This window comes from Nerophis lumbriciformis, linkage group LG11, assembly GCF_033978685.3.
Source record: "Nerophis lumbriciformis linkage group LG11, RoL_Nlum_v2.1, whole genome shotgun sequence".
Lineage (NCBI taxonomy): Eukaryota > Metazoa > Chordata > Actinopteri > Syngnathiformes > Syngnathidae > Nerophis > Nerophis lumbriciformis.
The window spans coordinates 54,426,136-54,488,327 of record NC_084558.2 but is presented as its reverse complement, the minus strand read 5'-3'; the positions used below and the strand labels follow the sequence as shown (position 1 = coordinate 54,488,327).

Sequence of the window (62,192 nt, the reverse complement as noted above, 5' to 3'; positions counted from 1 at the left end):
AGAATTTTTTAACATCAATTATTTTGCACTGAATTTTTAACACCAATTATCGAACATGGACTTTTTCACACAGAATCTTTTAACATCAATTATTTTGCACTGAATTTTTTACATAGAAATTTTTACACTGAATTTGTTTACACTGAATTTTTCTGCAATAAATTTTTCTACACTGAATTTTTTAACACCAATTATCGAACATGGGCTTTTTTACACAGAATTTTTTAACATCAATTATTTTGCACTGAATTTTTTAACACCAATTATCGAATATGGACTTTTTTACACAGAATTTTTTAACATCAATTATTTTGCACTGAATTTTTTACATAGAAATGTTTACACTGAATTTGTTTACACTGAATTTTTCTGCAATACATTTTTCTACACTGAATTTTTTAACACCAATTATCGAACATGGGTTTTTTTACACAGAATTTTTTAACATCAATTATTTTGCACTGAATTTTTAACACCAATTATCGAACATGGACTTTTTCACACAGAATTTTTTAACATCAATTATTTTGCACTGAATTTTTTACATAGAAATGTTTACACTGAATTTGTTTACACTGAATTTTTATGCAATAAATTTTTCTACACTGAATTTTTTAACACCAATTATCGAACATGGACATTTTTTACACAGAATTTTTTAACATCAATTATTTTGCACTGAATTTTTTAACACCAACTATCGAACATGGACTTTTTTACACTGAATTTTTTAACATCAATTATTTTCTACTGAATTTTTTTACATAGAAATGTTTACACTGAATTTGTTTACACTGAATTTTTCTGCAATAAATTTTTCTACACGGAATTTTTTAACACCAATTATTGAACATGGACATTTTTTACACAGAATTTTTTAACATCAATTATTTTGCACTGAATTTTTAACACCATTTTTTTTTTTACATTGAATTTTATTTTCACTGAATTTTTTAACACCAATTTTTTACACTGAATTTTTTTAACACCAATTTTTAACACCAATTGTTTTTCACCAATTTTTTAACACATATATAATTATGAAATGTTTTTTTTTTATAAAAAAAAATATACATAAATATTTTTAATCACTTTTGAAAAAATTATATATTTATGTATTAATATTTTCCAATTGACAGGAATTGTGTGTAAAAAAAAACAAAAACATAAATGGACAGCAGGAGTCTGCCAGTTTTGAAACTGCGGACATTTTTGGTTTTGTATACTCCCTGAACACATTTGCATTTGTGAAGTGTCGGTGAGAGGAATGAGACATTCTGTTCTGAAAAAGTGAGGCGACATGAAGAGTGTGCACGCTCTCATCACTCCAGGATCCTACGTCCAAACCCTCTCATCACTCCTTAAGAGTTGTGCTCCCCGCGGGAAGAAAAGATCTTTGCTGGAGGGTCCTCAAGTCCTCAGAACTCAAGTCCTCACTTCAGCTCAAATAATCATACCCATCTATGTTGCTTTGTGCCCCCCCCAGCCCCGTCATGGCCTCCAGCTTGTCACTGCGGGGTTACTCGGTGAGCCGCCAGCCGTCTTTCTCCTGCCGCTCCCTGATGGACACGGGCCGCTCCCGCTCCCGCGCCTCCGTCTCCTTCTCCGCCGCCGGCCCGCCGGTCCGCTCGGCCTCCGTCGGCCACGACCTCAACAGCCCGACTGGTCTCCAGCTCAACGGGCTGCACGGCAGCGACGAGAAGGAGGCCATGCAGAGCCTGAACAGCCGCCTGGCCAAGTACCTGGACAAGGTGAGACCAGGAACCTTCAGTCGCTCAGCCAATACAGGAAGTAAATGACATCGTCCAATCAGGGCACAGGAATAATCTCCTAGGATTTGTTTTTCTACGCAAAACTCCAAATGACCCGCCAAAATGTTGATGGGTCTGCTGTCTGTGCCGTTAACCTGAAGCTAAAAAGCTAGCATAAAACATTAGCATGCTAACGTTAGCTTGTTATAATACTAACAGTTAGCATACTTGCAAGATGTCTCAAAACCTATGGATTTTAGCTTAAAAAAATAACCCAAATTAGCTGAAAGACTAGCATTAAATATTAGCATGCTAATCTTAGCATGATAACATAGAAAAAGTTAGCAAGTATCAAAATCCAAGGTTTAAATGAGCTAAAATGCTAGCATACAATGTTTACATGCTAACGTTAGCTTGTTGTAATAGTAGCAGTTAGCATACTTGCAAGATGGACACATGTCTCAAAACCTATGGATTTAAGTTCAAATAATCAAAATGAGCTAAGATACTAGCATGCTAATCTTAGCATGATAACATAGAAAAAGTTAGCTTACTTCTAAAATGGCGCCACGTATCAAAATCCAAGATGTTTAGGTTCAAATGGATAAAATGAGCTAAAATGTTGACATGTCTCAAAAACTATGGATTTTTGGTTCAAATATTCAAAATTAGCTAAAAGACTAGCATGAAATATTAGCATGCTAATCTTAACATGATAACATAGAAAAAGTTAGCTTACTGAAAAGTTGGCGCCAAGTATCAAAATCCAAGGTTTTTCGGTTTAAATAAATAAAATTTGCTAAAATGCTAGCATAAAACATTTGCATGCTAACGTTAGCTTGTTATAATAGTAACAGTTAGCATACTTGCAAGATGTTGACATGCCTCAAAACCTATGGATTTTAGGTAAAAATCATCAAAATTAGCTAAAATACTAGCATGGAATATTAGCATGATAACATCAAAAAAGTTAGCTTACTTAAAAGATGGCGCCAAGTATCAAAATCCAAGGTTTTTAGGTTTAAATAAATACAATTTGCTAAAATGATAGCATAAAACGTTTGCATGCTAACGTTAGCTTGTTATAATAGTAACAGTTAGCATACTTGCAAGATGTCTCAAAACCTATAGATTTTAGGTTAAAAATAACCCAAATTAGCTGAAAGACTAGCATTAAATATTAGCATGCTAATCTTAGCATGATAACATAGAAAAAGATAGCAAGTATCAAAATCCAAGGTTTTTAGGTTTAAATGAGCTAAAATGCTAGCATACAATGTTTACATGCTAACGTTAGCTTGTTGTAATAGTAGCAGTTAGCATACTTGCAAGATGGACACATGTCTCAAAACCTATGGATTTAAGTTCAAATAATCAAAATGAGCTAAGATACTAGCATGCTAATCTTAGCATGATAACATATAAAAAGTTAGCTTACTTCTAAAATGGCGCCACGTATCAAAATCCAAGATGTTTAGGTTCAAATGGATAAAATGAGCTAAAATGTTGACATGTCTCAAAAACTATGGATTTTTGGTTCAAATATTCAAAATTAGCTAAAAGACTAGCATGAAATATTAGCATGCTAATCTTAACATGATAACATAGAAAAATTTAGCTTACTGAAAAGTTGGCGCCAAGTATCAAAATCCAAGGTTTTTCGGTTTAAATAAATACAATTTGCTAAAATGCTAGCATAAAACATTTGCATGCTAACGTTAGCTTGTTATAATAGTAACAGTTAGCATACTTGCAAGATGTTGACATGCCTCAAAACCTATGGATTTTAGGTAAAAATCATCAAAATTAGCTCAGGCTACTGCATCCGAACTGCGTGTCTGGAGCTCCTGGGTCCCGCTGTCCATCCCTTCCGGGTGCCCGTCTTGGTTGGGGCCTGTTGGGCCTAGTCCCTGCGTCTATTGTGGTAGCTTGGTGCTGCAAGGTATTCCGAGGTGCTGCGAGTCGGCCAGTTGCTGGGGTAGTGACCTTGTTTGTCAGCATGTCTGTGATCTTCTTTTAATTCTTTTTTTTTTTAATTAATTAATTAATTAATTAATTTATTTATTTATTTATTTATTTTTTAATATATTTTATCAATATTATTTTTTAATTTCCCCTCCCTCAGGGGTGGGGGCTCGGCGGGGCGGTTGCTGGTTGTTCCATCTCCATCGTTGGGGTCCCTGCGGGTGGGGTGGGTGGTTCCCGTGGCCCTGTGCCTGGGTGGTCCTGCGGCGGCCGGTTTGGGTGGGGTGGCCGGGGGCTGGCCTCGCCCCGCTCTCCGGGGGTGGGGGGTGGGCTCGTGGGGGCCCGGTTGCCGGTGGGGCGGGGGCGGTCTTCCCGTCCGGTTGCGGGGAGTCTCTGGGTCCCTCGGGCGGGGCGTCTCGCCTTTCTGCCCGTGTGGGGTGTGGTCTCTCGCTGGCTTGGGGTCTGGCTGTCCCCTGCTTTTCTCGTGCCCTGTCCTCTGCCGGGTGCGTCTGTCTGCGGCCTGCTGCTGGCCCTTGTGGGCGGTACGGTGGGCCGGGCTCTGTGGTTCCTGTCGCTGGCCGGCTTGGCTGCGTGGGGGCGGTGGTCCCTGGTTCCCTGGGCACCACGCCTCCTGTTTGTGGGTTGGGCTCTCGGGGGTGATGGGGCCGTGCTCTGGCTCCCACGCACTCTGGGAGTCGAATGTATTGTACATGCAAATTCACATATGCTCACATACGTACATAGGTACCTACGCTCCCACATACATACACAAATACAGTACATATTTACCTACCTAATGTTCGTACATCCACACGCACATTCAATATACAAACATACACATACACATACTGTACATATACATTCACTGTACAAACACATATACACATTCTGTACATATACATTCATTGTACAAACACATATACACATTCTGTACATATACATTCATTGTACAAACACATATACACATTCTGTACATATACAAGTACATATGCATACTTACACTCATGCACATAATCACGTTTCATCAAACATATATTAACGTTGTTGCCCTAGGGTAAACTGGGTGTAACACATGGCACACTGACAAAGCTTAACCTATTGTGACTATAACAATCTACAAGGTTAATGTAGGTTGCTTCTCTTTCTCCCCCTCCATTTTTCTGCATTCTTTCGTATCTCAAGTTATCATTACGTATATGTATTGTTGCATTTAAACAACTGTATTGTTGATAATAAAGGTAAATTATTGGTATTGTTCATTATCAATAGCGCTATTTCTATTGGTATTTGTATTGATCCATTTGTAGTGTAATAATGCTCATTGTTATTTCTGTATTATTTTTTATTTTTCGCTAACTGCTTATTTGCTATTACTTTTACCATCATATTTGTACATGTCATATTTGCTGATGTTGCTCTATTGTTGTTGTTGTTGTTGTTTGCTGTTGTTGTTTTTGTCTCTCTGTCTAATCCCCCTCTTGTCCCCACAATTTCCCCCTCTGTCTTCTTTTTTTTTCTCTTTCTATCCCCTCCTGCTCCGGCCCGGCTGCACTAAATGATAATATAAATACATTTAATAAAGTCAAATACAAATAAGGCAACAAGAGAAGTATCCTACACTTCTCTTTTGTAAAGTCAATCTGAACAGCCGACATGGGCATCTACATCAACTATATGATTTGCCTGAGAAGCTGGACAGGACAAAAAAAAAAAAAAAAAAAAAAAAAAAAGAGATGGCGCCAAGTATCAAAATCCAAGATTTTTAAGTTCAAATTGATAAAATTAGCTAAAATGTTAGCTTAAAACGTTTACATGCTAACGTTAGCTTGTTGTAATAGTAACAGTTAGCATACTTGCAAGATGGACACATGTCTCAAAACCTATGGATTTTAGGTTAAAATGATCAAAATTAGCTAAAATACTAGCATGGAATATTAGCATGATAACATCAAAAAAGTTAGCTTACTTAAAAGATGGCGCCAAGTATCAAAATCCAAGGTTTTTAGGTTTAAATAAATACAATTTGCTAAAATGATAGCATAAAATGTTTGCATGCTAACGTTAGCTTGTTATAATAGTAACAGTTAGCATACTTGCAAGATGTCTCAATACCTATGGATTTTTGGTGGAAATAATCAAAATGAGCTAAAATACTAGCATGAAATAGTAGCATGCTAATCTCAGCATAATAACATAGAAAAAAGTTAGCTTACTTAAAAGCTGGCGCCAAGTATCAAAATCCAAGATTTTTAGGTTCAAATTGATAAAATGAGCTAAAATGTTAGCATAAAATTTTTGCATGCTAATGTTAGCTTGTTATATCAGTAACAGTTAGCATACTTGCAAGATGGACACATGTCAAAACCTATGAATTTTAGGTTCAAATCATCAAAATTATCTAAAAGATATGCATGAAATATTAGCATGCTGATCTTAGCATTATAACATCGAAAAAGTTAGCTTGCTTAAAAGATGGCCCCAAGTATCAAAATTCAAGATTTCTAAGTTCAAATTGATAAAATGAGCTAAAATGTTAGCTTAAAACGTTTACATGCTAACGTTAGCTTGTTGTAATAGTAACAGTTAGCATACTTGCAAGATGGAAACATGTCTTAAAACCTATGAATTTTAGGTTCAAATCAACAAAATGAGCTAAAACACTAGCATGCTAATCTTAGCATAATAACATAGAAAAAGTTTGCTTTCTTCTAAGATGGCGCCAAGTATCAAAATCCAAGATTTTTAGGTTTAAATGAATACAATCAGCTAAAATGTTAGCATGCTAAGATGGCGCTAACTATCAAAATTCAGGCAAAACAATTGAAAAAAAAAGGTTGTAATATTCCATTTATGTGACATATTATATATACATTCAAAAATGGTGGCAAGGAAACTAAATTAAGGAACATAATATTTAGAAAAAAAATTGAGAACAATTTCTTAATATTCTATTAAAGTAAAACGCTGCTCTGTATTAAATATAAATGCACAACTGGCTGTAGGAGATACCATTTTAGGGAATATAATACAAATGTTTTGCAAAAAAAAAAAAAAAAGTAAAATGATAGAAACAAGTTTAATTTTCCATGTGGAGGCACACTGCTCTGTATGAAATATAAATGTTGTTCTGGATCTAGTTAGAGGAAGCAAAATGAAGGAAAAATAGTGAAAATATTTTGTAAAGTAGACAGCAAGTGGACAATGACCATATTTGGTCATTTGTGCAGGTATTAAAAAAGACCCCATAGACATTATTTAATTATTATTATTTTATTTACATTTTTTTTAACCTATTTCTTTATTTAATTTATTTACTTGTTTGTTTATTTATTTATTTGCTTATTTGTTTTACTTATTTATTTATTAATTAATGTACTTTTTTAAAACTGAATTCTTTCTTTTATTTATTTAATCATTTATTTACTTATTGTTTCACTTATTTACTTATTTAGTTATTATTTATTTATTTTGTATGTATTTATTTATTTACTTATTTATTTACCTGTTTAATTAATTAATTCATTAATTTATTTATTTACTTATTTATTTATTTATTTACTTATTTATTTATTTAATTTACTTTTTTTACTTAATTATTTATTTTATTTATTTTATTTATTTACTTATTGTTTTACTTATTTATTTAGTTATTATTTGCTTATTTTTGTATGTATTTATTTATTAAGTTATTTATTTACTTGTTTAATTTATTTACTTATTTATTTACTTATTTACTTATTTATTTACTTGTTTAATTTATTAATTTATTAATTAATTTATTAATTCATTTATTTACTTATTTATTTAATTTCCTTATTTTTTACGTATTTATTTATTTAATTTATTTACTTATTTATTTATTTACTTTATTTACTTATTCATTTATTTACTTATTTTTATGATTGTATTTTATTTTAATTTAATTAATTCATTAATTCATTAATTAACTTTTTTTTTTTTTACCTATTTATTCATTTAATTTATTTACTTATTTGTTTTACTTATTTATTAATTAAATTATTAATTTAATTTAATACATTATTTATTTATTTATTTATTTGATGGTGAGGTATTTAATCAGCCAGATTTGGAGATAAGGGCTCTGTATGAAATATAAATGTGGTTCTGGATCTAGTTAGAGGAAGAAGAATGAAGGAACAAAGTAAACATATTTTGTTTAGGGGGGAAAAAAAAAAAAGTCGTAATATTCCATAAATGTAAAGTGTGCTCTGTATGACATATAAATACAGAAGTGGCTGCTAATATTCTTTGTAGCGCTCTGTATGACATATAAACAGCAGGAAGCTAACAGGAAGTTAGCATGAAGGCTAACAGTCCACACCTGCGTCTTCAGGTGCACACGCTGGAGCGCTCCAACGCCGACTTGGAGTCCAAGATCCAGCAGCTGATGATGGCGCGCGTCCCCAAAGGCCACGACCTGGACTCCATGATGGTTCAGGCTCACGTGGTAGAGCAAGAGGTAACAGCACAGGAAGTTGGTGCTGACACTTCCTGTCTGCTAACAACACAGCTGATGTGTGTCAGGTGAGGAAGAAGACCTTGGAAAACGCCCGTCTGATGTTGGAGATGGACAACGCCAAGCTGGCGGCCGACGACTTCAGAGTCAAGTGGGTGTCCAAGTCCAAGTCCAAGTCCAAGTCCAAGTCCAAGTCTAAGTCTAAGTGTGTCAGGAACCGTTTCTGGGTTCAGGATCAAGTGGGTGTCTAAGTCTGAGTCTAAGTGTGTCAGGAACAGTTCCTGGGTTCAGAATGAAGTGGGTGTCTAAGTCTAAGTCTAAGTCTAAGTGTGTCAGGAACAGTTCCTGGGTTCAGTATCACGTGGTTGTGTCAGGAACAGTTTCTGGGTTCAGGATCAAGTGGGTGTCTAAGTCTAAGTCTAAGTGTGTCAGGAACAATTCCTGGGTTCAGGATCAAGTGGGTGTGTCAGGCACAGTTTCCGGGTTCAGGATCAAGTGGGTGTCTAAGTCTAAGTGTGTCAGGAACATTTCCTAGGTTCAGAATCAAGTGTGTGTGCCAGGAACAGTTCCTGGGTTCAGAATCAAGTGGGTGTGTCAGGAACAGTTCCTGGGTTCAGAATCAAGGCGGTGTGCCAGGAACACTTCCTGGGTTCAGGATCAAGTGGGTGTGTCAGGAACAGTTTCCGGGTTCAGAATCAAGCGGGTGTCTAAGTCTAAGTGTGTCAGGAATAGTTCCTAGGTTCAGAATCAAGTGTATGTGCCAGGAACAGTTCCTGGGTTCAGAATCAAGTGGGTGTGTCAGGAACAGTTCCTGGGTTCAGAATCAAGGCGGTGTGCCAGGAACACCTCCTGGGTTCAGGATCAAGTGTGTGTGCCAGGAATAGTTCCTGGGTTCAGAATCAAGTGGGTGTGTCAGGAACAGTTCCTGGGTTCAGAATCAAGTGGGTGTGTCAGGAACAGTTCCTGGGTTCAGAATCAAGGCGGTGTGCCAGGAACACCTCCTGGGTTCAGGATCAAGTGGGTGTGTCAGGAACACTTCCTGGGTTCAGAATCAAGTGGGTGTGTCAGGAACAGTTCCTACGTTCAGGATCAAATGGGTGTGTCAGGAACTCTTCCTGGGTTCAGGATCAAGTGGGTGTCTAAGTCTAAGTGTGTCAGGAACAATTCCTAAGTTCAGAATCAAGTGTGTGTGCCAGGAATAGTTCCTGGGTTCAGAATCAAGTGGGTGTGTCAGGAACAGTTCCTGGGTTCAGAATCAAGTGGGTGTGTCAGGAACAGTTCCTGGGTTCAGAATCAAGGCGGTGTGCCAGGAACACCTCCTGGGTTCAGGATCAAGTGGGTGTGTCAGGAACACTTCCTGGGTTCAGAATCAAGTGGGTGTGTCAGGAACAGTTCCTGGGTTCAGAATCAAGGCGGTGTGCCAGGAACACCTCCTGGGTTCAGGATCAAGTGGGTGTGTCAGGAACACTTCCTGGGTTCAGAATCAAGTGGGTGTGTCAGGAACAGTTCCTACGTTCAGGATCAAATGGGTGTGTCAGGAACTCTTCCTGGGTTCAGGATCAAGTGGGTGTGTCAGGCACAGTTTCCGGGTTCAGGATCAAGTGGGTGTCTAAGTCTAAGTCTAAGTGTGTCAGGAACAGTTCCTGGGTTCAGAATCATGTGGGTGTGCCAAGAACAGTTCCTGGGTTCAGAATCATGTGGGTGTGCCAAGAACAGTTCCTGGGTTCAGAATCATGTGGGTGTGCCAAGAACAGTTCCTGGGTTCAGAATCAAGTGGGTGTGTCAGGAACAGTTCCTGGGTTCAGAATCAAGTGGGTGTGTCAGGAACAGTTCCTGGGTTCAGAATCAAGGCGGTGTGCCAGGAACACCTCCTGGGTTCAGGATCAAGTGGGTGTGTCAGGAACACTTCCTGGGTTCAGAATCAAGTGGGTGTGTCAGGAACAGTTCCTACGTTCAGGATCAAATGGGTGTGTCAGGAACTCTTCCTGGGTTCAGGATCAAGTGGGTGTGTCAGGAACAGTTTCTGGGTTCAAGAACAAGTGGGTGTCTAAGTCTAAGTCTAAGTGTGTCAGGAACACTTCCTGGGTTCAGAATCAAGTCGGTGTGTCAGGAACACTTCCTGGGTTCAGAATCATGTGGGTGTGCCAAGAACAGCTCCTGGGTTCAGAATCATGTGGGTGTGCCAAGAACAGTTCCTGGGTTCAGAATCAAGTGGGTGTGTCAGGAACACTTCCTGGGTTCAGAATCATGTGGGTGTGCCAAGAACAGTTCCTGGGTTCAGAATCATGTGGTCCTGGTCCTGTAGGTGGGAGATGGAGCTGGTCATGTGTCAGTCGGTGGAGCGAGACTGTGTGGCGCTGAAGAAAGCCAAGGTGGAGCACGAGCAGATCATCGCCTCGCTCAGAGGAGATCTGGACAGCCTGAAGGAGGAGCTCTACTTCCTCAGGAGGAACCACCAGGAGGTAAACAAAATAATTAGTAGGTAGGAGTGTCCTTCTCAATTTGGAGTTGAATAGGAGTCATGCCCGCAGGGAGATTGCAATCCTTTAAAAAATGTTGGCAATTTTCCTGCTGCTATTTTGTCCCCACCTAGTGGTCAACGTGAGTTATTCAGATCAATTATCTGTAATTATGCTCTAAATGGGACAATGCACAGCATTTACTCGTATGACCAAATGCAAACAACCTTCCCTAGTCATGGTGAAAAAAGTCAACACACATGGTCACACTTAACACAAACTGCTCACTCAACTTTGTGGATCTTTGAAAAAAACAACTTCCATGCACTATAAACAATTCAAAATGACACCCGTTCAAATCCATTAAAGTGCATGATGGGAAAAAAGCAGAACACTCGCTCCACACGTATCCATGTTTGGTGCATTTTATCCATGTTTGGTGCATTTTATCCATGTTTGGTGCATTTTATCCATGTTTGGTGCATTGTAGCTGCTTGATTAGAAAACTTTAAGGAGGTCGTCACGGAAGTAAACAAAGTAGGAGTCAAACTTTCACATACTCTTAATATCCAATTATATTAATTATTTATTATACATCCATTATATTAATATAATATGTATGTATATATGTGTAGTCTTTATATATGTATGTATGTATGTATGTATGTATGTATGTATATATGTATTTATGTATGTATGTATGTATATATGTATTTATGTATATATATGTATATATGTATGTATGTATGTATTTATGTATGTATGTGTGTACATATGTATATATATATATATATATATATATATATATATATATATATATATATATATATATATATATATATATATATATATGTATGTGTGGGAAAAAAATCACAAGACTATTTCATCTCTACAGGCCTGTTTCATGAGGGGGGGTACCCTCAATCATCAGGAGATTTTAATGGGAGCATTCACATACCATGGTTTATATAGGGCACAGAGTGGGTGGGTACAGGCTGGCCTAGGGGCGTGGTGATTGGCTCATGTGTTACCTAGGAGGTGTTTCCGTCTATGGCGGCATGTTGTTAAAATTTCGCTGCGCTTGTTGAGGGATGACAGGTCTGGACGGTAAATAATAAACAGTTTCTCTTTCAAGCATAGGTTGCATCTTTTATTACCACTATTGTAAGGTGTGCTGGATGCAAGAATTTGCCATGTTATTGAATATTCAACATTATTGTCTTTGAGGTCCCAAATGTGTTTGCTGAGTTCTGTGGTATTTTGCAGGTTTTTGTTCCTGAAAGAAGCCTTGTGATTGTTCCATCTGGTTTTGAATTCTCCCTCGGTTAATCCTACATATGTGTCGGATGTGTTAATGTCCTTGCGTATTACCTTAGATTGGTAGACAACTGATGTTTGTAAGCACCCCCCGTTGAGAGGGCAATCAGGTTTCTTTCGACAGTTACATCCTTTGTTGGTTTTGGAGTCGCTCTGTCTGGGGGTCGACGGCTCATTTGCAATTGTTTTGTTGTGGTTTGAGATGATTTGTCGTATATTGTTCATGCAGTTGTAGCTCAATTTAATGTTGTTCTTGTTGAATACTTTTCTTAGGGTGTTGTCTTTGGGAAAGTGTTTGTCAATCAGATTGAGGAATTTGTGTCCAATGTTCATGTTCATGTTCGACATCATCTGGTACAACCCCCCATACAGCAAAAACGTCTCAACGAACATTGGACACAAATTCCTCAATCTGATTGACAAACACTTGACAAACACTTTCCCAAAGACAACACCCTAAGAAAAGTATTCAACAAGACCAACATTAAATTGAGCTACAGCTGCATGAACAATATACGACAAATCATCTCAAACCACAACAAAACAATTGCAAATGAGCCGTCGACCCCCAGACAGAGCGACTCCAAAACCAACAAAGGATGTAACTGTCGAAAGAAACCTGATTGCCCTCTCAACGGGGGGTGCTTACAAACATCAGTTGTCTACCAATCTAAGGTAATACGCAAGGACATTAACACATCCGACACATATGTAGGATTAACCGAGGGAGAATTCAAAACCAGATGGAACAATCACAAGGCTTCTTTCAGGAACAAAAACCTGCAAAATACCACAGAACTCAGCAAACACATTTGGGACCTCAAAGACAATAATGTTGAATATTCAATAACATGGCAAATTCTTGCATCCAGCACACCTTACAATAGTGGTAATAAAAGATGCAACCTATGCTTGAAAGAGAAACTGTTTATTATTTACCGTCCAGACCTGTCATCCCTCAACAAGCGCAGCGAAATTGTAACAACATGCCGCCATAGACGGAAACACCTCCTAGGTAACACATGAGCCAATCACCACGCCCCTAGGCCAGCCTGTACCCACCCACTCTGTGCCCTATATAAACCATGGTATGCGAATGCTCCCATTAAAATCTCCTGATGATTGAGGGTACCCCCCCTCATGAAACAGGCCTGTAGAGATGAAATAGTCTTGTGATTTTTTTCCCACACATACATATATTGCGCTCTACTACGGTATCGAGCACTATTTTTTGGATAACCTTATTAAGACATATATATATATATATATATATATATATATATATATATATATATATATATATATATATATATATATATGTATATATATATATATATATATATATATATATATATATATATATATATATATATATATATATATGTATATATATATATATATATATATATATATATATATATATATATAGGAGTTTGCGTGTCCCAATGATCCTAGGAGCTATGTTGTCCGGGGGTTTCTATGCCCCCTGGTAGGGTCTCCCAAGGCAAACTGGTCCTAGGTGAGGGATCAGACAAAGAGCAGCTCGAAGACCTCGATGAAGAACAAACACAAAGGACCCAGATTTCCCTCGCCCGGACGCGGGTCACTGGGGCCCCCCTCTGGAGCCAGGCCCGGAGGTGGGGCACGATGGCGAGCGCCTGGTGGCCGGGCCTGTCCCCATGGGGCCCGGCCGGGCACAGCCCGAAGAGGCAACGTGGGTCCCCCCTCCAATGGGCTCACCATCCATAGCAGGGGCCATAGAGGTCGGGTGCAGTGTGAGCTGGGCGGCAGCCGAGGGCAGGGCGCTTGGCGGTCCGATCCTCGGCTACATAAGCTGGCTCTTGGGACGTGGAACGTCACTTCGCTGGGGGGGAAGGAGCCTGAGCTAGTGCGTGAGGTGGAGAAGTTCCGGCTAGATATAGTCGGACTCACTTCGACGCACAGCAAGGGCTCTGGAACCACTTCTCTTGAGAGGGGCTGGACTCTCTTCCACTCTGGCGTTGCCGGCAGTGAGAGGCGACGGGCTGGGGTGGCAATTCTTGTTGCCCCTCGGCTCAAAGCCTGCACGTTGGAGTTCAACCCGGTGGACGAGAGGGTAGCTTCCCTCCGCCTTCGGGTGGGGGGACTGGTCCTGACTGTTGTTTGCGTTTACGCGCCAAACGGCAGCTCAGAGTACCCACCCTTTTTGGATTCACTCGAGGGAGTACTGGAGAGTGCTCCCCCGGGTGATTCCCTCGTTCTACTGGGGGACTTCAACGCTCATGTTGGCAGCGACAGTGAAACCTGGAGAGGTGTGATTGGGAAGAATGGCCGCCCGGATCTGAACCCGAGTGGTGTTCTGTTATTGGACTTTTGTGCTCGTCACAGATTGTCAATAACAAACACCATGTTCAAACATAAGGGTGTCCATATGTGCACTTGGCACCAGGACACCCTAGGCCGCAGTTCCATGATCGACTTTGTAGTTGTGTCATCGGATTTGCGGTCTCATGTTTTGGACACTCGGGTGAAGAGAGGGGCGGAGCTTTCTACCGATCACCACCTGGTGGTGAGTTGGCTGCGATGGTGGGGGAGGATGCCGGACAGACCTGGCAGGCCCAAACGCATTGTGAGGGTTTGCTGGGAACGCCTGGCAGAGTCTCCTGTCAGAGAGAGTTTCAATTCCCACCTCCGGAAGAACTTTGAACATGTCACGAGGGAGGTGCTGGACATTGAGTCCGAGTGGACGATGTTCCGTACCTCTGTTGTCGAGGCGGCCGATTGGAGCTGTGGCCGCAAGGTAGTTGGTGCCTGTCGTGGCGGTAATCCTAGAACCCGTTGGTGGACGCCGGCGGTGAGGGATGCCGTCAGGCTGAAGAAGGAGTCCTATCGGGTTCTTTTGGCTCATGGGACTCCTGAGGCAGCAGACAGGTACCGACAGGCCAAGCGGTGTGCGGCTTCAGCGGTCGCGGAGGCAAAAACTCGGACATGGGAGGAGTTCGGGGAGGCCATGGAAAAAGACTTCCGGACGGCTTCGAAGCAATTCTGGACCACCATCCGCCGCCTCAGGAAGGGGAAGCAGTGCAGTGTCAACACCGTGTATGGTGGGGATGGTGCTCTGCTGACCTCGACTGCGGATGTTGTGGATCGGTGGAGGGAATACTTCGAAGACCTCCTCAATCCTACCAGCACGTCTTCCTATAAGGAAGCAGGGCCTGGGGAATCTGTGGTGGGCTCTCCTATTTCTGGGGCTGAGGTTGCCGAGGTAGTTAAAAAGCTCCTCGGTGGCAAGGCCCCGGGGGTGGATGAGATCCGCCCGGAGTTCCTTAAGGCTCTGGATGTTGTGGGGCTGTCTTGGTTGACAAGACTCTGCAACATCGCGTGGACATCTGGGGCGGTACCTCTGGATTGGCAGACCGGGGTGGTGGTTCCTCTCTTTAAGAAGGGGAACCGGAGGGTGTGTTCCAACTATCGTGGGATCACACTCCTCAGCCTTCCCGGTAAGGTCTATTCAGGTGTACTGGAGAGGAGGCTACGCCGGATAGTCGAACCTCGGATTCAGGAGGAACAGTGTGGTTTTCGTCCTGGTCGTGGAACTGTGGACCAGCTCTATACTCTCGGCAGGGTCCTTGAGGGTGCATGGGAGTTTGCCCAACCAGTCTACATGTGCTTTGTGGACTTGGAGAAGGCATTCGACCGTGTACCCCAGGAAGTCCTGTGGGGAGTGCTCAGAGAGTATGGGATAACGGACTGTCTTATTGTGGCAGTTCGCTCCCTGTATAATCAGTGCCAGAGCTTGGTCCGCATTGCCGGCAGTAAGTCGGACACGTTTCCAGTGAGGGTTGGACTCCGCCAAGGCTGCCCTTTGTCACCGATTCTGTTCATAACCTTTATGGACAGAATTTCTAGACGCAGTCAGGGCGTTGAGGGGATCTGGTTTGGTGGCTGCAGGATTAGGTCTCTGCTATTTGCAGATGATGTGGTCCTGATGGCTTCCTCTGGCCAAGATCTTCAGCTCTTGCTGGATCGGTTCGCAGCCGAGTGTGAAGCAACTGGGATGGGAATCAGCACCTCCAAGTCCGAGTCCATGGTTCTCTCCCGGAAAAGGGTGGAGTGCCATCTCCGGGTTGGGGAGGAGATCTTGCCCCAAGTGGAGGAGTTCAAGTACCTCGGAGTCTTGTTCACGAGTGAGGGAAGAGTGGATCGTGAGATCGACAGGCGGATCGGTGCGGCGTCTTCAGTATTGCGGACGCTGTATTGATCCGTTGTGGTGAAGAAGGAGCTGAGCCGGAAGGCAAAGCTCTCGATTTACCGGTCGATCTACGTTCCCATCCTCACCTATGGTCATGAGCTTTGGGTCATGACCGAAAGGACAAGATCACGGGTACAAGCGGCCGAAATGAGTTTCCTCCGCCGAGTGGCGGGGCTCTCCCTTAGAGATAGGGTGAGAAGCTCTGTCATTCGGGGGGAGCTCAAAGTAAAGCCGCTGCTCCTCCACATGGAGAGGAGCCAGATGAGGTGGTTCGGGCATCTGGTCAGGATGCCACCCGAACGCCTCCCTAGGAAGGTGTTTCGAGCACGTCCGACCGGTAGGAGGCCACGGGGAAGACCCAGGACACGCTGGGAAGACTATCTCTCCCGGCTGGCCTGGGAACGCCTCGGGATCCCCCGGGAGGAGCTGGACGAAGTGGCTGGGGAGAGGGAAGTCTGGGCTTCCTTGCTTAAGCTGCTGCCCCCGCGACCCGACCTCGGATAAGCGGAAGAAGATGGATGGATGGATGGATATATATATATATATGTATATATTTATGTATGTATGTATACATGTATTTATATATGTATTTGTGTATATATGTATGTATATATGTATATACATATATATTTATGTATATATGTATTTATGTATATATGTATGTATATATGTATTTATGTATGTATATGTATAGGTATTTATGTATATACATATATATGTATGTATATATGTATTTATGTATGTATGTATGTATAGATGTGTATATGTGTATATATGTATATACATATATATGTATGTATATATGTGTGTATATATGTATATATATGTGTATTTATGTATATGTATATATATATATGTATTTATGTATCTATGTATATATGTATATGTATGTATATATGTATGTATGTATATATGTATATGTATGTATATATGTATGTATACATATATATATATATATATATATATATATATGTATATGTATGTATATATGTATGTATACATATATATATATATGTATATATATATTTATATATATATATAATACATATATATATATATATATATATATATATATGTATATGTATGTATATATGTATGTATACATATATATATATATATATATATATATATGTATGTATTTATGTATATGTATGTATGTATATATGTATATATCTATATATTTATGTGTATATATGTATGTGTATAAATGTATATGTATGTATATATTACATATGTATTGTTGGCCCTGCGAAGGTGGCGACTTGTCCAGGGTGTACTTTGCCTTCCGCCCAATTGTAGCTGAGATAGGCTCCAGCGCCCCCCGCGACCCCATGGATGGATGGATGGATGGATGTATGTTTGTGTATAAATGTATATGTATGTATATATTATATATGTATGTATGAGTATGTATGTATATATGTATGTATATATACTGTATGTATGTACATATATATGCCCATTCAGTTAAAAAAATGTTTATAAAAAAATAAAAGTGCATGTTATTGTTTTAATTGTTTTTTAATTAAAAAGTCACTTTCAATCAATTATTCTTACCCTTTGAGCACTGATATGATATATTTAGCGTTCTTTTCTGACCTTGGCTGTAAGAAAAGGTCCCTGGAAGAAGGAAAGTAGTCAGCGCTGCTACATATTCCTGACCCAATTTGTTGCTCTCAAGTGGTCTTTGGGGGCTGAGGGGGGGGTCCTCTGGTTACAGCGGACAAAAAGGAAGGCAAGTAGCTCTTATTACTCCACTCGGCGTACGCGAGGGATAGTGTGGCCTCTCCACTGGAGGGGAAGCGTACAAAAGTGGCGAGTAAGCCGAGCGCCGCTTCATCAACTATTGATGGCCAAAGGAGTAAATAATATCCAAGTTCTCACGTTCTCATTCAGTTCCAGAACCTCTCCCATATGTCCAAGACACGATCATTCAGGATTTGCACTTCATCTCCAGGAACTGGAGCAGATGAAGTCCCGCATCGCCAAAGACGAGGTCAACGTGGAGGTGGACTCGGCCCAGGGACCGGAGCTGGGAACCATCCTGTCTGACCTGAGGATCCAGTACGAGGGGATTGTGAAGAAAAACAAGGAACATGCTGAGCACTGGTACCGCAAGAAGGTGCAGTACCCTGCCTGAAATGTGCGTGTGGTTACCGTTTGCCTGTGCCGAACTTTGGACTTTGCTCCCGTGTAGCTGGAGGCGGTGCAGAACGATGTCAAGGAGAGCAACGAGGCCCTGAGAGGCGCCCGGGGCGAGCTGGTGGAGAGGCAACGCTTCCTCCAAAACCTGGAAGTGGAGCTGGAGAGTTTCCACAAGCAGGTCAGGACAACTGATGTAGCGAGTAACCGAGTCACGCAGTCTCTTCGCCAAATACCCAATTGACCGCCAATAGAAGGACGATCCGACCGAGAGCTGAGCCAGAAGGCAAAGCTCTCGGTCTACCGAGCTATCTACATTCCTACTCTCACCTATGGTCATGAAGTGTGGGTCATGACCGAAAGAATAAGATCGCAGATACATGCGGCCGAAATGAGTTTCCTCAGAAGGGTGGCTGGCATCTCCCTTAGAGATAGGGTGAGAAGTCACCCGAGAGAGACTCGGAGTAGAGCCGCTGCTCTTTCGCTTGGAAAGGAACCAGCTTAGGTGGTTCGGGCATCTCGTGCGGATGCCTCACGAGCGTCTCCCGAGGGAGGTCCTCGTTGCACGTCCCACTGGGAGGAGACCCCGGGGCAGGCCAAGAACCAGATGGGGGATTACATCTCCTCTCTGGCCTGGGAACGCTTCGGGATTCCCCAGGAGGAAGTTGCTAATGTTGCTCTGGAGAGGGAAGTCTGGGGGTCTTTGCTGGAGCTGTTGTCCCCGCGACCCGATTCCGGATAAGCGGTTGAAGATGGATGGATGGATGGAGAAGGACGATCCTCGGCCTTTGTCGCCACCTGCCAGCTCGCATGTTTTGGGACCCTCCCTTGTACGGGGCGGAATCCTCCCAGATTATTTTATTTTAAGGCTGTCTGATCAAAAAGAAGTGACGGGAATTTAAGATGAACAATTTGTTCTATTGAAAAGGAGTAAGTCCAAAGCCATACCGAGCCGTCTGAAATCCGGAGCATTCTCCGAAAATGGTGGCTTTTCACTTATGCTTTTGTTCAGGATGAAATCGATATTGGTCCACCACTAAAACCAGAGGGAATAATATGTGTTCTTATAGATCAGAAACCGGATGAGATCATTGTGTTTTATCGTCTTCGAGCAAAACCGAGGCCAAAGTAGGAACTTCTAAGGGTTTTCTTATGCTCAAAGGCGGGAACATATTCCCTTGACATTTGTGCACACCAAAATATATTTTTTCTTGGGGAAATCTGGGGCATTGCAGTATATTTAGAACCTGGTACTTGGTACTAGCAAATACGTACTCTAGGGTCTTCGGTCGGCCACGTCATCCCCACGCCCGGGAACTGACTGTGGCGGAAAAGTCCTCGAGGGTGAAGCAATCCCTAGCAGCTAACCTGGAATCCCTTGCGGCTGCCAGAGTTATTTGGCATGACATCTGTTTTCGTGGCATAGGTGCCCTCGAAACAAGCCGCACCCAACTAGAAGAAGCTGTCCGCCAACGCCGTCGTTGCCAACCATAACAACAACAAATATTGGGGACTTCTGTTTGTGGAATCTTTGTGTCTACGAGTTTGCTCTCGGGAGCATTTTGAGATCCCATGCGTTCGGAAACAACCGTTGTACCAAAGAAAAGTACCCTTGTAGAAGGTGGTAGAAGTCATGGGTAGTGACTTTTTCTCAGTAAAGAGTCGGTATGGTATCCACCAAGAAAGTAGCCGATAGTTTTAGCTGGTAGTCGTAGTAAGTCGCTGATTGTTAACAGGTTGTAAGCAGAGGTGGGTAGAGTAGACAAAAGTTCTACTCAAGTAAGAGTTTTATTACTTAGAATAAGTCAAAAGCAGCCGTCCAAACAAATACTTGAGTAAGGGTAAGTAGTTCGTAAACAGAAATTCAATAGTTAGAGATGCTACCTCAGTAGAATCATTTAAGTCCCACCTTAAAACTCATTTGTATACTCTAGCCTTTAAATAGACCCCACTTTTAGACCAGTTGATCTGCCGTTTCTTTCCTGCTCTGCCCCCCTCTCCTTCGTGGAGAGGGGGAGGGGGGCACAGATTTGGTAACCACAGGTGAAGCGCTAGCTGTCCAAAGTCGAGACCCAGGGTGGACCACTCATCTGTGCATCAGTTGGGGACATCTCCACTCAAGATGATCTCCCGCTGGCCCCACTATGAACTGGACTCTCACTATTATGTTAGATCCACTATGGACTGGACTCTCACTATTATGTTAGATCCACTATGGACTGGACTCTCACTATTATGTTAGATCCACTATGGACTGGACTCTCACACTATTATGTTAGATCCACTATGGACTGGACTCTTACTATTATGTTAGATCCACTATGGACTGGACTCTCACTATTATGTTAGATCCACTATGGACTGGACTCTCACACTATTATGTTAGATCCACTATGGACTGGACTCTCCCACTATTAACTTGATCCACTATGGACTGGACTCTCACACTATTAACTAGATCCACTATGGACTGGACTCTCACACTATTATGTTAGATCCACTATGGACTGGACTCTTACTATTATGTTAGATCCACTATGGACTGGACTCTCACTATTATGTTAGATCCACTATGGACTGGACTCTCTCACTATTATGTTAGATCCACTATGGACTGGACTCTCACACTATTATGTTAGATCCACTATGGACTGGACTCTCACACTATTATGTTAGATCCACTATGGACTGGACTCTCACTATTATGTTAGATCCACTATGGACTGGACTCTCACACTATTATGTTAGATCCACTATGGACTGGACTCTCACACTATTAACTAGATCCACTATGGACTGGACTCTCACACTATTATGTTAGATCCACTATGGACTGGACTCTCACACTATTATGTTAGATCCACTATGGACTGGACTCTCACACTATTATGTTAGATCCACTATGGACTGGACTCTCACACTATTATGGTAGATCCACTATGGAATGGACTCTCACACTATTATGTTAGATCCACTATGGACTGGACTCTCACTATTATGTTAGATCCACTATGGACTGGACTCACACTATTATGTTAGATCCACTATGGAATGGACTCTCACACTATTATGTTAGATCCACTATGGACTGGACTCTCACTATTATGTTAGATCCACTATGGACTGGACTCTCACACTATTATGTTAGATCCACTATGGACTGGACTCTCACTAAGTAGTGTCAAAGCGCTTTGAGTACCTTGAAGGTAGAAAAGCGCTATACAAGTACAACCCATTTATCATTTATTTATTTATTATGTTAGATCCACTATGGAATGGACTCTCACACTATTATGTTAGATCCACTATGGACTGGACTCTCACTATTATGTTAGATCCACTATGGACTGGACTCTCACACTATTATGTTAGATACACTATGGACTGGACTCACACTATTATGTTAGATCCACTATGGACTGGACTCTCACACTATTATGTTAGATCCGCTATGGACTGGACTCTCACACTATTAACTAGATCCACTATGGACTGGACTCTCACACTATTATGTTAGATCCACTATGGACTGGACTCTCACACTATTATGTTAGATCCACTATGGACTGGACTCTCACACTATTATGTTAGATCCACTATGGACTGGACTCTCACACTATTATGGTAGATCCACTATGGAATGGACTCTCACACTATTATGTTAGATCCACTATGGACTGGACTCACACTATTATGTTAGATCCACTATGGACTGGACTCTCACACTATTATGGTAGATCCACTATGGAATGGACTCTCACACTATTATGTTAGATCCACTATGGACTGGACTCTCACTATTATGTTAGATCCACTATGGACTGGACTCACACTATTATGTTAGATCCACTATGGAATGGACTCTCACACTATTATGTTAGATCCACTATGGACTGGACTCTCACTATTATGTTAGATCCACTATGGACTGGACTCTCACACTATTATGTTAGATCCACTATGGACTGGACTCTCACTAAGTAGTGTCAAAGCGCTTTGAGTACCTTGAAGGTAGAAAAGCGCTATACAAGTACAACCCATTTATCATTTATTTATTTATTATGTTAGATCCACTATGGAATGGACTCTCACACTATTATGTTAGATCCACTATGGACTGGACTCTCACTATTATGTTAGATCCACTATGGACTGGACTCTCACACTATTATGTTAGATACACTATGGACTGGACTCACACTATTATGTTAGATCCACTATGGACTGGACTCTCACACTATTATGTTAGATCCGCTATGGACTGGACTCTCACACTATTAACTAGATCCACTATGGACTGGACTCTCACACTATTATGTTAGATCCACTATGGACTGGACTCTCACTATTATGTTAGATCCACTATGGACTGGACTCTCACACTATTATGTTAGATCCACTATGGACTGGACTCTCACACTATTAACTAGATCCACTATGGACTGGACTCTCACACTATTATGTTAGATCCACTATGGACTGGACTCTCACACTATTATGTTAGATCCACTATGGACTGGACTCTCACACTATTATGTTAGATCCACTATGGACTGGACTCTTACACTATTATGTTAGATCCACTATGGACTGGACTCTCACACTATTATGTTAGATCCACTATGGACTGGACTCTCACACTATTATGTTAGATCCACTATGGACTGGACTCCCACAATATTATGTTAGATCCACTATGGACTGGACTCTCACACTATTATGTTAGATCCACTATGGACTGGACTCTCACACTATTAACTAGATCCACTATGGACTGGACTCTCACAATATTATGTTAGATCCACTATGGACTGGACTCTCACAATATTATGTTAGATCCACTATGGACTGGACTCTCACTTTTATGTTAGATCCACTATGGACTGGACTCTCACACTATTATGTTAGAACCACTATGGACTGGACTCTCACACTATTATGTTAGATCCACTATAGACTGGACTCTTACACTATTATGTTAGATCCACTATGGACTGGACTCTCACACTATTATGTTAGATCCACTATGGACTGCACTCTCACACTATTATGTTAGATCCACTATGGACTGGACTCTCTCACTATTATGTTAGATCCACTATGGACTGGACTCTCACACTATTATGTTAGATCCATTATGGACTGGACTCTCACAATATTATGTTAGATCCACTATGGACTGGACTCTCACACTATTATGTTAGATCTACTATGGACTGGACTCTCACACTATTATGTTAGATCCACTATGGACTGGACTCTCACACTATTATGTTAGATCCACTATGGACTGGACTCCCACAATATTATGTTAGATCCACTATGGACTGGACTCTCACACTATTATGTTAGATCCACTATGGACTGGACTCTCACACTATTATGTTAGATCCACTATGGACTGGACTCTCACACTATTATGTTAGATCCACTATGGACTGGACTCTTACACTATTATGTTAGATCCACTATGGACTGGACTCTCACACTATTATGTTAGATCCACTATGGACTGGACTCTCACACTATTATGTTAGATCCACTATGGACTGGACTCCCACAATATTATGTTAGATCCACTATGGACTGGACTCTCACACTATTATGTTAGATCCACTATGGACTGGACTCTCACACTATTAACTAGATCCACTATGGACTGGACTCTCACAATATTATGTTAGATCCACTATGGACTGGACTCTCACAATATTATGTTAGATCCACTATGGACTGGACTCTCACTTTTATGTTAGATCCACTATGGACTGGACTCTCACACTATTATGTTAGAACCACTATGGACTGGACTCTCACACTATTATGTTAGATCCACTATAGACTGGACTCTTACACTATTATGTTAGATCCACTATGGACTGGACTCTCACACTATTATGTTAGATCCACTATGGACTGCACTCTCACACTATTATGTTAGATCCACTATGGACTGGACTCTCTCACTATTATGTTAGATCCACTATGGACTGGACTCTCACACTATTATGTTAGATCCATTATGGACTGGACTCTCACAATATTATGTTAGATCCACTATGGACTGGACTCTCACACTATTATGTTAGATCTACTATGGACTGGACTCTCACACTATTATGTTAGATCCACTATGGACTGGACTCTCACACTATTATGTTAGATCCACTATGGACTGGACTCCCACAATATTATGTTAGATCCACTATGGACTGGACTCTCACACTATTATGTTAGATCCACTATGGACTGGACTCTCACACTATTAACTAGATCCACTATGGACTGGACTCCCACAATATTATGTTAGATCCACTATGGACTGGACTCTCACACTATTATGTTAGATCCACTATGGACTGGACTCTCACTATTATGCTAGATCCACTATGGACTGGACTCTCACACTATTATGTTAGATCCACTATGGACTGTACTCTCACTATTATGTTAGTTCCACTATGGACTGGACTCTCACAATATTATGTTAGATCCACTATGGACTGGACTCTCACAATATTATGTTAGATCCACTATGGACTGGACTCTCACTATTATGTTAGATCCACTATGAACTGGACTCTCACACTATTATGTTAGAACCACTATGGACTGGACTCTCACACTATTATGTTAGATCCACTATAGACTGGACTCTTACACTATTATATTAGATCCACTATGGACTGGACTCTCACACTATTATGTTAGATCCATTATGGACTGGACTCTCACAATATTATGTTAGATCCACTATGGACTGGACTCTCACACTATTATGTTAGATCTACTATGGACTGGACTCTCACACTATTATGTTAGATCCACTATGGACTGGACTCTCACACTATTATGTTAGATCCACTATGGACTGGACTCCCACAATATTATGTTAGATCCACTATGGACTGGACTCTCACACTATTATGTTAGATCCACTATGGACTGGACTCTCACACTATTAACTAGATCCACTATGGACTGGACTCCCACAATATTATGTTAGATCCACTATGGACTGGACTCTCACACTATTATGTTAGATCCACTATGGACTGGACTCTCACTATTATGCTAGATCCACTATGGACTGGACTCTCACACTATTATGTTAGATCCACTATGGACTGGACTCTCACACTATTATGTTAGATCCACTATGGACTGGACTCTCACAATATTATGTTAGATCCACTATGGACTGGACTCTCACAATATTATGTTAGATCCACTATGGACTGGACTCTCACACTATTATGTTAGATCCACTATGGACTGGACTCTCACACTATTATGTTAGATCCACTATGGACTGGACTCTCACAATATTATGTTAGATCCACTATGGACTGGACTCTCACAATATTATGTTAGATCCACTATGGACTGGACTCTCACAATATTATGTTAGATCCACTATGGACTGGACTCTCAAAATATTATGTTAGATCCACTATGGACTGGACTCTCACAATATTATGTTAGATCCACTATGGACTGGACTCTCACACTATTATGTTAGATCCACTATGGACTGGACTCTCACACTATTATGTTAGATCCGCTATGGACTGGACTCTCACAATATTATGTTAGATCCACTATGGACTGGACTCTCACAATATTATGTTAGATCCACTATGGACTGGACTCTCACAATATTATGTTAGATCCACTATGGACTGGACTCTCACTATTATGTTAGATCCACTATGAACTGGACTCTCACACTATTATGTTAGATCCACTATAGACTGGACTCTTACACTATTATGTTAGATCCACTATGGACTGGACTCTCACACTATTATGTTAGATCCACTATGGACTGCACTCTCACACTATTATGTTAGATCCACTATGGACTGGACTCTCTCACTATTATGTTAGATCCACTATGGACTGGACTCTTACACTATTATATTAGATCCACTATGGACTGGACTCTCACACTATTATGTTAGATCCATTATGGACTGGACTCTCACTATTATGTTAGATCCACTATGAACTGGACTCTCACACTATTATGTTAGATCCACTATAGACTGGACTCTTACACTATTATGTTAGATCCACTATGGACTGGACTCTCACACTATTATGTTAGATCCACTATGGACTGCACTCTCACACTATTATGTTAGATCCACTATGGACTGGACTCTCTCACTATTATGTTAGATCCACTATGGACTGGACTCTTACACTATTATATTAGATCCACTATGGACTGGACTCTCACACTATTATGTTAGATCCATTATGGACTGGACTCTCACTATTATGTTAGATCCACTATGAACTGGACTCTCACACTATTATGTTAGATCCACTATAGACTGGACTCTTACACTATTATGTTAGATCCACTATGGACTGGACTCTCACACTATTATGTTAGATCCACTATGGACTGCACTCTCACACTATTATGTTAGATCCACTATGGACTGGACTCTCTCACTATTATGTTAGATCCACTATGGACTGGACTCTTACACTATTATATTAGATCCACTATGGACTGGACTCTCACACTATTATGTTAGATCCATTATGGACTGGACTCTCACTATTATGTTAGATCCACTATGAACTGGACTCTCACACTATTATGTTAGATCCACTATAGACTGGACTCTTACACTATTATGTTAGATCCACTATGGACTGGACTCTCACACTATTATGTTAGATCCACTATGGACTGCACTCTCACACTATTATGTTAGATCCACTATGGACTGGACTCTCTCACTATTATGTTAGATCCACTATGGACTGGACTCTTACACTATTATATTAGATCCACTATGGACTGGACTCTCACACTATTATGTTAGATCCATTATGGACTGGACTCTCACTATTATGTTAGATCCACTATGAACTGGACTCTCACACTATTATGTTAGATCCACTATAGACTGGACTCTTACACTATTATGTTAGATCCACTATGGACTGGACTCTCACACTATTATGTTAGATCCACTATGGACTGCACTCTCACACTATTATGTTAGATCCACTATGGACTGGACTCTCTCACTATTATGTTAGATCCACTATGGACTGGACTCTTACACTATTATATTAGATCCACTATGGACTGGACTCTCACACTATTATGTTAGATCCATTATGGACTGGACTCTCACAATATTATGTTAGATCCACTATGGACTGGACTCTCACACTATTATGTTAGATCCACTATGAACTGGACTCCCACAATATTATGTTAGATCCACAAGGTTTCTCATTGTCATCCCATTGGGTTGAGTTTTTTCTTCCCCTGATGTGGGATCTGAGCCGAGGATGTCATTGTGGCTTGTGCAGCCCTTTGAGACATTCGTGATTTAGGGCTATATAAGTAAACGATTGATTGATTGATTGACAGATGTCCAGTTATCATGGCTCCAAATAGGTAGATATCATAAACGTTCCCGACTGAAAGGGTTCCCAAGAGTCCGTCGTGTGTCCAGCAACAACCGTTCCGTCAAGACAGACGGGTTCCCCCAAAACCCGAGATCTTGTCAATTTTGTTGAGAGGCCAGTTGATCAATTGCCTTTGTTTAGATTCTAGAGAGCAGTGCAAAAAGAGGCAGCAAGAAAGTTAAACAAGACAGGACGAGACAAAGAGGCGAGCAGAGCAGACGCAGAGAGGGGGAGGGAGTGTGACCGCCTTTGCCAAGAGCCAAGAGAGGAAAAAAAAGCCAAGAGTGGAGAAAAATAAAGCAAAAGTCAATATTCGGAATCCCAACGTCTCGACACTCACGTTCCCACCGTGACCGCCTTATTTTATCCACGACCAGGTCGCCGCCTTGGACGGGAACTTGGACGAGACGGGTCTCAAGTACTCGAGCGAGATGGAGCGTCTGCAGGTCACCCTCAACCAGCTGGAGGAAGACCTCTCGCAGCTGCGGCTGGACATGCAGCGCACCAAGACCGACTACGAGCATCTGCTCCGCATCAAGCAGAACCTGGAGATGGAGATCGCCACCTACAGGCGTCTGCTGGAGGGCGAGGAAAGGTGAGAAGACGGATAGGCTACTTAGCGTAGCATAAAAAATCTCTTCTCAAAGTCCTCGAATAGGTTTTTAAATTTGGATGACTAAACGCTTTAGTCAGGTACTCCTATTTCTTCTGTCTATAATAGATGTATGTAGCAGAAAAAGCTAACTGTTAGTTAACACCATAGACATGTTCTAAGGGTACGCAGCATGGAGCGCCACTGCCTACTGGCGCTGACGAGACTCGGGGCCGCCATCTTGGAGTGGTGATCCGCTCCACTCAGTGCAATTCATTTGGCAGGAGCAATGAACTGTCAGCGCATTTCATTCATCTTACCTTGCTGAATACCACTGATTTTCACCCCCTTTTTTGTCATACGTGTAGCTCTGATAAAGGACACACGTTTTACTATTCATAGTTTGCTTAACAGTAATAGAATATTCTTATATGCTATAAGTGACCAGACGTCCCAGATCAAAACTGGGAATATAATCCCAGAGAAGGGTCAGCTATTGTTTTCTACCTGTCAACTGTCAGTTTAGCACCTTTCTTTTCTACCTGTCAACTGTCAGTTTAGCATCTTTCTTTTCTACCTGTCAACTGTCAGTTTAGCATCTTTATTTTCTACCTGTCAACTGTCAGTTTAGCATCTTTGTTTTCTACCTGTCAACTGTCAGTTTAGCATCTTTATTTTCTACCTGTCAACTGTCAGTTTAGCATCTTTCTTTTCTACCTGTCAACTGTCAGTTTAGCACCTTTCTTTTCTACCTGTCAACTGTCAGTTTAGCATCTTTCTTTTCTACCTGTCAACTGTCAGTTTAGCATCTTTCTTTTCTACCTGTCAACTGTCAGTTTAGCATCTTTCTTTTCTACCTGTCAACTGTCAGTTTAGCATCTTTCTTTTCTACCTGTCAACTGTCAGTTTAGCACCTTTGTTTTCTACCTGTCAACTGTCAGTTTAGGCTGCTCGCCGGCACTTCATCACCACTTCAAGATGGCGGCCCAATTTCTCGCGTCGCAGCAGCCAATGCTGCGTCTACTTATAAAATGTCAATAGTTAACACGCTTAATAGCATTTACCTGATCATTTTCTCTCATGTAAATGTTTGCATTCATTTCGAGATAAACATTTAATTGATGTTTTTTTTTCAACCGTTTAGGCAGAACCGACTTTTATCTTGCTTTCAGTTTGTCTCGCTGGAACAAAATGTGTATATTTTTCACTCTGGTTCAAAACCATTTTTCTGTTTTTCTCTTCCTTAGTCTTAAGGAAGTTCCTCCGCCACCAAAAAGTGAGTATTTTTTCTTATTTTTATGTTCCATTTAGTAATATGTTCCTTTTAAATCCATTAAAGTAGTATGGAATAATGAAAGGATTAAAAATATAACATGTTTTATTTATTTTACCATAATGTGACAATAGGTGAATTTTGACGTTATTTTTGTAACTTTGTAACTTTATTCTCGTAACATCAGAAAAAAAAAAGTCTAATCCTGGGGGGCGGGGCTGGTTATGATTAATAAAACGTGAATGTTGATAACATAAAAAAATGTATAACGATATTATAAATACCGCGGTATTAAAGTCATCACAACAATATAAACCAGTGTTTTTCAACCACTGTACTATTACGTCATTTCACCTATTTGGGTTAAAAATATTTTTCGCAAACCAGTAATTATAATCCACAAACAATGTGTCATCGTTGAGTGTCGGTACTGTCTTGAGCTCGGCAGTGTAATACTCTTCCGTGTCAGTAGGTGGCAACAGGTAGCTAATTGCTTTGTAGATGTCGTGATCACAAAGGTATCTAATGCTTAAACCAAAAATAAAAGGCAATTGAAACGTAGGAAAGGCTATGCAAAACGAAACTAAAAGGCTGCAAAGTTCACAAAAACAGAATGCTGGACGACAGCAAAGACTTGCAGCTTGGGGAGCAGACGGCGTCCACAAAGCACATCCGAACTAGGGTTGTACGGCACACCGGTACTAGTAAAGTACCGCGATACTAATGACTCATATTCGGTAGTATACCACCTCTAAAAAGTACCCGCCCCTTTTTTTTAACGGGTATGACGGCACGTTGTCGTGACAATGCTGGTTTTACGAGCAGAGGAGCATGTTCGGCAGTGCACACACACAGAGTACTTACAAGCAGACACAGCGTGTAGACAGAAAAGGGAGAATGGACGCATTTTGGTGTAAAAAGTAAAGATAAAGATGAAGTTATAACACTGAAACACCCTCACGAAGAGCTGCTTTAAGACAACAGCTAACATCCATCCGCAATCTGCAGTGTTTTAGCTACTTCTAAATCACTAATCCTGGTCTCCATGGCGACGAATAAAGTACGTTTCTTACAGGCAACATTATCACTGGAGGACGAGGAAGAGCTAAACATGCTTCACTACACACCGTAGGAGGATACAATAGCTCACCGGCGTCACAATGTAAACAAACGCCATGGGTGGATCTACACCTGACATCCACTGTAATGATACCAAGTACAGGAGCGTATCTAGTCGATACTACTATGATTACATCAATATATTTTAACGTCACACAATCTCTTTTCGATTTTTTAAATTCACATTATGTTTATAAAGTCAGTAAATATGTCCCTGGACACATGAGGACTTAAATTATGACCAATGTATGACCCTGTAACAACTTGGTATCGAATCGATACCTAAATGTGTGGTATCATCCAAAACAAATTTCAAGTATCAAAGAAGAGAAGAATAAGTGATTATTACATTTGAACAGAAGTGTAGATAGAACATGTTCAAACAGAAAGTAAGCAGATATTAATAGTAAATGAACAAGTAGATTAATAATCATTTTTTTACAGTTTGTCCCTCATAATGTGTACAAAATAATAGGTGTATAAATGCATACTTGCCAACCTTGAGACCTCCGATTTCGGGAGGTGGGGGGTGGGGGGCGTGGTCGGGGTGGGGCGGGGGGCGTGGTTGGGGGCGTCGTTAAGATATATATATAATATATATATATATATATATATATATATATATATATATATATAAGAAATAATTGACTTTCAGTGAATTCTAGCTATATATATATATATATATATATATATATATATATATATATATACATACATAAATAAAAGAAATACTTGAATTTCAGTGTTCATTTATTTACACATTTACACACACATAACACTCCTCTACTCATTGTTGAGTTAAGGGTTGAATTGTCCATCCCTGTTCTATTCTCTGTCACTATTTCAGAACACACACATTATACAAATATACATTATAAAATCAATAAGAAAACGGGAGCTCTAATTTGGGAGTCTGAATTAGGATCAGAAGTTCCTATATAAACATTGCGCACTCACGTCGCCTTTTTGTATTGATTACTGCAGCTGTGCACTGGATTCATTCACAAATACAAACTACAACTCACAAACACTTTAGAGTTAGGCTCCACCATCATAAAGTGTACTTAAACTTATAAAGATCACATGGATATTTTTCAGTGAGTTGATTCACCAAAACTAACCTGTTATACAGGAGGAAAAAGCACACAGGACGTTTCAATTGTTCACAGACTGGTCGCTCTCATCAGAATGACAAGACACTTCCGGTCTGCAGGTGATAGCATTCAATTGGGAAGAAACGCCCTACTGCCCCCTACTGACCAATGTGAATACTGATTAACACACAAATGTGACACATTATGGGTGGGTCACATATGCATGTACAACAGGCTGTCAACACGTCACTCAGGTCCGCATGGAGCTGGAGGAGGCGTGGCCTCCAGCTCCGCCTGAATTTCGGGAGATTTTCGGGAGAAAATTTGTCCCGGGAGGTTTTCGGGAGAGGCGCTGAATTTCGGGAGTCTCCCGGAAAATCTGGGAGGGTTGGCAAGTATGATAAATGACACAATATGTTACTGCATACGACTAATTAGGAGTCTTTGTTTGTTTACTTACTACTAAAAGACAAGTTGTCTATTTTATTTAAGGACTAAATGACAATAATAAACATATGTTTCATGTACTGGTCTCTTTTATTTAGAAAAGTATGGAAATACATTTTGGTACCGGTACCAAAATATTGGTATGGAGACCACCCTAGGGCATGGTGTGCTCTTTAAGGAAATGTCCTTTTCACCACAATGCGGTTGAAAAGAGGACAGGAAGTGAGATGGGTCGCCACTTAAGTCAAATATCCCCCTAACCGTTGAAACGGTCTCGTTGCTATAGCAACTAGCGGGGTAGGACGGACTCACACCGCCACGTTTGCGAGAACCTGTTCGGTTATTAAATGTGACAAACTTGTGAACTGTCCGCCCACGCAGAGGAGCCCGAAGTTCGCACCAGGAAGATCGTGAAGGTGGTGACCCAGACCATGGTCAACGGCAAGGTGGTGGACGAGTCCAGCGAGGTGGAGCAAATCGAGGAGACCAAGAAATAGAAGGTTGTGTAGGATACAAAAAAATGAAATATTATTCATGGAATAGAGCGCCTTCAAGAAGCTGATACGCAGTAGTTGTGCATGCTAACACCAACCTTGGATTAGACTGAAGTACATGATATAAGTATTCGACAAATAATACAGAGTACCTCAACCAGATTGGAATGCCTTTGTGTAGGATAGTTTACTTTGTTGTTGTGTTTCTTTGAATAAATGCTCCTTTACCTTTGCAGTTCTTTGGTCCAACTCACCAGGATCCTTGAATTGACACGGGTGATTTCTAGAAATGGACTGCACAATTCATTCCAATTGGATACAGTCTGATACAAAAATATGGTTCTATAGGCGTCTGGGTTGAAAGAGTTACCAGTGACAAAGTCTTAAACCAAGTCTAGAAAGAGAGACATATAAAACGTGGCCAAAACAAGTTCCTGGGGCACATTTTCCGCCAGGAAGCCACAGGTGATTTCTAGAAATGGACTGCTCAATTCATTCCAATTGGATACAGTCTGATACAAAAATATGGTTCTATAGGCGTCTGGGTTGAAAGAGTTACCAGTGACAAAGTCTTAAACCAAGTCTAGAAAGAGAGACATATTGAATGTGGCCAAAACCAGTTCCTGGGGCACATTTTCCAGCCAGGAAGCCACAGGTGATTTCTAGAAATGGACTGCTCAATTAATTCCAATTGGATACAGTCTGATTAAAAATATGGTTCTATAGGTGTATGGGTCAAAAGAGTTACTAGTGACAAAGTCTCAAACCAAGTCTAGAAAGAGAGCCATATAAAACGTGGCCAAAACAAGTTCCTGGGGCACATTTTCCGCCAGGAAGCCACAGGTGATTTCTAGAAATGGACTGCTCAATTAATTCCAATTGGATACAGTCTGATACAAAAATATGGTTCTATAGGCGTCTGGGTTGAAAGAGTTACCAGTGACAAAGTCTTAAACCAAGTCTAGAAAGAGAGACATATTGAATGTGGCCAAAACCAGTTCCTGGGGCACATTTTGCAGCCAGGAAGCCACAGGTGATTTCTAGAAATGGACTGCTCAATTCATTCCAATTGGATACAGTCTGATTAAAAATATGGTTCTATAGGTGTATGGGTCAAAAGAGTTACTAGTGACAAAGTCTTAAACCAAGTCTAGAAAGAGAGCCATATAAAACGTGGCCAAAACAAGTTCCTGGGGCACATTTTCCGCCAGGAAGCCACAGGTGATTTCTAGAAATGGACTGCACAATTCAGTCCAATTGGATTCAGTCTGATACAAAAATATGGTTCTATAGGTGTATGGGTCGAAAGAGTTACCAGTGACAAAGTCTTAAACCAAGTCTAGAAAGAGAGACATACAGTATAAAACGTGGCCAAAACCAGTTCCTGGGGCACATTTTCCGCCAGGAAGCCACAGGCGATTTCTAGAAATGGACTGCTAAATTAATTCCAATTGGATACAGTCTGATTAAAAATATGGTTCTATAGGTGTATGGGTCAAAAGAGTTACTAGTGACAAAGTCTTAAACCAAGTCTAGAAAGAGAGCCATATAAAACGTGGCCAAAACAAGTTCCTGGGGCACATTTTCCGCCAGGAAGCCACAGGTGATTTCTAGAAATGGACTGCACAATTCATTCCAATTGGATTCAGTCTGATACAAAAATATGGTTCTATAGGCGTCTGGGTCGAAAGAGTTACCAGTGACAAAGTCTTAAACCAAGTCTAGAAAGAGAGACATATAGAACGTGGCCAAAACCAGTTCCTGGGGCACATTTTCCGCCAGGAAGCCACAGGTGATTTGTAGAAATGGACTGTACAATTCATTCCAATTGGATACAGTCTGATACAAAAATATTGTTCTATAGGCGTCTGGGTCAAAAGAGTTACTAGTGACAAAGTCTTAAACCAAGTCTAGAAAGAGAGACATATTGAATGTGGCCAAAACAAGTTCCTGGGGCACATTTTCCACCAGGAAGCCACAGGTGATTTCTAGAAATGGACTACTCAATTCATTCCAATTGGATACAGTCTGATACAAAAATATGGTTCTATAGGCGTCTGAACCGCTTCTCTGATGAACCCTTTGTGCCACATGTTCATCGGAGAAACTGGATGCAGTTCACTTTCCACAACCGGAGGTTTAGGGCTTGCCCGATACGAAGAACTTCTGAAAGTTCATGTCTACCAAATATTATGACAAGTCAGTCCAGATCAGGCAGTTTGATCGCAGACCTGTGGCCTACAGTAGAATTAGCAGAACAGGACTAGATGTGACCAATCTAAGTGTAAGACTAGATCTGACCAATCTAAGTCTAAGAGTAGATGTGACCAATCCAAGTTTAAAACTAGATGTGACCAATCTAAGTCTAAGACTAGATGTGACTAATCTAAGTCTAAGACTAGATGTGACCAATCTAAGTCTAAGATTAGATGTGACCAATAGATGTGAGCAATCTAAGTCTAAGACTAGATGTGAGCAATCTAAGTATAAGACTAGATCTGACCAATCTAAGTTTAAGACTAGATGTCACCAAGCTAAGTTTAAGACTAGATGTGATCAATCTAAGTCTAAGAGTAGATGTAACCAATCTAAGGCTAAGACTAGATCCAATCAATCTAAGTCTAAGACTAGATGTGACCAATAGATGTGACCAATCTAAGTCTAAGACTAGATGTGACCAAGTCAGTCCAGAATCAGGCAGTTTGATGGCTTACAGTAGAATTAGCAGAACAGGACTAGAGTGCGCCGAGGTGATAAAAAAAAAATTGTTCTATAGGCATCTGGGTCAAAAGAGTTACCAGTGACAAAGTCTTAAACCAAGTCTAGAAAGAGAGACATATAAAACGTGGCCAAAACAAGTTTCTGGGGCACATTTTCCGCCAGGAAGCCACAGGTGATTTGTAGAAATGGACTGCACAATTCATTCCAATTGGATTCAGTCTGATTAAAAATATGGTTCTATAGGCGTCTGGGTCAAAAGAGTTACTAGTGACAAAGTCTTAAACCAAGTCTAGAAAGAGAGACGTATAGAACGTGGCCAAAACAAGTTCCTGGGGCACATTTTCCGCCAGGAAGCCACAGGTGATTTGTAGAAATGGACTGCTCAATTCATTCCAATTGGATACAGTCTGATTAAAAATATGGTTCTATAGGCGTCTGGGTCAAAAGAGTTACTTGTGACAAAGTCTTAAACCAAGTCTAGAAAGAGAGACATATAGAACGTGGCCAAAACAAGTTTCTGGGGCACATTTTCCGCCAGGAAGCCATAGAAGATCAATGCCTTGACAGGACAAATCCCAGGTAGAAAGCCAGAGGAGGACCAAGAAAAATATCTGAAGAACCATCATTGACTAGGACCTCCGTTCCTGGGTGTCACCATGCACAAAAACCGTACAAAGGAGAGCAAAATGCAAAGAGGACTTGGTTTTAACGTAAAGAAAATACAAAAATAGGTTCCAGAAGGTTAAAGACTCTACACCAGGGGTGTCAAACTCCTTTTAGCTCAGGGGCCACATGGAGGAAAACCTATTCCCAAGTGGGGCCGGACTAGTAAAACCATGGCATGATAACTTCAAAATAAAGACAACTTCAGATTGTCTATAAATGTTCTCATTCATCCAGGTCATTGTCATCTCAGGGCATTCAAATCCATCGCAGATGGACTGTTTGGTTTGTCTTGGAAGACCTTTCGCCTCTCCTCCAAGTAGACTTCATTAGTTCATGCTCAGAGACTAGATCTGATCAATCCAAGTTTAAGACTAGATGTGACCAATCTAAGTCTAAGACCATGATGTGACCGATCTAAGTCTAAGACTAGATGTGACCGATCTAAGTCTAAGACTAGATGTGACCAATCTAAGTCTAAGACCATGATGTGACCGATCTAAGTCTAAGTCTAGATGTGACCGATCTAAGTCTAAGACTAGATCTGGCTGATCTAAGTCTAAGACAAGATGTGACCAACCTAAGTCTAAGACTAGATGTGACCGATCTAAGTCTAAGACTAGATCTGACCGATCTAAGTCTAAGACTAGATCTGACCAGTCTTAGTCTAAGACTAGATGTGACCGATCTAAGTGTAAGACTAAATGTGACCGATCTAAGTCTAAAACTAGATCTGACCAATCTAAGTCTAAGACTAGATGTGACCAATCTAAGTCTGAGACTAGATGTGACCAATCTCAGTCTAAGACTAGATGTGACCAATCTCAGTCTAAAACTAATGTGACTAGATGTGACTAATCTAAGACTAGATCTGACCAATGTCAGTCTAAGACTAGATGTGACCAATCTAAGTCTGAGACTAGATCTGACCAATCTCAGTCTTAGCCTAGATGTGACCAATCTAAGTCTAAGACTAGATCTGACCAATCTAAGTCTAAGACTAGATGTGACCAATCCAAGTCTAAGACTAAATCCAACCAATCTAAGTCTAAGACTAGATGTGACGAATCTGAGTCTAAGACTAGATATGACCAATCTAAGCCTAAGACTAGATCTGACTGATCTAAGTCTAAGAATAGATCTGACCAATCTAAGTCTAAGAATAGTTCCTCCCAATCTAATTCTAAAACTAGATCTGACCTACCTAAGTCTAAGACTAGATCTGACCAACCTAAGTCTAAGACTAGATGCGACCAATCTCAGGCTGAGACTAGCTCCGCCCAATCTAAGTCTAAGACTAGTTCTGACCAATACAAGTCTAAGACTAGATGTGACTAATCTAAGTCTAAGACGAGATGTGACTGGTCTAAGTCTAAGACTAGATCTGACCGATCTATGTCTAATACTAGATGTTACCGACCTAAGTCTAAGACTAGATCTGACCGATCTAAGTCTAAGACTAGATCTGCTCAATCTAAGTCTAAGCCTGCTCACTGCTCCCCTCACCTCCCAGGGGGTGAGGGTGATGGGCCAAATGCAGAAGATAATCTCACCACACCTAATGTGTGTGTGACAATCATTGGAACTTTAACTTTAACTAGATGTGACCAATCTAAGTCTGAGACTAGGTCTGACCAATCTCAGTCCAAGACTAGATGTGACCGATCTAAGTCTAAGACTAGATGTGACCAATCTAAGTCTAAGACTAGATGTGACCGATCTAAGTCTAAGACTAGAGCAGACCAATCTAAGTCTAAGACTAGATCAGACCAATCTAATTCTAAGACTAGATCAGACCAATCTAATTCTAAGACTAGATCTGACCAATCTCAGGCTGAGACTAGATCTGACTAATCTAAGTCTAAGATTGGATCAGACCAATCTAAGTCTAAGACTAGATCAGACCAATCCAAGTCCCTGTGCATGAAAGGTCTTCTATGACAAACCAAACAGTCCAGGTGTGATCGATTGAACGCGCTGAGGTTACAACTTCAGATTGGTTTTTACGTTGGCCAAAAATAGAACAAGCACATTCTAAAAAAAATTAAATCCTAAATAATCCTCTTGGCAAAACAAAATAAAACCAAAGAACGAACAAAGTTTGTTGAAAAAACTTGGTGCGGTTTCAAGAACACAAAGAAGAACACAATGAACTTAGACTTTGTCTCAGTGTTTGTCTCAGCCATTAAACCATAAATCATGTTCTAGCCCGGATTGAACAAAATACTAAATAAAAAATAAATAAATACAAATTCTTCTAGGTATCAAATACCTCATTTTTCATATCCAAATATCCAAACCCTACAAATGGAGGTAGAACCTGTTCCAGAGGGTGGACTTACACTCTGCGTTCACTTTCTGGGGCGATGAGGATGCCAAACAACCATGTGTTCCCAGCAGAAGACGGCAGGTTTTAGGTTTAATTTGAGTCCAGGAGGAGGAGCCGCAGCCCCCGTGCACCTCTAGGTTGGCCCCGCTATAAACCGTTTGCTTGCCTATTGTGACATCCAGTGGACACGTTTAGAACAGCAGTTTCTGTCATTGAAAATTCCAACTCATTTTTATACTTTGCAACACTCAGCTCGCGGGCCGCGGTCTGGATTAAACCAGTTGGACACCCCTGCTCTACACCAAAGATGGCCCCAATTTTATGAAACAGAAACAAAAATACCCTCTTTGTTCGATAAACCAAGTTCAAAATCCCAAATTCCTACCCGACAGCAGATCAAACGTTGGGAATGTCTCGGATTTCCAGAACTGTCTCCCAAATCTTCCGGTTGTAAGTGACCACGGAAGTTTCGTTTGGCAACAAAGAGTCATGAATGAATGAGGTTGTTGAATGAAGGAGCTTCAAACAAGTCGATCCCATCAAGTTTTAGGACTCTGCCCATTGAACTTTGAAACTCTAAAGCTGAACCGCTTCTCTGATGAACCCTTTGTGCCACAGGTTCATCGGAGAAACTGGATGCAGTTCACTTTCCACAAGCGGAGGTTTAGGGCTTGCCCAATACGAAGAACTTCTGAAAGTTCATGTCTACCAAATATTATGACAAGTCAGTCCAGATCAGGCAGTTTGATCGCGGACCTGTGGCCTACAGTAGAATTAGCAGAATAGGACTAGATGTGACCAATTTAAGTCCACGACAAGATCTAACCAATCTAAGTGTAAGACTAGATCTGACCAATCTAAGTCTAAGAGTAGATGTGACCAATCCAAGTTTAAAACTAGATGTGACCAATCTAAGTCTAAGACTAGATGTGACTAATCTAAGTCTAAGACTAGATGTGACCAATCCAAGTATAAAACTAGATGTGACCAATCTAAGTCTAAGACTAGATGTGACCAATCTACTGTAAGTCTAAGACTAGATGTGACCAATCTAAGTCTACGACAAGATCTAACCAATCTAAGTGTAAGACTAGATCTGACTAATCTAAGTCTAAGAGTAGATGTGACCAATCCAAGTTTAAAACTAGATGTGACCAATCTAAGTCTAAGACTAGATGTGACTAATCTAAGTCTAAGACTAGATGTGACCAGTCCAAGTTTAAAACTAGATGTGACCAATCTAAGTCTAAGACTAGATGTGACCAATCTACTGTAAGTCTAAGACTAGATGTGACCAATCTAAGTCTACGACAAGATCTAACCAATCTAAGTGTAAGACTAGATCTGACCAATCTAAGTCTAAGAGTAGATGTGACCAATCCAAGTTTAAAACTAGATGTGACCAATCTAAGTCTAAGACTAGATGTGACTAATCTAAGTCTAAGACTGGATGTGACCAGTCCAAGTTTAAAACTAGATGTGACCAATCTAAGTCTAAGACTAGATGTGACCAATCTACTGTAAGTCTAAGACTAGATGTGACCAATCTAAGTCTACGACAAGATCTAACCAATCTAAGTGTAAGACTAGATCTGACCAATCTAAGTCTAAGAGTAGATGTGACCAATCCAAGTTTAAAACTAGATGTGACCAATCTAAGTATAAGACTAGATGTGACTAATCTAAGTCTAAGACTAGATGTGACCAGTCCAAGTTTAAAACTAGATGTGACCAATCTAAGTCTAAGACTAGATGTGACCAATCTACTGTAAGTCTAAGACTAGATGTGACCAATCTAAGTCTATGACAAGATCTAACCAATCTAAGTGTAAGACTAGATCTGACCAATCTAAGTCTAAGAGTAGATGTGACCAATCCAAGTTTAAAACTAGATGTGACCAATCTAAGTCTAAGACTAGATGTGACTAATCTAAGTCTAAGACTAGATGTGACCAGTCCAAGTTTAAAACTAGATGTGACCAATCTAAGTCTAAGACTAGATGTGACCAATCTACCGTAAGTCTAAGACTAGATGTGACCAATCTAAGTCTACGACAAGATCTAACCAATCTAAGTGTAAGACTAGATCTGACTAATCTAAGTCTAAGAGTAGATGTGACCAATCCAAGTTTAAAACTAGATGTGACCAATCTAAGTCTAAGACTAGATGTGACTAATCTAAGTCTAAGACTAGATGTGACCAGTCCAAGTTTAAAACTAGATGTGACCAATCTAAGTCTAAGACTAGATGTGACCAATCTACTGTAAGTCTAAGACTAGATGTGACCAATCTAAGTCTACGACAAGATCTAACCAATCTAAGTGTAAGACTAGATCTGACCAATCTAAGTCTAAGAGTAGATGTGACCAATCCAAGTTTAAAACTAGATGTGACCAATCTAAGTCTAAGACTAGATGTGACTAATCTAAGTCTAAGACTAGATGTGACCAATCCAAGTATAAAACTAGATGTGACCAATCTAAGTCTAAGACTAGATGTGACCAATCTACTGTAAGTCTAAGACTAGATGTGACCAATCTAAGTCTACGACAAGATCTAACCAATCTAAGTGTAAGACTAGATCTGATTAATCTAAGTCTAAGAGTAGATGTGACCAATCTAAGTTTAAAACTAGATGTGACCAATCTAAGTCTAAGACTAGATGTGACTAATCTAAGTCTAAGACTAGATGTGACCAATCCAAGTTTAAAACTAGATGTGACCAATCTAAGTCTAAGACTAGATGTGACCAATCTACTGTAAGTCTAAGACTAGATGTGATCAATCTAAGTCTACGACAAGATCTAACCAATCTAAGTGTAAGACTAGATCTGACCAATCTAAGTCTAAGAGTAGATGTGACCAATCCAAGTTTAAAACTAGATGTGACCAATCTAAGTCTAAGACTAGATGTGACTAATCTAAGTCTAAGACTAGATGTGACCAGTCCAAGTTTAAAACTAGATGTGACCAATCTAAGTCTAAGACTAGATGTGACCAATCTACTGTAAGTCTAAGACTAGATGTGACCAATCTAAGTCTACGACAAGATCTAACCAATCTAAGTGTAAGACTAGATCTGACCAATCTAAGTCTAAGAGTAGATGTGACCAATCTAAGTCTAAGACTAGTTGTGACCAATCCAAGTTTAAAACTAGATGTGACCAATCTAAGTCTAAGACTAGATGTGACTAATCTAAGTCTAAGACTAGATGTGACCAGTCCAAGTTTAAAACTAGATGTGACCAATCTAAGTCTAAGACTAGATGTGACCAATCTACTGTAAGTCTAAGACTAGATGTGACCAATCTAAGTCTACGACAAGATCTAACCAATCCAAGTGTAAGACTAGATCTGACCAATCTAAGTCTAAGAGTAGATGTGACCAATCCAAGTTTAAAACTAGATGTGACCAATCTAAGTCTAAGACTAGATGTGACTAATCTAAGTCTAAGACTAGATGTGACCAGTCCAAGTTTAAAACTAGATGTGACCAATCTAAGTCTAAGACTAGATGTGACCAATCTACTGTAAGTCTAAGACTAGATGTGACCAATCTAAGTCTACGACAAGATCTAACCAATCTAAGTGTAAGACTAGATCTGACCAATCCAAGTTTAAAACTAGATGTGACCAATCTAAGTCTAAGACTAGATGTGACTAATCTATGTCTAAGACTAGATGTGACCAGTCCAAGTTTAAAACTAGATGTGACCAATCTAAGTCCAAGACTAGATGTGACCAATCTACTGTAAGTCTAAGACTAGATGTGACCAATCTAAGTCTAAGACTAGATGTAACTAATCTAAGTTTAAGACTAGATCTGACCAACTAAGTCTAAGACTAGATGTAACACATCTAAGTTTAAGACTAGATGTGACCAATCTAAGTCTAAGAGTAGATGAAACCAATCTAAGTCTGAGACTAGATGTGACCAATAGATGTGAGCGATCTAAGTCTAAGACTAGATCTGACCAATCTAAGGCAAAGACTAAATGTCACCAATCTAAGTTTAAGACTAGATGTGACCAATCTAAGTCTAAGAGTAGATGTAACCAATCTAAGGCTAAGACTAGATCTGACCAATATATGACTAAGACTAGATGTGACCAATAGACGTGACCAATCTAAGTCTAAGACTAGATGTGACCAAGTCAGTCCAGAATCAGGCAGTTTGATCGCGGACCTATGGCTTACAGTAGAATTAGCAGAACAGGACTAGAGTACGCCGAGGTCAGACCACTAGTAAGCCCATTACTGCCCTGTGTTTCACCGCTGGGCTCTGGCTGAGGGTTCTCATGGGCTCAGGAGGGATCAGCAGCTGAAAGTGCAGCAAGTTCTCACGCCACACACAAAACAAAGATGGAGTTGTTAGAAAAAAACCATTTTATTTCATGTTGTCGCTCAGAAGACCAACAGAACTCTTGGACTCCAGCTGGAAGACGACAAGGGCGGTGGCTCTTTTATGCTTCTACAGCATCCGTCCATACAAACACACTCGGTCTCACGTCTCCCGCGCTGAAGCCGCATAGACCGCAGCTCGGCGGCACCGGCGTCCCCCTCCTCAACAGGCTCCGGACTGCAGCACGGGCTGGAACTGTCCGGCCATGCAGATTTCCTCCTGCTTCTGACGCACGACACGCTGGATGGCCGGGGGTAAACCGCGGGGGTTCCTGGAGAAGACCAGGCCGTAACCGTCCTCGCAGCTGCCGTCCTCCTTGACTGTGCGGCAGGCGTAGGTGATGGCGTAGTTGTCGTAGTCTGTGTCGATCACCCAGTAGTTGTCGCCTGGCGGTGGATGGAAAGGTTTTAGGAAGGAGGGGAGTGGGAGCGAAAAGAGGTGTAGGTGGGCACTAACCTCCACTGGACAGGTAGCTGGCCAGTCCCTGGTAGTTCATGAACATCTTGCCGGGGGTGGCGGGGTCGGGGACAGAGTACTGGGCGGCCATGTCGGCGCAAACAACCCAGAAGCTACAAGGGAATCACACGAGCAGATGTAAGTAAACAAAGACTTCAGAACTGATTTTCAAGACCAAGCAACCCAAGAATCTTCCACAGCTGATCCCAAAGACGAGGATCTTCCTGTCAGACATACCCAAAGAGAGTGACGCGTCCTTTGGAGGAAGCCGTCATGCTGCCGTCGTCGTCGATGGTGTACTCCGCAGAGATGTTGTCCTGCAAGAACAAGCCTTCCGGATCCTTCTTCTGCAAGGCGTACCACTTTCCAGAGTACTGCAGGAAGTCCAGGAAGTCACACTTTGCATGTTTTGTAGTTTTGGAGAAAGAGCTTTGGCCTCACTCACCCTGGCGGGGTCAAAGCCCTCTTTGACCGTGAAGCTGTCGACCACACAGGTGGTGCCCAGACTGCTCTCCATGCAGGACAGCAGGACCAGAAGAAGGACCAGCTTGGAGGACGCCATTCTGGGAGAAGAAACACAACGTTACCCGGGGTCTAAGTCAGAGAATCCCAAGCAAGGGCAATGGAACCCCGAACATCAGAGGGGTTCAGAACCTTGAAGGGCGTCCGTAGAAAAACTGAAGAAGGTATTTCTCTTACCTTCTCAGGGTAACAGCAAGGATGAAGTATGAGATGGACGTGGACAAACACCAGACTGGGTCTGGCATCCGCCCCGCCACCTTTATATTTGCAGACCCAGACCAGCTTATGGCTGATTTGCACTGCCGGGAACTACATAAGGTGCTTAGATCACGAGGTAATCCTGTTGGTGAGACGTCCTTACCGTAATCTGGCTGCTCTGTCGCAACGTGCCAAAGATTTACTGAGGAACACAATCAGGATTTTATGTAACCGATTAAGAGGACTATTTACTGTGGCGACACAGGTGGAGCGCGAAAACCCCCACGGGGAAAGATCCCAGACCTGAGTCATGTTGTGACAACTGATACAAGCAGTCCTGCAGAGTGTTTACATGTGTGTGATATCATGTGCGAGACAAGCAGTCCTGCAGAGTGTTTACATGTGTGTGATATCATGTGCGGTACAAGCAGACTGTTTACTTGTATGTGTGATATCATGTGCGATACAAGCAGTCCTGCAGACTGTTTACTTGTATGTGTGATATCATGTGCGATACAAGCAGTCCTGCAGTGTTTATTTGTGTGTGATATCATGAGCGATACAATCAGTCCCGCAGAGTGTTTACTTGCGTGTGATATCATGTGCGATACAAGCAGTCCTGCAGTGTGTATTACTTGTGTGTGATATCATGTGTGATACAAGCAGTCCCGCAGAGTGTCACCTGTGTGTGATATCATGTGTGATGCAAGCAGTCCTGCAGAGTGTTTACTTGTGTGTTATATCATGTGCGATACAAGCAGTCCTGCAGAGTTTTTACTTGTGCGTGATATCATGTGCGATATAAGCAGTCCTGCAGAGCGTTACTTGTTTGTGTGATATCATGTGCGATACAAGCAGTCCCGCAGAGTGTTTACTTGTGTGTGATACCACGTGTGATACAAGCAGTCCTGCAGAGTGTTTACTTGTGTGTGATATCATGTGCGATATAAGCAGTCCCGCAGAGTGTTTACTTGTGTGTGATACCATGTGCGATACAAGCAGTCCTGCAGAGTGTTTACTTGTGTGTGATATCATGTGCGATACAAGCAGTCCTGCAGCGTGTTTACTTGTATGTGTGATATCATGTGCGATACACGCAGTCCTACAGAGTGTTTACTTGTGTGTGATATTATGTGCGATACAAGCAGTCCTGCAGTTTTTTTCTTGTGTGCGATATCATGTGCGATACAAGTAGTCCCGCAGAGTGTTTACTTGTGTGTGATATCACATGCGATACAAGCAGTCATGCAGAGCGTTACTTGTTTGTGTGATATCATGTGCGATACAAGCAGTCCCGCAGAGTGTTTACTTGTGTGTGATACCACGTGTGATACAAGCAGTCCTGCAGAGTGTTTACTTGTGTGTGTGATATCATGTGCGATATAAGCAGTCCTGCAGGGTGTTTACGTATGTGTGATATCATGTGCGATACAAGCAGTTCTGCACAGTGTTTACTTGTGTGTGATGCCATGTGCGATACAAGCAGTCCTGCAGACTGTTTACTTGTATGTGTGATATCATGTGCGATACAAGCAGTCCTGCAGACTGTTTACTTGTATGTGTGATATCATGTGTGATACAAGCAGTCCTGCAGTGTTTATTTGTGTGTGATATCATGAGCGATACAATCAGTCCCGCAGAGTGTTTACTTGCGTGTGATATCATGTGCGATACAAGCAGTCCTGCAGTGTGTATTACTTGTGTGTGATATCATGTGTGATACAAGCAGTCCCGCAGAGTGTCACCTGTGTGTGATATCATGTGTGATACAAGCAGTCCTGCAGAGTGTTTACTTGTGTGTTATATCATGTGCGATACAAGCAGTCCTGCAGAGTTTTTACTTGTGCGTGATATCATGTGCGATATAAGCAGTCCTGCAGAGCGTTACTTGTTTGTGTGATATCATGTGCGATACAAGCAGTCCCGCAGAGTGTTTACTTGTGTGTGATACCACGTGTGATACAAGCAGTCCTGCAGAGTGTTTACTTGTGTGTGATATCATGTGCGATATAAGCAGTCCCGCAGAGTGTTTACTTGTGTGTGATACCATGTGCGATACAAGCAGTCCTGCAGAGTGTTTACTTGTGTGTGATATCATGTGCGATACAAGCAGTCCTGCAGCGTGTTTACTTGTATGTGTGATATCATGTGCGATACACGCAGTCCTACAGAGTGTTTACTTGTGTGTGATATTATGTGCGATACAAGCAGTCCTGCAGTTTTTTTCTTGTGTGCGATATCATGTGCGATACAAGTAGTCCCGCAGAGTGTTTACTTGTGTGTGATATCACATGCGATACAAGCAGTCATGCAGAGCGTTACTTGTTTGTGTGATATCATGTGCGATACAAGCAGTCCCGCAGAGTGTTTACTTGTGTGTGATACCACGTGTGATACAAGCAGTCCTGCAGAGTGTTTACTTGTGTGTGTGATATCATGTGCGATATAAGCAGTCCTGCAGGGTGTTTACGTATGTGTGATATCATGTGCGATACAAGCAGTTCTGCACAGTGTTTACTTGTGTGTGATGCCATGTGCGATACAAGCAGTCCTGCAGCATGTTAACTTATATGTGTGATATCATGTGCGATACAGGCAGTCCTACAGAGTGTTAACTTGTGTGTGATATCATGTGCGATACAAGCAGTCCCGCAGAGTGTTTACTTGTGTGTGATATTATGTGCGATACAAGCAGTCCTGCAGAGCGCTACTTGTTTCTGTGATATCTTGTGCGATGCAAGCAGTCCCGCAGAGTGTTTACTTGTGTGTGATATCATGTGCAATACTAGCAGTCCTGCAGAGTGTTCACTTGTGTGTGATATCATGTGCAATACAAGCAGTCCTGCAGAGTGTTTACTTGTGTGTGATATCTTGTGCGATGCAAGCAGTCCCGCAGAGTGTTTACTTGTGTGTGATATCATGTGCAATACTAGCAGTCCTGCAGAGTGTTCACTTGTGTGTGATATCATGTGCAATACAAGCAGTCCTGCAGAGTGTTTACTTGTGTGTGATATCATGTGCGATACAAGCAGTCCCGCAGTGTTTACTTGTGTGTGATATTATGTGCGATACAAGCAGTCCTGCAGAGCGCTACTTGTTTCTGTGAAATCTTGTGCGATGCAAGCAGTCCCGCAGTGTTTACTTGTGTGTGATATAATGTGCAATACTAGCAGTACTGCAGAGTGTTCACTTGTGTGTGTGATATCACGTGCGATACAAGCAGTCCTGCAGAGCGTTACTTGTTTGTGTGATATCATGTGCGATACAAGCAGTCCCGCAGAGTGTTTACTTGTGTGTGATACCACGTGTGATACAAGCAGTCCTGCAGAGTGTTTACTTGTGTGTAATATCATGTGCGATATAAGCAGTCCTGCAGGGTGTTTACGTATGTGTGACATCATGTGCGATACAAGCAGTCCTGCAGAGTGTTTACTTGTGTGTGATATCATGTGCGATACAAGCAGTCCCGCAGAGTGTTTACTTGTGTGTGATATTATGTGCGATACAAGCAGTCCTGCAGAGCGCTACTTGTTTCTGTGATATCTTGTGCGATGCAAGCAGTCCCGCAGAGTGTTTACTTGTGTGTGATATCATGTGCGATACAAGCAGTCCTGCAGAGTGTTTACTTGTGTGTAATATCATGTGCGATATAAGCAGTCCTGCAGGGTGTTTACGTATGTGTGATATCATGTGCGATACAAGCAGTTCTGCACAGTGTTTACTTGTGTGTGATGCCATGTGCGATACAAGCAGTCCTTCAGCATGTTAACTTATATGTGTGATATCATGTGCGATACAGGCAGTCCTACAGAGTGTTTACTTGTGTGTGATATAATGTGCAATACTAGCAGTACTGCAGAGTGTTCACTTGTGTGCGATATCGTGTGCGATACAAGCAGTCCTGCAGAGTGTTCACTTGTGTGTGATATCATTTGCGATACAAGCAGTCCTGCAGAGTGTTCACTTGTGTGTGATATCACGTGCGATACGAGCTAGCTGTGTTCACAAAACGTAAACATGCTAAGTTATATGCTAATAGGAGCTAGCTGTATTTACCAATTAGTTTACAAATACTGTAATATATGTGATTTTCTTCCACGTTTTTTAAATTGATATTCAATATGATATCAAGTCAATTTAATTTTTGAGATATTCTTTGTTTACTTGTTATTTTCTTACACTCTACTTAGTATAATCAGCTTTAATGTTCACAATAAATCTAAGAATAGTTGCTGGGATCAAAATGGCCGACGTGTGTTTGTTTACCATGGTTGTCGTCATGGCAACAACAACAACAACAACAACACCATTGGACAGGTGATGTCATCTAATCCCAGGCCAGCGAGGTTAATCCAGGAAGTTCATCAGTTCATCGCAGAGAAAATCAACTTTTTATGAAAGGAGTCTTGTAAAACATTCCTTTTTGGAACTGCAAAGTGTAAGTGCTTGCTCGGCCACTAGTTGGCAGTGTTACTGTTCAAAAAGAATGTTGGCGTGTTGACTCGTGGCCGATATCAATATCAATGCGATACGATATCAGCACCAATCATAGTACAAACTTCATCGGTTCTTGAACAGGGTTTGTAAATAGAATGAAGCAAATTAAATGTAAATATGAATATTGACGACACAAATCCATGTTTTGTACACTTTCAACACACTCGAATTCATTTTTTTTATTTTTGTTTTTAAATGTGTTATTTTTTACTATTTAAAAAAGATATTATTTATTTTTTATTATATAAAAAAATATTTTTATATTAATTTTTTCCCCTAAAAACAGCCACATGGCAGTGAACTTTGACCTAAGATGGTTTTGCCTCTAACTCCAAAACATAAAAAAACCTGGCAGCTCATTTGCCGGATTTTACAGCAAAATTTACAGTGTTTTTTTTAAAATGTATCTTTATTTGAAATACAAAAGGACAAGCGGTAGAAAATTGATAAAAAGAGAATTATTATTTTTTACGGTAAAAACAAACAAAAAAATCTGGCAGCTCATTTGCCGGATTTTACAGTAAGATTTACAGTGTTTTTATTTAATGTATTTTATTGTAAATAGAAATTGTTTTTTTACGGTATAAAATTTTTAGAAAATATGTAGCTCATTTGCCGGAATTTACAGTAAAATTAAAAAAATTAAATGTTTTATTGTAAATAGTAATAGTTTTTTACAATAAGAACACAAAAAAAACCTGGCAGCTCATTTGCTGAATTTTACAGCAAAATGTAAATTGTTTTTACAATTTTTTGGGTAAATAGAAATAGTTTTTTTATGGTAAAAAAAACCTCCAAAACATAAAATAACCTGGCAGCTCATTTGCTGGATTTTACAGCAAAATTTACAGTGTTTTTTTAAATGTATCTTTATTTGAAATAGAAAAGGACAAGCGGTAGAAAATGGATGAATAGAGAATTATTATTTTTTACGGTAAAAACAAACAAAAACATCTGGCAGCTCATTTGCCGGATTTTACAGTAAGATTTACAGTGTTTTTATTTAATGTATTTTATTGTAAATAGAAATTGTTTTTTTACGGTATAAAATTTTTACAAAATATGTAGCTCATTTGCTGGAATTTACAGTAAAATTAAAAAAATGAAATGTTTTATTGTAAATAGTAATAGTTTTTTACAATAAGAACACACAAAAAACCTGGCATCTCATTTGCTGAATTTTACAGCAAAATGTAAATTGTTTTTACAATTTTTTGGGTAAATAGAAATAGTTTTTTTATGGTAAAAAAAACTCCAAAACATAAAATAACCTGGCAGCTCATTTGCTGGATTTTACAGCAAAATTTACAGTGTTTTTTAAAATGTATCTTTATTTGAAATAGAAAAGGACAAGCGGTAGAAAATGGATAAATAGAGAATTATTATTTTTTTACGGTAAAAACAAACAAAAAAATCTGGCAGCTCATTTGCCGGATTTTACAGTAAGATTTACAGTGTTTTTATTTAATGTATTTTATTGTAAATAGAAATTGTTTTTTTACGGTTAAAATTTTTACAAAATGTCTAGCTCATTTGCCGGAATTTACAGTAAAATTAAAAAATTAAATGTTTTGTTGGAAATAGTAATAGTTTTTTACAATAACAACACAAAAAAAAAACCGACAGCTCATTTGCCGGATTTTACAGCAACATTTTTTACTATTTAAAAAAGATATTATTTATTTTTTATTATATAAAAAAATATTTTTATATTAATTTTTTCCCCTAAAAACAGCCACATGGCAGTGAACTTTGACCTAAGATGGTTTTGCCTCTAACAGCGAATGATATGAAAACAATTTCCTGTGCATTAAAATATTAATATTTGTAGTTATAATGTCAAAAAAAATGTAAGTTGGTCTTTACAGCATATTACTGTAAATGTAAAAACATGATCGCTGTTTTTTTTACTGTAAAAAAAAACAACAACAAAAAAATTGACAGTGTTTTTCTTTATTTTATTTTTTTATTTTAAATACAAATTGTTTTTTTTAACAATAAAACAAAAACCAGCAGCTCATTTGTCAGATTTTACAGTGTTTTTTTTTATTTATTAAATTTTTATTTTTTTATTGTAAAGATTTTTTTTTTTTTACAGTAAAAAAAAACACACAAAAACTGGCAGCGAATTTGCCAGATTTGACAGTTTTTTAGGGTTTTTTTTTTACCGTAAAAAAACTATTTCTCTTTACAATAAACATTTTTTTTTTAAAATAAAAATAAAAAAACACTGTAAAATATGATAAATGAGCTGCTAGTTTTTGTTTTTGTTTTATATTTTAATGTAAAAAAAACTATTTGAATGTACAATTAAAAAAACAAAAAAACAAAAAAAACACTGTCAATGAGCTGCCAGTGTTTTTTGTTGTTGTTTTTTTACAGTAAAAACAACTCAGAAAAAATAGTGATCATGTTTTTACATTTACAGTAATATGCTGTAAAGACCAACTTACATTTTTTTTGACATTATAAATACAAATATTAATATTTCAATGCACAGGAAATTGTTTTCATATCATTCGCTGTTGGAGGCAAACCATCTTAGGTCAAAGTTCTCTGCCATGTGGCATGTTTTCAGGGAAAAAAATGAATATAAAAATATTTCTTTATATAATAAAAAATAAATAATATATTTTTTAAATAGTAAAAAAAACTACATTTAAAAACAAAAATAAAAAAATGAATTAAAAAAAAATGATGATGAAAATGTACAGTGTTGTTTTGTTTTTATTGTAAGTAGAAATTGTTTTTATAAAGTATAAACTTTTTTTTTTTAAACTTGGCAGCTCATTTGCTGGATTGTACAGTACATTTAAAAAAAATTGTTTATATTTGTTTTTATTGTAAATAGAAATTGTTTTGTTTTCGGTAAAAATAAAAAAATAAAATAAATAAAAACACCCCAAAAACTGGCAGCTCATTTGTCGGATTTCACAGTAAAAATTACAGTGTTTTTAAAAGTAGTTTTATTGTAAATAGGAGTTGATTTTTTTACGGTGATAAAAAAAAACACCAAAAGACTAGCAGTTAATTTGCCGGATTTTACAGTAAAAATTACAGTGTTTTTTTATTTATTTATTGTGAAGATAAATTGTTTTTTAAGTTATAAAAAACTGAAAAAAACTAGCAGCTCATTTGCCGGATTTTACAGTAAAAGTTAATGTTTTAATTTTAATTTTATTTTATTTTTTACTGTAAATAGAAATTGTATTTTTACGGTAAAAACACACAAAAATGGGAAGCTCATTTTCGGATTTTAAAGTAAAATTTACAGTGTGTTTTGTTTTTTAATTGTAAGTAGAAATTTTTCTCATAAAGTATAAAAAATTTTAAAAAAAACTGGCAACTTATTTGCCAGATTTTACAGTACATTTTAATAATATTATTTTTTTTATGTTTTTTTTTATTGTAAATAGAAATTGTTTTTTTTTTTTCAGTAAAAAAAAAAACTTGCTTGGATTTCACAGTAGAATTTACAGTGTTTTTAAAAAAAAATTTTTTTTGTAAATATAAATTGTTTTTTTACAGTAAAAAAAATACGAAAAACTGGCAGCTCATTTGCTGTATATTACAGTAAAATGTACAGTGTTTAAAAGAATAATCTTATTGTTAATAGAAATTGTTTTATTACTTTCTTTTTTTTATTTACAAAAACATTTTTTTTTTATTCATTCATTTTTTTAGCACTGGAACTCAAACACACATAACAACTTTCTCTTTATTGACAAGCCAAAACAACAACAACAAGCTGAACTGTCCCTAACGCGCTGCTCTGCCAACAAGCACACACTCAGAAGTCTCTTTGGTGCCCTCACAAACGACCAGAAACCCCCCCCCCCCCCAAAAAAAAAAAATTTTAACAAGCAAAGTGCTACAATAATAAACATTTACAAAATAAAATCCACTTATGTTAACGTTGGCAAAGGAGGAGCTGACGAGGAAATACCCGGCGGACAAGAGAAGAGAGGGAGCGGGGGGGGGGGGGGGAGGACCCGTGTGTGTGTGTGTGTGTGTGTGTGTGTGTGTGAGTGTGTGTGTGCTGAAACAGACAAGTGCCTTATCCTCTTCTGTGAAATAGGTCTGCTCTGGCATGTTTTTTCCCCCCAGAAAAGTCACAATTAAACACTAACATGCTAACTGACATAAAAACACTAACCTAATGACAGACTTATACGTTTTTTTTGGTGACAACTAGTAATTTAGCTCATGACACAGTAAGTTGAATGATGCGGACCCGTTTGTTACGGGACGCTATCTTCTGCCTTGGAGACTTTGTATTGTGACTTGATACTCTCTTATGTTGACAAATGTCACATTTTATTGCTCAATGATTATTATCTACGTCTAGTTTGTGTGCTTAGCTGTTGCGTAGCCGCTGTCCCCTGCCCACACCGCACTTTGATGTTTGTGAGTAATGTATTTGTTGTAAATACATATTATTCACATTTTGGGGCTAAATGAAGCCTTTTCAAGCCCATAAATGGCTAAATGAGCTAAAAAAAAAAAGAAATATTCCAGTATTTAATTATTTTAGTGTACGTCGAGAGGATTTCTTGTGATGTTAAAACAAATCAGGCTTGTCATTTATCTATGAAAATATGACATTTGTAAACAATTCCTACTTGGCGGAACCAATTAACAGCGATAAAGCACGACTGTAGATAAAGCACGACTTTGACACACAATGTTGACTAATCCTGAGTTTGATTCTACGCAAAGTAAAAACGTCAATATTCTGAATAAAATCGCCCTAAAACTCTTTACTGCCACCTGCTGGACGAACATTCATGTGTGCTTCAAAAACAGTCAAATAAAAATGGAGAACTTTATTTAATGCGATTGTCGATGTTATTAGTATCATTATTTTTATTATTATTTGTGAAAAAAGAGAATAAATACAACGTTTGGACTGAAACGGTTGACTCTGAAATGTGATGTTTGCTTCCCTCTGGTGGTCATGTTTGTCATTACAACTGTTTAACTCCACAACGCGTTTTCACTGAGGGCCACATGGCGGTGAACTTTGACCTAGGATGGTATGAAAACCATTTTCTATGCATTTGAATATTAATATTTGTATTAATGATGGGAAAAAAAAGTTGCAATAATTTTACTGTACAATTTGCGTTGGTCTTTACAGCATATTACTGTAAATGTAAAAACACCATGGCTGTTTTTTTACGGTAAAAAAAGAACCCCACTGGCAGCTCATTTACAGTGTTGTTTTTAATTGTTTGTAATTGTAAATAGAAATGTTTTTTTACGGTCAAAAAAACCCCCCAAATAGGCAGCTAATTTGTCGGATTTTAAAGTAAAATTTACAGTGGTTTAAAAAAAAAAAAGTTTTACTGTAAATAATTAAACATTTACAGTGTTTTTATAAAAGAGTTTTCTTTGTAAATATAATTTTTTTGTTTTTTTATGGTTTTAAAGTAAACTTTTTAATAAAAATGTACAGTGTTTTTTTTCATTTTTTACTGTAAATATAAAAAAAAAATTACGGTTACCCCCCCCCCCCCCCACACACACACACACACACACACACACACACACAAAAACCAAGCAGCTCATTTGTCGGATTTGACAGTGTTTTTGTTAATGTATTTTTTTTTTTTGTAAATACATTTTTTTTTTTGCGGTTAAAAAAAACCCCAAAAGCACACAAAAAACTGGCTAAAACTGACAGTAAATTTTACAGTGTTTTTAAAAAAAAAAAAGTTTTGTATTGTAAATGTTTTTTTTTACAGTAAAAACACACACAAAAATAGGTTTTTTTGTAAATAGATTTTTTTTTAAAAACGGTTTTAAAGTAACATTTTAAATTAAAATTGACATTGTTTTTTTTTTTTACTGTAAATAGAAATTGTTTTTCTATTTAAAAGGAGCAGCTCATTTGTCGGATTTTAAAGTGTTTTTTTTAATGTATTTTTTTTATTGTAAAAAGAAATTGTTTAGTTTTTTTGCGGTTAAGAAAAAAATAAACACATAAAACTGTCAGCTCATTTGCCGGATTTTACAGTAAATCTTACAGTGTTTTTTTTTTACTGTAAATAGTTGTTTTTTTACAGTAAAAATACACACAAAAAACTGTAACCATCCATCCATCCATTTTCTACCGCTTAATCCCTTTGGGGTCGCGGGGGGCGCTGGAGTCTATCTCAGCTACAATCGGGCGGAAGGCGGGGTACACCCTGGACAAGTCGCCACCTCATCACAGGGCCAACACAGATACAGTGTTTTTATAAAATAGTTTTTATTGTAAATAGAAATAGTTTTTTTTTACAGTTTTAAAGTAACATTTTTAATTAAAATTTACAGTGTTTTCTTTATATATTTTTTTTACTGTAAATAGAAATTGTTTTTTTTTACAGTAAACCCCCCCACCCCAAAAAAAACAACAACAAAAACAACTAGCAGCTCATTTGTCGGATTTTACAGTGTTTTATTAGATGTATTTAAAAAAAATTGTAAATAGAAATTGTTTTTGTTTTTGCGGTTAAAACCCCCCCCAAAAAACACAAAAAACTGGCAGCTCATTTGTCGGATTTTACAGTAAGATGTACAGTGTTTTTTTTAAATTAAAATAGTTTTACTGTAAATATTTTTTTTATGGTAAAAACACACACAAAAAATGTAACATTTATAGTGTTTTTATAAAATAGTTTTTATTGTAAATAGAAATCTTTTTTTTTTTTACGGTTTTAAAGTAACATTTTTAATTAAAATTTACAGTGTTTTTTTTCAATTTATTGTGTAAATAGAAATAGTTTTTTTAAGGTTAACCCCCCCCCCCCCCCCCACACAAAAAAAAAACAAACTAGCAGCTCATTTATCTGATTTTACAATGTTTTTTGTCATTTCTTTTTTTTTTATGTATTTTTTTTTGTAAATATAATTATTTTTTTTGTGGTTAAAAAAAACTACACAAAAAACTGGCATCTCATTTGCCGGATTTTACAGTAAAATTTACAGTGTTTTTTAAAAATAGTTTTTATTGTAAATAGAAATAGTTTTTTTTTTACGGTTTTAAAGTAACATTTTAAATTAAAATTTACAGTGTTTTTTTTTATTTTGTTACTGTAAATAGAAATTAAAACTAACAGCTCATTCGTCTGAATTTACAGTGTTTTTTAATGTATTTTTTAAAAATTGTAAATAGAAATAGTTTTTTTTGCGGTTAAAAAACACACAAAAAATTGGTAGCTCTTTTGCCGGATTTTACAGTAAAATTTACAGTGTTTAAAAAAAAATAGTTTTATTGTAAATAGTCATTTCTTTTTTTTACGGTAAAAACACACACAAAAAACTGTAACATTTACAGTGTTTTTATAAAATAGTTTTTATTGTAAATAGAAATCTTTTTTTTTTTTTACGGTTTTAAAGGAACATTTTTAATTAAAATTTACAGTGTTTTTTTTAATTTTTTACTGTAAATATAAAAAAAAAAATTACGGTAACCCCCCAAAAACTAGCAGCTCATTTGTCGGATTTTACAGTGTTTTATTAAATGTATTTTTTTTAAATTATAAATAGAAATTGTTTTTTTTTTTTGCGGTTAAAAACCCCCCCAAAAAAACACAAAAAACTGGCAGCTCATTTGCCGGATTTTACAGTAAGATGTACAGTGTTTTCTTTATTAAAATAGTTTTACTGTAAATAGTTAGTTTTTTTTAACGGTAAAAACACACACAAAAAATGTAACATTTATAGTGTTTTTATAAAATAGTTTTTATTGTAAATAGAAATCTTTTTTTTTTTTTACGGTTTTAAAGTAACATTTTTAATTAAAATTTACAGTGGTTTTTTTCAATTTTTTTTACTGTAAATAGAAATAGTCTTTTTACAGTTAACCCCCCCCCACAAAAAAAACAACTAGCAGCTCATTTGTCTGATTTTACAATGTTTTTTTTATGTATTTTTTTTATTGTAAATTAATTGGGGGTTTTTTTGCGGTTAAAAAAAAAATACACAAAAAACTGGCAGCTCATTTGTCGGATTTGACAGTAAAATTTACAGTGTTTTAAAAAAAATAGTTTTACTGTGAATTTTTTTTTTTTTTACGGTAAAAACAGACAAAAAATTAACATTTACAGTGTTTTTGTAAAATAGTTTTTATTGTCAATAGAAATAGTTTTTTTTTTTTTACAGTTTTAAAGTAACATTTGACCAAGTGTCACATACCAAGTGATATAACTCTGGAGTAAACGGTTGCAAAATGAGCTCAGTTCTGGACAACCCCGGACTAAGTGATGCATGTGATCAGATTGAATGTAAAAAAAAAGCAAATTTAATGTTTAAACGTGAATATGTTGTCTCCGGGAGCAGAGTACCCATACCAGGTTTTTCTGTGAGGTGTTTATGGAACCCTGGGCCGTTTCCAGAGCAGAGAGAGCGGCTGCTTGGCATTTAAAAACGTGGCGAGATAATCGGCTTGTGTTCTGGCTAAAGAAGGATTATGCGTGGGAGCAGGTCTGCTTTAATTAGCTCTTAACGAGCTTGCACAGAGAGACGACCACAAAGACCGAGACCCAGGCTATGTTCACACTGCTTGACAACATGGCCGCTGAATAAGAGTTGAAACTGAATCTACATGCCGGCTTATGTCCCGCCCATACCAGTCCTCACCTGTTATAAGGGCAAGGTAGACTTGTGTTTTTGGGGTGGGGCCAATTCCAACGGTTTGTCCGCTTTAATTGTCCGTTCTGGCTCTCGAGGTGATCATAATCTCACCTTGTAGAGTGGGAAGCTTCTCCGAGATGTTATCCAGTTTGCGATTCAATTCAAAGTGCTCACAGACACGACTCGCCACTTCTCCCAAGAGTCCCTCATGTTTGTGTTTGACACCTTGGAGAAGAAATTGCAGCCTGTAGCTCCTTTTTTTTCCTACATTCTAAAAATAAAATAAAAGACAACCCACATCAAATAATTGCACACTAGAAAAGTACTTTGAGACCCGAGACCTCTCAAAAGTAACCGCTGGTGTTTGTCTTTTAGTTAGCTAGTTAGTGTCGTATCTCTGGCCTTGGGCAGAATGGCGATGTGGTGGAGTGTCGAGGATCAAGGATGACGGCGGTGATGTGCAACATAACTCAAAGTTTTGAAAATTTCAATATTAAATAGAAATACTTTTTTTTAAGGGTAAAAAAAAAAAAAAAAAAAAAACCCTGGCTGCTCATTTGCCGGATTTTACAGTAAGATTTACAGTGTTTTTATTTAATGTATTTTATTGTAAATAGAAATTGTTTTTTTACGGTTTAAAATTTTTACAAAATGTGTAGCTCATTTGCCGGAATTTACAGTAAAATTAAAAAAATTAAATGTTTTATTGTAAATAGTAATTGTTTTTTACAATAAAAACACACAAAAAACCTGGCAGCTCATTTGCCGGATTTTACAGCAAAATGTAAATTGTTTTTACAATTTTTTGGGTAAATAGAAATAGTTTTTTTACAGTAAAAAAAACTCCAAAACATAAAAAAAAACCTGGCAGCTTATTTGCCGGATTTTACAACAAAATTTACATTTACATTTTTAAATGTATCTTTATTTGAAATACAAAAGGACAAGCAATAGAAAATGGATAAATAGAGAATTATTATTTTTTGCGGTAAAAACAAAAACAAAAATCTGGCAGCTCATTTGCCGGATTTACAGTGTTTTTATTTAATGTATTTTACTGTAAAAAGAAATTGTTTTTTTTACGGTATAACATTTTTACAAAATGTGTAGCTCATTTGCCGGAATTTACAGTAAAATTAAAAAAAAAAATGTTTTATTGTAAATAGTAATTGTTTTTTACAATAAGAACACAACAAAAATCTGGCAGCTCATTTGCTGGATTTTACAACAAAATTTACAGTGTTTTTTTTCAAATGTATCTTTATTTGAAATACAAAAGGACAAGCAATAGAAAATGGATAAATAGAGAATTATTATTTCTTACGGTAAAAACAAAACAAAAAATCTGGCAGCTCATTTGCCGGATTTTACAGTAAGATTTACAGTGTTTTTATTTAATGTATTTTATTGTAAATAGAAATTGTTTTTTTACGGTTAAAATTTTTACAAAATGTCTAGCTCATTTGCCGGAATTTACAGTAAAATTAAAAAATTAAATGTTTTGTTGGAAATAGTAATAGTTTTTTACAATAACAACACAAAAAAAAAACCCGACAGCTCATTTGCCGGATTTTACAGCAAAATGTAAATTGTTTTTACAATTTTTGGGGTAAATAGAAATAGTTTTTTTGCGGTAAAAAACCCCTCCAAAACATAAAAAAACCTGGCAGCTCATTTGCCGGATTTTACAACAAAATTTACAGTGTTTTTTTAAAATGTATCTTTATTTGAAATAGAAAAGGACAAGTGGTAGAAAATGGATGAATAGAGAATTATTTTTTTTACGGTAAAAACAAAAAAATATTTGGCAGCTCATTTGCCGGATTTTACAGTAAGATTTACAGTGTTTTTATTTAATGTATTTTATTGTAAATAGAAATTGTTTTTTTACGGTATAACATTTTTACAAAATGTGTAGCTCATTTGCCGGAATTTACAGTAAAATTAAAAAAATGAAATGTTTTATTGTAAATAGTAATAGTTTTTTACAATAAGAACACAACAAAAACCTGGCAGCTCGTTTGCTGGATTTTACAGCAAAATGTAAATTGTTTTTACAATTTTTTGGGTAAATAGAAATAGTTTTTTTATGGTAAAAAAAACTCCAAAACATAAAATAACCTGGCAGCTCATTTGCCGGATTTTACAGCAAAATTTACAGTGTTTTTTAAAATGTATCTTTATTTGAAATAGAAAAGGACAAGCGGTAGAAAATGGATAAATAGAGAATTATTATTTTTTTACGGTAAAAACAAACAAAAAAATCTGGCAGCTCATTTGCCGGATTTTACAGTAAGATTTACAATGTTTTTATTTAATGTATTTTATTGTAAATAGAAATTGTTTTTTTACGGTTAAAATTTTTACAAAATGTCTAGCTCATTTGCCGGAATTTACAGTAAAATTAAAAAATTAAATGTTTTGTTGGAAATAGTAATAGTTTTTTACAATAACAACACAAAAAAAAAACCCCGACAGCTCATTTGCCGGATTTTACAGCAAAATGTAAATTGTTTTTACAATTTTTGGGGTAAATAGAAATAGTTTTTTTGCGGTAAAAAACCCCTCCAAAACATAAAAAAACCTGGCAGCTCATTTGCCGGATTTTACAACAAAATTTACAGTGTTTTTTAAAATGTATCTTTATTTGAAATAGAAAAGGACAAGTGGTAGAAAATGGATGAATAGAGAATTATTTTTTTTACGGTAAAAACAAAAAAATATTTGGCAGCTCATTTGCCGGATTTTACAGTAAGATTTACAGTGTTTTTATTTAATGTATTTTATTGTAAATAGAAATTGTTTTTTTACGGTATAACATTTTTACAAAATGTGTAGCTCATTTGCCGGAATTTACAGTAAAATTAAAAAAATGAAATGTTTTATTGTAAATAGTAATAGTTTTTTACAATAAGAACACAACAAAAACCTGGCAGCTCGTTTGCTGGATTTTACAGCAAAATGTAAATTGTTTTTACAATTTTTTGGGTAAATAGAAATAGTTTTTTTATGGTAAAAAAAACTCCAAAACATAAAATAACCTGGCAGCTCATTTGCCGGATTTTACAGCAAAATTTACAGTGTTTTTTAAAATGTATCTTTATTTGAAATAGAAAAGGACAAGCGGTAGAAAATGGATAAATAGAGAATTATTATTTTTTTACGGTAAAAACAAACAAAAAAATCTGGCAGCTCATTTGCCGGATTTTACAGTAAGATTTACAATGTTTTTATTTAATGTATTTTATTGTAAATAGAAATTGTTTTTTTACGGTTAAAATTTTTACAAAATGTCTAGCTCATTTGCCGGAATTTACAGTAAAATTAAAAAATTAAATGTTTTGTTGGAAATAGTAATAGTTTTTTACAATAACAACACAAAAAAAAAACCCCGACAGCTCATTTGCCGGATTTTACAGCAAAATGTAAATTGTTTTTACAATTTTTGGGGTAAATAGAAATAGTTTTTTTGCGGTAAAAAAACCCCTCCAAAACATAAAAAAACCTGGCAGCTCATTTGCTGGATTTTACAACAAAATTTACAGTGTTTTTTAAAATGTATCTTTATTTGAAATAGAAAAGGACAAGTGGTAGAAAATGGATGAATAGAGAATTATTTTTTTTACGGTAAAAACAAAAAAATATTTGGCAGCTCATTTGCCGGATTTTACAGTAAGATTTACAGTGTTTTTATTTAATGTATTTTATTGTAAATAGAAATTGTTTTTTTACGGTTTAAAATTTTTAGAAAATGTGTAGCTCATTTGGCGGAATTTACAGTAAAATTAAAAAAATTAAATGTTTTATTGTAAATAGTAATTGTTTTTTACAATAAAAACACACAAAAAACCTGGCAGCTCATTTGCCGGATTCTACAGCAAAATGTAAATTGTTTTTACAATTTTTTGGGTAAATAGAAATAGTTTTTTTACAGTAAAAAAAACTCCAAAACATAAAAAAAACCTGGCAGCTTATTTGCCGGATTTTACAACAAAATTTACAGTGTTTTTTTAAAAATGTATCTTTATTATGAAATACAAAAGGACAAGCGGTAGAAAATGGATAAATAGAGAATTATTATTTTTTACTGTAAAAACAACAAAAAAATCTGGCAGCTCAATTGCCGGATTTTACAGTAAGATTTACAGTGTTTTTATTTAATGTAAATAGAAATTGTTTTTTTACGGTTCAAAATTTTTAGAAAACGTGTAGCTCATTTGCCGGAATTTACAGTAAAATTAAAAAAATTAAATGTTTTATTGTAAATAGTAATTGTTTTTTACAATAAGAACACAAAAAAAACCTGGCAGCTCATTTGCCGGATTTTACAGGAAAATGTAAATTGTTTTTACAATTTTTTGGGTAAATAGAAATAGTTTTTTAACGGTAAAAAAAACTCCGAAACATAAAAAAACCTGGCAGCTCATTTGTCGGATTTTACAACAAAATTTACAGTGTTTTTCAAAATGTATCTTTATTTGAAATAGAAAAGGACAAGCGGTAGAAAATGGATAAATAGAGAATTATTATTTTTTACGGTAAAAACAAACAAAAAAATCTGGCAGCTCATTTGCCGGATTTTACAGTAACATTTACAGTGATTTTTACATTTCTTTTATTGTAACTAGAAATATATTTTTTTATGGTATAAAAAACAAACAAAAAACTGGCAGCTCATTTTCCGGATTAAATTTACAGTGTATTTATAAAATGATTTATATATATATATTTACAATAATATATAAGTACAAATATTCTAAAAAAAATAAACATAATAATAAAAAAATTATAAAAATAATTAAATAATTAAATAAAATAATAAAAAAATAAAATTAAAATAATAGAAATAAAATTAAAATAATAAAAATAAAATATAAAATGTATTTATATAAAATAAATGTCAGAAACGGGATATGGAGGCTTTATACTGTATATACAGTATACTAGGAGGCGGAATGTCTATGTGGGTGTATGCTAGC

At 38.2% G+C, this 62,192-nt stretch overlaps 3 protein-coding genes across 3 annotated transcripts in view; 2 read left to right on the top strand and 1 right to left on the bottom strand.

Moving 5' to 3' along the window:
- Window positions 1-1,493: 1,493 nt before the first annotated feature.
- Window positions 1,494-32,940, top strand: LOC133609990 (keratin, type I cytoskeletal 18). The gene is made up of 9 exons (XM_061966039.1): window positions 1,494-1,751; window positions 8,071-8,196; window positions 8,262-8,344; window positions 10,499-10,655; window positions 18,158-18,322; window positions 18,398-18,523; window positions 28,164-28,381; window positions 29,626-29,654; window positions 32,693-32,940. Exons 1-9 carry the CDS (start codon window positions 1,494-1,496, stop codon window positions 32,806-32,808), a joined length of 1,278 nt encoding a protein of 425 aa, XP_061822023.1. The 3' UTR covers window positions 32,809-32,940.
- Window positions 32,941-42,887: 9,947 nt separating this feature from the next.
- rbp4l (retinol binding protein 4, like) lies at window positions 42,888-44,215 on the bottom strand. Its single transcript, XM_061966038.1, has 5 exons — window positions 44,077-44,215; window positions 43,823-43,940; window positions 43,615-43,751; window positions 43,378-43,490; window positions 42,888-43,307 (listed from the first exon to the last, which is right to left on the bottom strand). Exons 1-5 carry the CDS (start codon window positions 44,142-44,144, stop codon window positions 43,084-43,086), a joined length of 660 nt encoding a protein of 219 aa, XP_061822022.1. The 5' UTR covers window positions 44,145-44,215; the 3' UTR covers window positions 42,888-43,083.
- Window positions 44,216-62,117: 17,902 nt separating this feature from the next.
- pde6b (phosphodiesterase 6B, cGMP-specific, rod, beta) overlaps window positions 62,118-62,192 on the top strand; it is a 48,516-nt gene continuing 48,441 nt past the window's right edge. The window contains exon 1 of the mRNA XM_061966372.1: window positions 62,118-62,192. This exon is cut by the window's right edge and continues 1,223 nt beyond it. The gene's annotated coding sequence lies outside the window, so the exon portion shown is untranslated.

Bases quoted from the DNA above. Each gene is read 5' to 3' on its own strand.
- LOC133609990 (XM_061966039.1), top strand. From the start codon at position 1,494: ATGGCCTCCAGCTTGTCACTGCGGGGTTACTCGGTGAGCCGCCAGCCG. The intron at 8,345-10,498 runs GTGGGTGTCCAA...CTGGTCCTGTAG, and splicing joins GCCGACGACTTCAGAGTCAA to GTGGGAGATGGAGCTGGTCA. The intron at 10,656-18,157 runs GTAAACAAAATA...CTTCATCTCCAG, and splicing joins TCAGGAGGAACCACCAGGAG to GAACTGGAGCAGATGAAGTC.
- rbp4l (XM_061966038.1), bottom strand. From the start codon at position 44,144: ATGCCAGACCCAGTCTGGTGTTTGTCCACGTCCATCTCATACTTCATC. The intron at 43,941-44,076 runs GTAAGAGAAATA...TTCTTCTCCCAG, and splicing joins CTTGCTGTTACCCTGAGAAG to AATGGCGTCCTCCAAGCTGG. The intron at 43,491-43,614 runs GTATGTCTGACA...ATTCCCTTGTAG, and splicing joins GGACGCGTCACTCTCTTTGG to CTTCTGGGTTGTTTGCGCCG.